Here is a 70,481-nt window from a genome sequence, read left to right on the forward strand (position 1 = left end):
CCTAGGATACTGGATATAGGATTTTTGGAAGGAAATCAGGCAGGCTGAGAAAGAGGGAGCCCGGAATGTCTCCCCCAAACCAGTTTGCTGAAAAGAGAGGTTTTACTGGGTGCAGCTGTGACTTGTAAATGGGCTCCAGCTTGGCGGGGATCCCTCAGCCTCCTCCCAGTGTGACCGTGTCCCCCACCCTCAGGGCTTTGCAGGGACCCCAACGTGTCCCAGAACACAGAGAGCCTCTGCAAAACTACATCAGGTGACACATTGCCACTGGCTGCATCCTGCAGTGATTCAGAGCTCATTCATTGGCCCCTCAGGGCAGGGTGAGGGCTCTCCCCTGACCCCCTGAAGTCAAACACAACAAGGACTCCCCCTCTGAGGTTCAGTTTTTGTGTTCTGTGCTGTGCTTGAGGTGATCTCTTTATCCTTGGGTTTTCCAGCCCCATGGGCTGGCCTGAACTGCAGCCATTCCCAGTGTGGGGAATTGCAGGTCTTCCCCTTAGTGGGTTAAACCTTTCCTCTTTAAAACAAAGCCAAATTGGTGAGTGCTGCCTGAGTAGCATTAAGGCAGAATTGCATTATGGTGGTTGTTTTCTTTTATGGAAAATCTGGGCAATTTAAAACACTTTTACATTTAAATTTAATTTTAATTTTTACATTTTAATTTTTCTTTGAATGTTTAAATTGCCCAGGAAGCAGAAGCATCCCTGCTCAGTGCTAAAACAGCAAGGGGGGGGGGGGGGGGGGGGGGGGGGGGGGGGACGGGGGGCTGCTGCTCCAAATCTCTGCGGGATGCAGCCAGTGGAAATAGGGCACCAAATCTATTTTTCCAGAGCCTCTCTGTGTTCTGGGGCACGTTGGGGGCCCCGCAAAGCCCCGAGGGTGGGGGACATGGTCACACTTAGGTGCTGCTGGTTTCCCTGGGCAGAGCACCAGCCCACCCTCTGCCTCTCCCCTTCATTCCCCGGGGATTTACAGCTCCCTGCTCATCCGCGTTCCCACTTCTCCTCTTGCCAAGGGCTCCCAGCCTCTCACTGCCTGTTCCTGCCCTGGGCTGCTCCGGGTGGTTCCCATTAGCACCCCTGCACAGCCCAGGGTGGCGGGGAAGGTGTTTGGGCTCCATCCAAGAGGCGTCGGAGCCGCTCCGGCTGCTCCTAACGCGGGACATCGGAGGGTTTGATCTGCCAATTAGCCCCAGCCGGGGCTGCTAACGGGAAGCAGATGGAGCCGCGTGTTATCAGAGGGGAAAATCTGCCACTTCCTAGTGAGAACCTGGCTCAGCCTCCCACCCGGCTCCCGGCTCCGAGGATGGATAGCCCAGAGCTCCAGGATGTGCTGGGGGACTGCTGAGCCAGGCTGCACACAGGAATGGGATTGAAGCCCTACCAGAGTGCCCCAAACCTGTTGCCTGCCTTTGTTGGGATCAGGCAGAGCCCCCGTGTCCTCCCCAGGCCCCTTTCCCCATCCTGGCAGAGGACAGAGAGCTCCAGGACCATCCGAACAGGGATGCTGGAAGGCCCCATCTATCCCAAACACCCACCAAAGCGTTTATCAGCTTCAAAAAGCCCACGTTTAAATAGCATTAGGGGACTGATTTAGAGTCACAAAAGCCATGAAATTCAGAGTTAAGGCTCAAAAATCCACTTGACACTCCGGCCTGGAGGCATAAAAGGCGTGAGCTGAAGGCAGTGGCTGGGACGGACTCTTGGCTCCAGGGCTGTGGCTCCCTGGATCTCCTGGCTGCCTGCAAAGGGGCTGAGGAGAGCCCTTAATGGGATTTAAATGATATTGGGACAGGCTGGGAAGGTTTGGGAATGTCATTTGGAGGAGCTTTGAAGGGGGAGCTTATCCTAAGCTGGGGGCCAGCAGGTGACTTGGCTGACAGGACATTGCTGTGGTCCCACCTGGATGATCTCTGGGGTTTGGAGCCCAACCCTGCAGTCAGAGGGTGTCCAGTCCTTTCCCCGCTGCTGTGACATTGGGCTGTTTTCCTCCCTGCTGTGGAACTGGGGCACTTTCAGAGGTGAGTGGGCCCTCCCAGTGAGCAGCACCAGAATGCTCTGGAGTATCCCAGATGAGGACAAGGGGGAATGGCTTTAAACTGAAAGAGGGCAGGGTTAGAGGGCATATTAGGGAGAAATTCTTCCTTGTGAGGGTGGGCAGGCCCTGGCACAGGGTGCCCAGAGAAGCTGGGGCTGCCCCAGCCCTGGGAGTGTCCAAGGCCAGGTTGGACGGGGCTTGGAGCAACCTGGGCTGGTGGGAGGTGTCCCTGCCCATGGCAAGGGGTGGGATGGACTTTAAGGTCCCTTCCAACCCAAACCATTCTGGGATTCTGAATGAAGCACTTACTCATTGTTTCTGCCTCTCTCTCCCCACACGTCTTAGAATGTCTCGGTTTTAGCAGAAATTACAATAGTGGGTTGGTTTATTTAAAGGTCCCAAAAGCCCATTTGGTTTCACTTTTTATTTGGCAACAATCTGAAGAAATAATTCATAAAACAACAACACAAAGAGACTTGTACTTTCTTTTATTGCACATTTTTCTAGCTGAACCAGGATCCACAGGAATTACTGCCACTCCTCCCTGACCTGCACCCTGAGCTCAGCCCAGGCACGGCTCGGTATCAATCCTGAGATCAACACCTAATGCTTATTACAACAGCCTTAACAGGGTTATCCACTCTATCTGCAAATCCTGATAAGTGAGCAGTTATTAATTGTAGGTGCTAGAAACAAATACAGTTGTAAATTAGAACTGATCCTGGGAGGACTCAAGGCCTCGTGTCTCAGATCCCTTTTCCTGTTTACGTTGCAGGTCCCATCGCTGAGTCCTGGCTGATGGAGCGACCAGAGACCACAAAGGTCAGAACTAATTAAACTTCTGATTTAACTCCTGAACTCAGCAGCTGGCAGAGCCTCAGAGATGGGGCTGTGTCAGAGAGCAGCTCCCTGGGATGGGAGTGGGGTCCCGGACCTGTTGTTGCTGTCCCAGCACCTCCTGCTCCTACTTAAATTCCTTCTGGAGGTGGTCGGGGATGGTGCAGGAACATTCCCATTACTGAAACATCTCTGAGATCTTTCCTTCCAGTGCACACACATGGATCAGAGCAGTGGAAGCAACCAACAACTTATGGGAACACTGGAAATAGTGTTCCCAGGCCTTGACAGCCAGTAATAAAATAAGGGGACCAAGGGGGGTGTTGCTGCTCATCTGCCCCATGTCTGAGCCCACTCTGAGCTCATCTGAAAGGTCTCCTGCAGGTAGTACCGACTGAGGGCTTTGGAGGGATGGAATAAGGCACTTAAACTTATTTCCAAGCAGCACCACAACTGCCCTCTCCTGGCACAACCTGCCTGCTGCCAAGCTTCCTTCCTGCATCCCAAATATTTTGAGGAATGGGGGGAAAACACAACTCAGGGCTCCCACCACACTGATCTGGAGTTTAAAACAAGCCTGGCTTCCCACACCACCTGGGAAGGCTGATACAGGCAGACCTTAATATCCAGGAATTCCTGCTGGAGGGGGTAAAGGAGGCCTGGGGGACAAACTGGGGGACATTGCTTTGTACAAGTGAGAGGGCCAGGGCCAACTTCTCAATGCTCATCTCCTGCTCTAATTCCCTCTCAGCCCAGTTGAGAGGGAATTGGGCTGGACTGCTGGGGGTGGAAAAAATGGCAGGAAAAGGGAACTGAAGAAGGGAACGGGGGTCCAGGTCTGCCTCTGCAACCACCCCTTAATTAATTAACTAAGCATGCTCACATACAACCACTTAGGTTGGAAAAGACCTTTAAGATCATCCACCCCACACTGTCACGTTCACCACGAACCCACATCCCACACGACTGAGAAAACCAAAAGGCCTTTGGAGTCCACAGTTTAATAACAGAGAATTCCTTTCCTCTAAAAAGAAAACCTAAGCTGGTCAGGTTAGAGCTCAGCAGGTTGAAGTGCTCTGTGAGGTTGCAGCTGCGAAGCCGCCGTGTTTGAGGCTCAGCAGAACCGGGGCAGGGCTGGGGGGTTGGAGGCATCACTGCATGTAGGAGTAACGCCAGTCCCGCAGGGGCACGTGCGTCTCCTTGATGGCCTGGGGGGACGTCCAGCGCAGGAGGTAGTGGGGACCCCCAGGTTTGTCATTGGTGCCTGTTTGGGAAGGCAAGTTTAGATTCCTAAGGTGCTGTTTAACGTTCTTTGTTAGGAATTTTAACAAACGAGGGATTTTAATGAGGTGAGGAGTTTTCTATCTGTAAAAATGTACTGAGGAAGAGACATAACACCTGATACAACCATTTAGAGGCTCTGTGTCAAAGACCAAGGAAGAAGATGAGGAGGGTGAAGATAAGGTATCTTTGGGACCTCCAACTCAAGAGGCGTGTCGAGGGTGGTACTCAGGGAGGGGTGGTTTTTGGAAGTGGGTGTAACAGCATTAGGTAATGCTTTGAATAATTAGGGAAATTAATAAAAGCAAGAGGCTTTTGTGACTCTGCATGCACGCTTTGGAAGAAATTGGATTCTTATCGCAATAACCAACTCAGCTCAGCAGGGCCATGCGGGGAATCTGCGTCTCCAGGCAGGAGTTTGGGTCTCACCTGAGATTCGGGAGCCCCCAAAGGGCTGCTGAGCCACCACGGCCCCCGTGGACTTGTCGTTGATGTAGAAGTTGCCGGCGGCGTTGCGCAGGATGCTCCGGGACTCCTCGATGATCCTCCTGGGGAGGGACAGACATGGCTATCACAGCAACAGCAGACACCTGCTCTCCTGGGGCCATTCAGATTGGGCCAAAAGCATCTTTGTGTTCCTTTTTTGCACATTTCCAGGGCTGCTTGTTGTTTAACACACACTGAAACAGCTCCTGGGTACTTGGAGCTCACTGAAATTATCCTTATTCTTTAGTGTGTGTCTCTTTTTAAGTTTCAGAGAGATAAAATGGAGGCAATTAATTATCTCTCACTGCCCCTGGATCCCTGGAAGTGTCCAAGGCCAGGCTGGAAGGGGCTTGGAGCAACCTGGGCTGGTGGAAGGTGTCCCTGTAAACCATTCCATGATTTTATGATAACTTATGGATGGTCTCTCTTTGAGGTTACACTGCTCTTAGCCCTCCTCCAGCTTGAGGGGAGCTGTGGGTGCACCCTCCCATACGCTCCAAATGTTCCTCTGGATAGTTTCTTACTGAAAAAAGGCATTTTGGGATGAAAAACTACTTTAAAACTGTCCCCTCCTCAGCGGGAGGAGGGCTAACAGCAGCACAAGCCTCGTGGGAAATGCTTTTTTTCCTCCTTTGGAGAGAGGGAAGGTCCGTGGCTCACCCCAGAAGGGAGAAGGCAGCGGGATTTGGGAATTTTGGGAATTTGGGGACTCACTTCTCCTGGGCGAAGAGCGCCCCCGTGAGGCCGTACGGCGTCGTGGTGTCGATGAGCTCCAGCACCTCCTTGTAGCGCTTCTCGGGGTACACGAAGACCGTGAGGATCGGCCCGAAAATCTCCTGTGCAGCCCAACAAACAACACCCTCAGCGGGGGCAACGAGCACCGGGTGCTTCAGCACCCCACGAGCTCGAATGGGAGGGAGAGGAACGTCCCTGAAGCAGCTTACCCAGAGCCTGGGCAGCTGGTCACACACCCCACAGGGATTTTGGGATGGACACCAAGGGCCCCTTTCCTGCCCCCTCCCCAAAGGTGCTCTCACCTCTTTCATGATGGGATCCTGGGGGTCTTTGCTCTCCACGATGCACGGCTCCACAAAGTACCCCACGCTGTCGTCACAGCCACCCCCGGCCAGGATGGTGAGGTTGGAGGACTTCTTGGCGTGCTCCAGCCACTTCTTGATTCGTGCAAAGGACTTGGGAAAAGGGAATAATAACAAAGAGGCTGGGTTTGGGGGTCTGAATGGAGGGTTGGGTAAATCCTTTCAGCGATATGCTGCTCTTAGTGCTCTTCCAGCTCAGGAGGAGTGGGAGATGGAAATACAGTTCTGAGTGCTCTGAACTTCACATCCAGCATAATTCCTGAGAGGAAAAACCCACTTTTCAAGAAGGGCAGTGACTATGACATGCAACACTCAGCTGATAATCAGCTCTAACTTATTGCTGATGTTCTTATTTTGCTGTAAATAAAAATCTTTTAACCTCACACTTCTGAGAGCTGGGTGGTGATACTTTCTTGCACCACAAGAAGTGAACTCACCTTGTCATCGATCACAGCAGAGAAGAAAGTCCCAAAGTCCTGGGCAGGCTGTGGGAAGGCAGAAAGGAGGTGATGCAAACACCCACTGTGCCAAATAGTTAACTCCTAAATGAGAAGGAGCTGAAATTCCCCAAATAACTCTTCCCTCTGCTCCAAACACACCTCTGCTCAAGCTCCCCTTTTCAATTAGTCTGCAGGACTCACCACTTACACAATCCTTCCTGCAGACTCTGGCTACAAGTTAATTTCTAATCACTAAAAAAAAAAAAGATGAAGGGGGGCACGGAGGGGCTGTGGTGGGGAGAACCAGTGGATAAAACGCTCGGTTCAATAGGAATTAGTAGCCAGTTACCGCAGTCTCTAATCCCATCAACCACCCGCTGAGCCGCAAAGCCCTTCAGCTTCCCGGCAGCTCCGCTCACATCTCCCACTTTGATCTTCCCGTGCTCCTCCAGCAGCTTCTCTTTGATCTGGGGCCACAGCGAGTCCGGGGCGTAGAGGCGGGAGCAGGCCGAGCATTTCTGGCCGCCGTACTCGAAGGCCGAGCGCAGGGTGCCGTTCACCACGCTGCCCACGTCGGCAGAGCTGTGCACCACGTGGAAGTTCTTCCCGCCGCACTCTGGGCACGGGGAAGGGAGGGAAAGGGGCCAGGAGGGAGTCGTCAGGGGTGTGCCAGCTCCAAAAGGCACCGGGACTCTTGTGGTCACCACGCCTGGTCCACAGCTCCTCAAGGAGTGCCGCGATCCGCAGAGCACAACCCAGAGCTCATGGAGCTGGAACAGGCTTGGAAAACTCTTGGAAAAAGCACCAACCCGAGTTCCCAAACTTTGCATGGAGGCTGTGCAGCCCCAGAGCAGCACCACCTCCCACCCAAGTGCCAGCTCCACATCACTAAAGCCCATCCTTTGTTGGTGCCGTAACTCCTTTAAATATCCAGAAATTTACTGTGTCCTCCGCTCCCAAGGAGAGCAATCCTGACCCTCACTTTAGTTTCTCCTCAAGTAGAGGAGAAACTGGACCCTCCCCACCCCTGCATGGCCTCCTCTAGAAAGGTGGAAGAGCTGGCAGTTACCTCCAGCCAGGCGTGGGAAATTGCGGTAGCGATCCAGGTTTTCAGATACCTGCTTCCAGAGCCGCTTGAAAGTCCTGGAAGAGGAAGGAGGAGCTGGTTAGTGCACTCTTGCCTTTGCGCACAGGGGTGGCACTTGGAAAAGGCCCTGCTGAAGGGCCACTCCCAAAAGAAAGGATGCCCTGCAAGAGGAAGAGGAGATGCTGGGAATGAGACTGTAAATACCAAAGCAAAGGCACTACACAACAACCCCATAGTTTTAAAAATAAACTGCTGCAGTGTCACAGGGAAAAGCATCTGGCAGAAGCTTCTTTTCCTCCCCTTTCCCCCCTTCCTTTTGGTCCTTACTGTGACAAACCCCTTGGCTGGAAAACAATAAAAATGCAAACGACCTCCCATCAGGAGGCACAGCCACTAATACTAATTTATGAGCTTCCCATCTTTCCAGCCCCATGCTCATCTGAGCATGTCCTTGCTGGGGGAGTGGGATCCCTGGATTTAACAGTCCGTGGAGACTGCCAGGGCCCTCAGCATCACTAAGTCAGCAGCACTGACACCCCATGACACTCGGCCAGACCCCAGTGTGCAAATCCCCCCCGAGCAGCACCGTTTGTTAAGCCAAGTCACAGCATCAAGTCTGGCTATTCTTGTGCCTTGGGTGACAAGAAAACCTGGTTAAGACACTTCTTTCACCCGTTTGAAACCCTATTTTAATCCAATGTGTAATAATGGAGAGTCATCTGTCTGCTGCCCTACTGAAACCCGGACTATGTGTTCAAGGCACTGGCAAAGGGGCACCCAGCCACTCTGCCCCTGCCACCCCCCTTCCCAACCTACGGCACACTCCCGGTGAAGTTGAGCCCGCAGAAGTGCTCGGAGCTGGTGACAGTGTCCCCAAACACGGGCCCGTCCGCCGGCACAAACTGCACCACGTTGGGGGGCAGCCCGGCCTCCAGCAGGATCTTGTACACAGCGTAGCTGGACAGCAGGGCAGTGTCACTGGGCTTCCACAGCACCACGTTTCCCTGGGGAGGGGATAACAACAGCCATGAGAAATGCTTAAAACACATCTGTCCCGCAGCAGGTGAGACCAGAGCGGTGGCACCTTTGGGTCATTCACAACCAGCTCCACCACATCACTGGTTTTGGAAAGGACTGTGACCACCTCGGTCAGCTGAAGGCACAAACTCCCCTTTATGCCCCCGGGTCACTGTGCCAGCCTTCCACACCCTCCCTGCCCAGGGATGAGTTTTGCCTTCCCTAAGAGGAGCTGGAAACGCAGACCTGGTTTATGTCTCACGAAAAGGGACAGCGCTGCCAAGGAATGTGCTATGATGTCACCAGCGCTGCCACCAGCTTTGGGCACGACCCAGCAGGTGTTTGTGCCAGGCAGAGCAGTGAAACCAGACCTTGGGCTAGAACTAAATGTGCACAACAGAACAGCACGACAGGCTGGAAAACACAGGTGGGGACACCCCACCCCTTTGGCTCGGCCCCAGCGTCCTCCCTCCAGCTCCATGCGCAGGCACGGGGGCCAGGGACCGCCCTGTGTCCCTGTCACACTGCTGGGCACCCCTGCATGGGGTCACAGCGCCGGGGGGGCAGCAGGAGGATTTTTAGACTTTGTCTTGGTCAGGCTCCTGCCAAGGACTGGTCATGCAGGCACAGCTCCGTCCTGGGCACAGCTCCCTCCTGGGCACAGCTCCTTCCTGGGCACAGCTCCCTCCTGGGCACAGCTCCTTCCTGGGCCTCTCTAATCCTTCCACTCCAAACAGTGAACAAACTAAACCACACCCAGTAAAACTCTCCAGGCAACTGGGAAATCTACCCCAGGCCCTGACGGAGACAGTCCCAGCAGCCCGGATTCCAGGGCGGTGCAGTGGCTGTTCCGATCCCGAGGAAATCCCGTTCCCGACGCTGCAACGGCATTAACTGCATTGATCTCTCCAGCTATTTAAGCAACAGCAATGTTTAATCCCCTGGGAAGAGCACTGTGGTGGCTGAAACACTGGGGCTCTAATTAATATCCCCCTATTAAATACCATTTTCTCCTAAATTTAATTCCAGGTACCCCCTGCCGCTGAGCTTTTCAAGTCACCTGCTGATGCTCTGCTCCCTTCTGCTCCTGGCCCAGAGAGAGCAGAGGGATTTCATCACCTGCTGCATCCCCGTGGGAATTCATTGTCACACTCGAGGAGGGAGTGCTGGATGCACTGCAGGATGCAGACCTTCAATCAGAGCTGCCAGCACAGGCTCACCCCATCCCAGCACAGCTCATCCGCTCTGGGATGAGCTTATCACCACATTTCCCAATGTCAAGGACCTCCATGGAATCCTGGGATGGGAGAAATGACCTCCCTCCTCCAAAAAACATCCCAGCTGTGCTAGCTTCACCCTCTTCCTTGTTCTCCCCATCCCTCCCCTACAAAAGGAACAGGTTCAAATGCTTCACCTCAAATATGGGTTTAAATGTGACATTTGCAAATTAAAAGCTTGGTGTTCTCCAATCTCTTCCACCTCCAACTGTTGCTGGAGGGCCTGTCTTTGGGGCCAGGAGGAAACCTGAACCTAATTAATAAAGAGCTTAGGATAATTTGTGGTTTGGGGTTTTTTTCAGTGCAATATTAAATTAATGAATCCTGTCCCAAGTTCACCAGGTTATTACAGTCTCTCCCCAAAATCCACGCTGCAAATGCAGGTATTCCCAAGCTCCACACAGTGGGACACCTATAGAAATTATTTTTACCAATACTTTGACTTTTTGGACTATCTTTCATGCCCATGGAGATCTCCTGTCTCCCAGTTCAGTGCTAAATGCCAGGGCCACGACCTGCCCTCTCCTACCTTCACCCCATCACACCCGAAAAGCATCATCCAAGAGGAATCTGGGCAGTTACAAACTGGTTACACTTTCCTGTCCTGACAGCACCCCAAAGGCCCATTAACAAGACAAGCATCATGCATGTTCATATTTCTTCCCTTCGCTGGATCTAAAATGCAGGCTGGGAGTGAAAACACACTTTGCTTAAAAATAAAACCTCTGGGAGAGCATGTTTGAGCAGTTCTTGCTTTTCCAACTCTTACTCCATCACACCTGTCCAGTGAAAATGGGGCCGCTGGTATGACTTATCATAATTAAAGATGTCTGAGTCTAATTGCTGACTGAATTCAAGGGGAATGCCAAGCAGGACCCCTGCTGTGTGTCCTACTGACACGGGGAGGCTTAAATTCACTCCTTGCAGATTCCCAACCAGGCAAACCACAGCCTGAGAGATCAGATCCCGCTCTCAGCCTTTGTCCAGACCATCCTCTCCCTCCCTGGTTGTCCCCAGACCCCTCACCATGCTCACCATCAGTGCTGGAGCTCCTGCCAGGTTGCCCCCGATGGCTGTGAAGTTGAAGGGAGACACGGCAGCCACGAAACCCTGTGGGGGGACAGGACAGGAACCAGTGGGAGCCACCAAATCACAGTTTGGGACAAAAAGGGGGAACTGCAGCAGGTGGGAGCCTTCCCTCACCTCCAGCCCCCGGTACACCATGCTGTTGGTGCTCACATCCACGCTCAGGGGCTGGCTCTGCTCCAGCTCCAGCGCGTACTTGGCGTTGAAGCGGAAGAAGTCGATGAGCTCCGCAGCAGCATCGATTTCTGCCTGGATCACGGTCTTGCCCTGCCAGGAGAGGTCCCAGACAATGAAGGCACTGAGGGAGGAGGGGGATGCAGCAGCAGTGCAGCACAGCACGGCCAGGTGAGCTCTGGGGGATGCCTCTCACACGGGAGTCATGCTCAGCTCCCAAACGTGTGGCCTCCTGCAAGCCCTCCCAAGCTGCGTGTTCCCAGGATGCCTGGCTCCCAGCTTCCCCTCCTGCTTTCTCAGCAGAGTAAGGATCACTCTGCACCCCATCATAGCAGTTCCCACGGCCAAAAAATACCTTTTCAGCTCTGCCTGCCCTACTTCCCTGATTCCCAGCTCCCCAGATTCCCTCCTGTTCACCCCAGCTATCCACCAGGTCCCTCCTGTATCCCCCACACCTGCCCAATCATGGTTTTGGCCAGCACTTCTGCTCGTCTGGGGCCACTCAGCATGTCAGCTGCCTTCAGGAAGATCTGGGCTCGATCCTGGACGGGTTTCAGATCCCATTCCTTCCTCACTGCCAAGGCAGCGTTAATGGCTTTGTTAATGAGCTCCTGCAGAAGAAAAGGGGAAAGGTAAACAAGGAGGAACACACCACCAGGGCAGAGGAGAAAGCGAGGGGTCACTCACCCCAGGCACAAACCCCAGCAGCCACTGTCCCATCACAACCCCAAATCTGCAGCTCCTGGTATGGCCTCCCAGATCCCTGGGACTTGGAAAACCAACAGCTGCCCCTGGAGCCTCTGAGCTCACAAAATGAGCAGTGATTTGTATCTCACAGGCAAAATGCTGCTCCTTCCCCCCAGGAAAGGGAGGACAGTGAGATGTGCTCACCTTGCTGGCATAGCAGAACTTGGCCACCTTGTGTGCATGGTTAAAGGGCTGAAACGAGAAGAAAAGCCTCCATAGGTACCAGTCCCACACCTCCTCCTTCCAGGTGCTCCCCCTGCCCTGCTGTCCCTCGGTAAATCTGAATCCCCCCGGACTCACCGAGAGCTGGTACCGCACGGTCGGCGTCCAAACCTCCTCCCCCCCGATCACACACGGGATGTCCTCAGTCTTGCCCTTCAGGTCAGCGAGGGCCTGAGCAAAAGGAGGAGAGCACAGTGGTGGGAGCAGCATCCATCTGTCTTCCCTCTCCATCCGTCCTCTCCATCAGCCCACGAGCAAAGGGAACGTGGGAACAGCTTCCCTTGGTCCCCTGGGTGTGGGGTGTCCAGGGGCTGGAGACAGGAGTCACAGTCATCTCCAAAGGGATCGAGCAGGAGCCAGGCAGGATGGGGCTTCCCCACCCCAAGGAGAGCCTGGAGCAGCACAACCCAGGCCCTTCCAGCCCCCCAAAATCCTGGCAGTGGTACCTTTTGGAGTGCTGCTCGCTCAGGGCTGCCAGGTTTAAACTCGAGGATCGGCTCGTTGGTCACCTGGATGGCCGAGTGGTGCTGACATCTCCGCCTGGGGGAGGAGCAGGAATCCCTCCAGATCCCTGCTGGATTTGCTTCCCAACAGCCCAGTTAACACCTTAATCCCGGTCTCCCCGGCCACATCAGTCCCGTGGCATCCCGCCTGTGCTCCATTCCACCCCTGGGATGATGATGCCAGAGCCGGGACCTGAGCCCGGACATCGCCCCCAGCCACACGTCCTTTCTCCTCACTATGGAAAAACGGCTGGAAAAGGCGTTTCTAACGAGGTGCAGGGTGAGCTCCGAATCGATCTGGCTTGCTCCAACATTCCGATGCTCCCCCAGCTCCCGGCAAAGTCCAGGGGCCAAAAGCCGGCCTGGCACCTCTGAACCCACCCCGAGCAGAGCTGGACCTTGGCAGCTTCCCAACCCCACCGGGCGTTAAGTTGCCCAGCTCAGCGATAATGCTCAAAAAAAGAGGGAAAAGGGGAAAAAGGCAGAGAGCGTGAAGGGAAATAAGAGGGGAAAACAAGAGGAGAAAGGGGGGCAAACTAGGGAAAAAGAGGGAAACCAGGAGAAAAAGAGAAAACAAGAGGAAAAGGGGAAAAACAAGGGGGAAAGGAGGAAAACCAGGAGGGCAAGGGAGGAAAACGGGAGGGAAAGAGGGAAAACAAGGGAAAAGAGGATGAAAACGGGGAGAAAGGAAAAACGAGGTAAACTGAGGAAAACGGGTGAAAAGAGGCAAAACATGGCGGGGGTAAGGGGAAAATAGAGGAAAACAGGTGGAAAACAAGGGGACCCAGTGGGTGGGAGCGCCTGCGGTTGGCAGGGGATGATTCCCGGCCGGAGCGGGGCACGGCAGGGCCGGCAGAGCAGCCCGAGGGGACCCTGAGCCCGCACCCCGCGGGGCTCCCACAGCGCCGCGCGTGGGGACAGCGCCAGAAGGGGACTCGAGAGGGCTGTGGGGGCCGGGGCTTTTCCCGGGAGGGAGACCGGAGGGTGGGAACGGGAGGTGGAAGGCTCCGGGACCCCGCACTCACCCGCAGCCCCGCAGCGCCCGCAGCCCCCGCCACATCCCGGCCCCGCCGCGCTGCCCGCCGGCCGCCACCAACCTGCGCGGGGGGGGGAGCGGGGTGGGGACAAAACCATTCATTGCATAATGAATTCGAAAAGGGGCGGGTAAAGGGTTTCTGGCGGAGCGGTCCCACACCCGCCCCCGGCTGTGCGTGAGGCTGCCGGCGGTGCCCCCCCGCGTGAGGCGGGAATGGGGTGTTCCCCCCCGTGTAACCCCCCCGCGCGGCGGTGGTTGCGCCCGGCCCGGGGGGCGGTGGCGCGGCAGCACGTGGGAGGGGGCGGGGCGTGGGAAGGGGCCAAAAATGATTAAAAAAAGAGAAATTAATGAAAAAAAAACAACAACGAAAAGCACCCCGAGGCGAAGGAGAGGCTGTGCCCGGGCGCGGGTCTTGGCCGGTCCCGGTTGTGGGAGTGGGGAGAAAAGCAACTTAAAGACCCTTTGGGAATGAAAATTTCCTAAAAGGGGAGGATTTTAACCCAAAAAAAGGGGATTTTAACCCAAGGGGATTTTTAACCCCAGGGCCTGCGTTGTGCATGGGACCTGAAGGACGCTGAGGTGTGCAGAGGGTATTTTTATTTCCAAGGAGAGGCATGTTTTAAGCTGAAAGAACCTAATTTTGAGGGGAGTTTGGGCTGTTTGAAGACCCCAAATCATCTGGGCTGAGGGGTTTCAGGGAGAGATGATCCCTTTCTCCTCAGACGCAAATACTTTCAGTTTCAGGGCGTTTTCCACCCCAAGAATTAACACACAGAGCCGTTAACCAGGAGTTTGGTGTTTATTTTATAGTTTTTTGTGTTTTCCTCGTCACCAGAGAACAACTGGGACCCGTTTCATCGACAAGTTCCCACCCCGCCTTCGCACAGAGGAGCCCGTGGGGGGTCTGGCACTGAGAGATGAACCAGGACGGAGGGATGGAGCTGGGATGGAGATCTGGAGCAGCGTGTGGAGAGCCGGCCAGCAGACCCGGGAGGGCTCGTGGGGTTGGTTTTGGCACTAAAAGAGGAAAAATGGAGCAAATCTGCCGAACTCAGAGGAGGGCGAATGGTCCTGGCTCTCCCTGTGGGTGTTTTCGGGGCTCCTGATAATGTGGATTTGATTTTTGAAGCGTTTAAAGGTCCAAAATCCATTGGCAGCAGGTTTGTCTGGTGCCGTTTGGTCTTCCCAGCACAGCCTTCCAGCCACATCCCGACTCCAGAGTGTAGGAGCTGGTTCATCCTTTGGCCTTCCCCCACCAGGGCTCAAACAGCATCACCAGTCCAGTCTTTTTTTCTTTAAAATTAGCTAATATACAGAATATAAAGCACAATATTTACAAGTGGACGGTATCCAGGGGCATTTCCACACGGATCAGTAGTCTGTTGTCATGGGTATAAAAGAAATCCTTACGTGACCTAAGAGGAACCGACGAGAAGTGACACAGCACGAGGGAAGAGTCATCAATACCCTCCACTCCAGCACGATAAATAATAAATAATCATTTTTGGCAGAACGTAGCTACGTACACTTTACTCACAGTAAGGTGTTTTAAGGACTGAATTGTGTGTCTTTTGGTGAAACCACAAGAAGTGTGTTTAGTGACCAGGACGATGACACAGAAATTTAGGATTTCGGGGGTCAGCAGCCTGGGCAGCCCCACTGGGTTTGTGGCAATGTGGTCCTGGGTGTTCTGCCACAGGAATGACACAGGTTTGAAGCCACTCCAGGGGGGTTTTTAAGCATTAACATCATTATTTACCCCAAAAATGGAGGTGGCCAGACCCACAAGCACCACTTTTAGAAGTGCTTCACTGTTGGAGTGCCTCAAATTAGGAGGGAATTGTGATTTCTACAATCAAATATCCACTTTTTAAACACAATTTGTTGCTTCTTCAAAAGAGAAGCTCTGAAAAGCTCCTGCAAATGCAGAAGGGTCTGAAGACACTGAACTACACACAAAAACAGACAAAAAGAAAGAATCAAGTGTTTCTTCACTACTCTGCCAAAGGCTTGTTCAAGCCCTCAGTGTTCCCTCTCCAGGGGAGAGGGGCTGGGACTTCATTCCCACGAGGAATGTGGCAGGTAGTGCTTCCAGCTCACCTCTAATCCCAGCTTTATTAATACTGGGATACCACATGTTGCCTCACTTGGCAATTTTGTTTCTGATTTAAACTCCAACTGACACAAGTTACATTCCATTAAAGGCTTAAAATCAAGCATTTGGGTGACAACACTGAAGGCAAGGAGTTTTAAAACCTGTGTGTTCCCCTGCAACCAATCCTGGACCAGTGCAAAAGAATAAAAATCCAGAAATCCTAAAGCAAAACAGTGGAAAATCCTCTCCAGGCTGTTCCTACACCGTGGAAGCACTAAAATGTCTTAATTTGGGGTAAATCACTCCTCAAACGTTCAGCTCTAAAACGAAGCACTCCCAAACATGGAACAGAGACTTCCCCGTGCTGCAGTTCTTCCAACACAAACATCCTTCCCTGTTTCCCAGAGCCAAGGGAAACACCAGGGAGTGGCTCTGGGAGCACCCACCGACTGCCGTGGCTTTTCCTCAGCCAAGCCCGGAGCCCCCAGCCAAATTGCGTTTCTGCTGGCAGGAATGGTTATGGAAATAAAAATTAATATAATCTCATTTTAGAAGCAGCTTTAGATCCATATTCAGGCACGATTCAGATCTATTCTTTTGTTTCATTGAGTTAATCCCAATTTACACAGGAACAGTTAAATATAATTTGTTTTCCAGCCTGGCAGAACACAAACCCAGGTTGCAGCTGACTTTTGTCCTGGGATTTAGGGGCCAAATGGAGGCCCTGAGCCTTTCCAGCAGGATCTTCACAATCAGGGGAAGGGAATAAAATCACAGGGAAACAGCAATAATTCTGCAGTGGCAGAAAGGTTGTAAAACTGCAGTTTCCCCCCCAAAGAAGCGACAGGTGAGTGCTCCACAGTTCCCATTGTTTCCATGCTTGGGGAATTTGGGAGTCCCATCAGAGCAGAAGAGACTTCACAAAGGAATAATGGCATTTGCTAACAGAATTCTGTTTGCACTTTAAAAACCTCTAAGAAAAATAGAATATATACCGTGTTTTTATAAATAGATTACACATTTAGCTTAGATGAGTGTCATTACATTCCCTCCCAACACATATTTTTTTTTTTAATAATTTTGTTATTTTCATTGTGTGAACTACTATGAGCATCACTAAGTCTTTGAAAAAAATGCTTGTGCCACATTATTCTTTAAAACATTTGTATCACATTATTCTTTGGACATTTTTGAACAACATGCATCCACAAACTGCCATGTGTTTACTGAAAACATTTTTGTACAAACCCAGTTTAGGAATTTGATCTATTATTACACTGCTAATGAGCAAAAAAATTTGCTTCCTTGAAATCCCCTTTTAAAAAATGAGAAACAATGAGGAGGATTTTCTGATTGTAAGTCTAAAAAAGTGTCAATATGACACCATATTAAGAATAGAAAACAAAAATAAAGTATTTACAGCTTTACAAAGGAAAAAGAAAGAGGTCATCAAAATCATTTCCAGCATTTTCACAATTAATTGTCTTTTTTTTCTGGCAAGCTTTTGATCTGGTTTTTAGAGTGGTGATACACACACAGAGCAGGACCAGCTGGACACCAAACCAGTGACCTCCCAGTTAAACTATCAAGGATCAACCCCATAACTCCCAAGTGGCTGATCCAGCCTAAATGAAAATAAACCCCCAATCCCAAGTATGAAAACACCTTTTCTTCTTTAAAATGGATTACATAATGGATATAAGAACCAGACACCACCAACCATGGGAATCTACTGTCCTACACATCACCATCATACACGTGATTCCTAAACCCTCTACTACAGCCCCACCCCCCTCACCCCGACCCTGCTGCAGGTGCTCCTCAGCACTGTGGCTGTGGGGAACTGCAGGTTACACCTGAGTTCCTGCTTCCCCACTGTCCAACTGAGGATATTCCCATTTTCCTGACCCTCAACACACCAGCTCCTCCTTTTGGGAGCACCCAGCCTTCTCCCTGTGAGGACACTGAGTTTTAAAGAAAGATAACAACCCCACCCCAGACCAGCAGGGAAGCCCGACGGCCCCATTATAAGTGCTGGATTCCTCCAGTGCCAAGGAGCATTCCCTAATTTCCCTAACTGAGGGGAGCCAAAGGCAGCCTCCAGGGAGGCTGATTCCCTGTGCAAGGCCAGCTGAGCAAAGCTTCCCCCACAGTCACTAAAGCATCACAGACATCCAGCTTTGGCAGACGGCTCCTCGGCCTCAGGAGAAACTCCTCAGTAGCAGCTGAAGTTCAAACAGGCTTGAAAACCTTAAAATTACTGATTTACAACATGCAGTCCCAGCCCCCTCAAAAAACACTCCCTCTCTAGCCCCACCCCACCCACCCCCCCCGGCTCTCAGCCCTATGAACGTGACATTTACCGCTTTGGCCACCTAAGAAATAACAGGAATGAGCACTTTGGAATAAAGGTTTCTCTTCCAGAGAAAAGTTATCTACACTTACAGGATGAAACAGGCTTTGTAAAGCCCCTCACCCACACCACAGGATCCAAGGAGTTGCTAACTGCTCTATGAGTAACTGCACTGAGTATTTCCATCAGTAAGGACATCACAAGAGTATCCTTGGATCTATTTCATGGACAGAAGCCATCAACTGTGGATGGTGCCCTCCACATTATGGGTCCAGATGGATCATCCCAGTCCTCCTCCCCACTCTGAAAAACACAGGGAGCCCATTTAGATCCACTAAAAAGCACCACCAGGTCCAAGCAGGAGATGGATGTGAGGGCGATGAACTCCAGGCAGCAACAGAAACTCAAAGGAGAACACATTCCTGTATCCACAGCTCCAGTGCAACAGAAACCCTCTGAGGTGCTGCCCTCCTCCATGGCCACACAAGACAGAGCAATTTCTGCCCAGGAATGAGCCATTTTCCAAGACACTTGTGCTCTTAATGGAATTAAACAACATTGATCTATACTAGCTGTTTGCTTACAATGCAACTCCACTGATCCCAGATCAATACACCAGAGAGGCTTGGAAACAGTACTCAGGAAGCTACAAAGACTGGCCAGTTTACCTTTCCACAACACTGAGAGGGTGCTTAAATCAAGATTTTCCCTGCCCAGTCCCAGCACTGCTCCTACACAGCAGTTTCTCAGCTTTCTGGTAGGAAGAACAAATGCATTTGGTATTTACTCCAAGTCTTACAACTGCTAGTTAAGTCCAGAGTCAGCTTTAGGCAGTATTAACTACTCTTTCAATCTTGGTCTAAAAACAAACAAAAAATTATTGGCTGAGGTTTATACCCTGTTTTTACCTGGCTGAGGTGCTACAATTCCCATTACGACCACAAACAGATTAATGATGCCAGAGTTTCCTCCACTACCACCAAGGGATCTGACTTTTGATGCTGCTTCTCCTGGGTAAAAATACAGAGACAAAGCCAAGGTCTTCTCACTTTCTCACAGAGAAAGCACATGGCTGTTCCTCCCCAATTCTAGGGCAGCAGCAGTTTGGGATTCAGTTTACTATGCCCTAAAAAGGATTACAGTGTTTCCCAATGTTCAGCTTTTCTGAAGAACAGTGCTCTGGAACTCTCCCAGTCTCGTGTTTCCAGCCTCCATCTATGTCAGTTTATCCTGGTGCTCCAACTATCCCACCCTAAACATCATGAAAGCAGCATAAAATGGAGTTATCTCCCTGTCAGCAAAGGAAGATCTGCAAACACCAAACAAAAAAACCCTGAAAAAAGACACAAACCAACATGGAACCGAAGGGCTGATTCCCCTCCTAATCCAACCATTGGAAACAAAGGCATTGTAATATGACATTCCACCTCAAAAGAAGCTCTACAGACAACTAAGTGTGCAAATGTGTGTTTAGCTTTCCTGTTCCCAAGAGATAACTAGCCCAGCAGGGACCAAACATTCCATATAAATAAGGCCAGCTTTTTTTTTGTTTTTGCATAGTAGTTTATCAGTGATAGTCCCCCCCCACTGACCCCTGCTTTGTCCACCTGCTTTGCCACCGAGCTGAGGCCTGTTTCTCCAGGTCCTGGAGTCCAGCAGAAAGCCTGGACACATCTCAAAGGCTCCTTCACCCCCAAAGATGGAATGAGGAAACTCCTTTTAATCTTGCAGAACTGCTAAGAGCTGCCTCTAAACCCGCTGTTATGTTTAAATGTTAGTTCAATTTGGAGGCAATTCCTTTTTTTGTGCCAGACATTGGTGATTGCACCACAACTGTCTTGGCTTTGCTGCTCTTTTTGCCAGTGTTCCTTTTGCCGATCAGTGCAGCAGCTCAATAAAACCAGCAGCTTCTCGAAGTACCCAGAGCCTTTGCAGCACCATTCTCTGCTGCTGCCAGCTTTGTATTTTGTAAATAATGTATTTTATAAAAACACCTGCTAATAATATTCCACTGGAGCTCAAAGTGGCTCAGCTTGGGGCAAAGGCACAATTAAAACACCGTGTTCTCTTACAGGACTCTGCATTTATGGTTTGTAGAACAATAGAAATGTACAGCACCAATCCTTGGGTGGGGTGGGGATGCGTGTAGGAATGAGTCCTTAGGGACTTGCAAGGGCTTGCAAGTCTTTCATCTTTCCTCCATCAGTGTGTTGGTTTTGAATCTTTTCTTCCATCTTCGCCTCGACCAAAATGCTCCAACTTTGTATCAGCTGACCATGGGCTCCACATCCGTCTCTCTGTCCAAATCATCCTGAATTTCATCTGTGTTTCCTGAGTCACTGCTGGCTACAGAGCTGGGAGATGGAGAATTCCTGCAGAAAAGTGCACAGAAAGGTTCAAACAAAAAAATTAAATACCATTGATAGAAGGGAAAAAAAGAACGTTTAAAGAAAATAGTCACTTTCACTTCCCAAAACTATTTAAAAAAGCACTTTTTAACATTAAATATTTGGTTTGCAGTAAATACCAACAGTAAAATTAAGCTGCCCCTCCACCCATCTCCTAAACAAATAAACATAAAGGCTGCTACAGGGTTACTGATGGAGAAATGGAAAGTAAGTCTCTTAACAGAGACTCACATCATCTCTAATATGTGCACTCTTAAAAATTGAAAGTTTATCATCTTATTCTACTGGGGGTGAGGAAGAGATAAGAAAAATCCCTCATAGTCTAAGGTTCTTAACACATGAGAAGATTAAAACCCGAGTTCTTCATGTAAGTCCACAGTCAAGATTTAATTTGGGCTTTTAAGAGTTCTAAATCTAAGATGTTAAGACTAAAAGTTAGAGATCCCCGTTTTTACCAATAGGTGCCAAAGCCTTCAAGGTGGTACAATGTGTAGGATCCTACATACTGTTACAGGTTCCCTTTTAAAGCTGATACTTGACCCTGAGTAAAACAAGATTATCCAAAGGACAGGGACGAAACGATACTGTTGCTCTTAAACTTGGCAGGATTCAAGAGGGAAATAAATTCCTGGAGCCCCCCCAGGCAGAGGGGAGATGTCATGTTACCTGTCAGCTGAGCCTTTGATGAGCCTCCGACAGGTTTCCATTTGCACATCCAGGCCCCTTTTCATGCTGCACATTTCCATATATTCATGAAGGTGGCGGTTCATGTCACTCTTGGCCGTGGCCAATTCCAGCTGTAAAAGGAAGAGAAAATAATCAGCCTAATCTTCCCAGTTTCACTCCATTTTCCATACTGGTGGGGATGCTACAGCTCTCAAAGCCAGGCCAAAACACCTCCATAATATACATTTAATCTGACTGTTCTTTATTGCCAATGTATTCTCAGCTCATGAAGTGCAATCAGGGCTCCACACTGGTTTTTAAACAGCCCTGCAGGTTTTTTTTTCCTGCTGCTTGGCATCTCGTTTGTCAACATGAGGTAATTAATGAAAGCATATTTTAGGCAGGGCAAGGATTTTGAGAAGCTACAGCTGGCAATCTGTGAGGCATTTTCCAGGTTGAGGGTGGATATACAAGACAAAGAGAGGAAAAAGAATAATAGTGTGTTTTATTCCCTTTGTTCTGAAGGTTCTGTCTCTACCAGCCTCAGATTTATGCTCAGTGCTAAAGTATGGAGCAATAATGGTATAAAGAAAACCCCCAGGGGATGTCAGAGGGAAATGCCTTTGCATTCTTAGATATATAGACATTCCTCTTTCCCTCTGGGATACACCAGACCAGAGCACTGGGCATGTTTACATCCATTAGGAACAATTCCTATTGTCATGATCCCCTTCCTTACCTCTATCTGCCCTATTGTTTCTTGGTATTCCTTGTCTCTTGTTTTGAAGAAAGACTCTGTTTCATGGATCAAGTTTCCCAGGTTTTCTTCCTGCAGGAGGGGAAAGGAGGACACAAAGAATCAGAAGGGAACAACAAAGAATACAGGACTGAAGATTTTATTTAACCTCACCTAGAAATGCAGGTCATGCTCTTTCACGCAAAGATTTTTTTAAGACATTTTCACACAGGAAAGGAATATTCTGCTTCTTCAAACTGGAACACTGGGAAACACATTTTTGTGCCACGACCATGGCTTTGGACACACAAAGATAAACTCTGATCAAGGCTCCAGCAATTAAACCCATATACCTAATGCATTCCAAAGCACCAAACCCAAGGATTTTCCTGAGCTTTTCACAGTCTGATCACACTTGAACAGACTGTAGCTGCTCTCCAGCCATGAAAAAAAAATCTTCCTTGCATTGACCACATTGCTACTTACAGCTTTGCACTGAATTCTCATTTTCCAATGACATATTATTACTCTCCAGCACCTCACAGGTATGCTCAGCACGCACTGCTTCCCATTGAAATTCCTCCCTGCACTGCTGGACAAAGCCAACTCACTCCTGTGGAAAATCCCATGCCCAGGAACAAATGCTGTCCCAAAGGAAACCTGCTCTTGGATCATCACTGCTTTGCAATGACACTGTCACTGTCAGTCTGTACTACAGAACACACTGAGCTGTTTTGTGCTGTCACAAAGAGAACAATTTATGTCATTTTTCTCTCTTTCAGGTTATTACCTGCCTCTGTATTCCACAAAAAAATTATCACCCATTTAATGCAAGTGCACTGGTGAGTGCTAATTATGTTTCCATCCTCTGGCCACAGTTGTGACAGATTTATTGGGATCATTCCTGGTACCAACACCAGGCTATCCAGCCTGGAGTTACAAGAATCACTGCACTGATCCTTTTATATTCAGAAGAGCTTTAAGGAGGAAGGTCATGAAAGAAGGTGGTGAGGGCAGCCTGTAAGAACTTGAAAGGAATAAAGCCCATGGAAGGAAGATTCAGGCATGTAAAGCACATGTTAAAGACCAGGCACAGCCGGAGCAGTCTTTATTCTGAATTTCCATCTACAAGCCAAATCTACCCTTTCCTTGTATAATTTTCATTTAGAAGGATTTAAGCCTCTTAAAATCTTTAGAGTTTCCGCACGCAAGGCCCGGGCTCGGCACTATCCCTGTGATAGCTGTGCTTAGACACGCACGGGGGTCTATGCAAATCAGCCTGTCACTAATTCCAGCACAGGCCTCCACATTATCACTCTGCCACTCTCCCTGCTTTCTGCAGCCCCAGCACTTCCCATAATCTCTGCAGTCTCCGAGTGTACCCGCCGGTCCCTGAACAGGAGAGGTAACATTAACACAGCCCGGCAGGCACCACGAGACAATATTCCTGAGACTGCTGTCTCAGCATCTCCACACTCCAGTGCTGATGGAAGGCAGCAGGATTATTTCTCACCTCCCACCGCTGTGCTACTCGGTAATGAAATACCAGCTTCCCATTCCAGCCTTCCCTGGCCATTTCCACCCCTCTTTAGGCTTGTTTAAAAAGGCTCAGGAGTCACTGAACCAGGCAGCACACACTGCCATTAGCTGGCTTTCTGTGGGATCTCAAGGATTAAAAGCAAGCTGTTCATTATCCATCAGATTCCTATTGACTGGGAAGAGGGAAGCACAAGACATGGGTTCAGAAGACGCATGGGGCTTTATGCAGTCCTGTAACCACAGCTCCTTTGTGTGGGGTGGGAAATACATCTTTAACATCTTCCTCAGACCACACCCAGGTTGTTTTGCTCCCCACAAGGCCAACTGTGCAATCCCACCCCCTGCATTACACATTATTTTGACAATTAAAAAGTGTGAATGATAATGTATAGAGAAGGGGAGATGCTGTGTGGAAGATCAGTGAGTCCCAGACTGATTTGGGTTGGAAGAGACCTTAAAGCCCATCCAGTTCCACCCCCTGCCATGGGCAGGGACACCTTCCACCAGCCCAGGTTGCTCCAAGCCCTGTCCAACCTGGCCTTGGACACTTCCAGGGATCCAGGGGCAGCCACAGCTTCTCTGGGCACCCTGTGCCAGGGCCTGCCCACCCTCACAGAGGAGAATTCCTTCCCAATATCCCACCTAAACCTACTCTCTGTCAGTACCGAGCTTTAGAGGATGGACTGCTCAGGGTGATAGATTCCCTAATCTGGAACAGCCACACACTCGGATCTTTTGGCACTCACTTCAACAGTACCTTCAAATACTCAGTTTGAAGGGGCCAAAGAAATAAAATTTGGCAAATAAACTCATTGCACAGACTGAAAAATCAACCATGGAGAGAAAGCACTGAGAGGATTTTAAAACAAAGCAAGTTTGTGTGGCAAACAGGTCACCAGTGAAACACCCACAGGCTCAAATGGCTAAAGCAGCAGCTGAGGGGTAGTTCCTGCAGAGAATATCTGGAGAAAATAACAGGAACTCACCTCTCCTTGGAGGTCGATGGAAGGATTGCAGTTGGTGAAGTCTTCCCAGAGCAGCAGAGTTTCCTCATTCTCCTCCCATGTTAAACTATCACAGTCGTCATCAAAATCAAAGGTCTCACGTCTGTCAGAGAACAAACCAGCATTAATGAAAGCACTCCAGCCCCACTCCCTCAGTCCTTTAATTAATTGTCTAGAAAAATGGGCTATGAAAGCTGAATGAAGGGGACAATGCAGCAGCTGAAAATCCTCACAGCTTTTACAAACAGGCTTTACCACTGTCCAAGTCCCTCTTTCCTGGGCTCTTTGCCACCCCAAAGCAGAATAAAAGATCCTTTTTGGCGCTGCTGCTCTGAGCACACAGCCCTGGCTCTCACCTCCAGATGGAGCTACACAGTAGTTTCCCCTGTTTGCAAAACCACAAAAATGCTTGAAACTATTCTTTTTATCCATGGGAAAACGAGCCCAAACACAGCACGAGGAATTTTACAAGGAACAGGCATCAGAAGGCACTGTGATTTCATGAGGGAGTTCAGCCAACGTTTTCCCTGCAGCACTTAAAGAGGTGATTTTCCAAAGTAAAACAACACTTTCAAAGGCAAAACGCAAAAAGTAAACCACCATTTTCAAAAGTAACAACTATGGAAAAAAAAGGACCTTAAAGTGATGTGCAGGTGAGCTTAAACACCCCTTGTTTACTTGAACAATGAAGACACAACTACAGCCACTTAAGACTGAGAGCAAACAGTGGCAAGAGTGACCTTTCACACCGTTATTTGCTCAAAACTCTTTGTTGTGTAATAAAGGAAAGTTTCAGAGGGGCTGGAACAGCAGCAGAGCACAACACCAGTAGCTGCTTCTTGTCCTGGCTAAGGAGCCTGGACAAAAAGCTGAAACTGCTCCCTGACCCAGCCTGCTGATCCCAGACTGATGCATTTTTATTACTTTAGCTCACTTCCTTTCACACAGATAACATCTCAGGCAGGCAGCAGAGCCCATACTGTCTTTAGGAGGCTGCAGAGCTTGGCAAGAGATAGGCAAATGCTGTCTACAGTCAGCATGATTAAAAAAAGCATTTTCCCAGCGAACTTGGACATTCATGATTCTGCCTTTTGCACTCAGCTTCCTCAAATTGGTTTCTTCTTGCCAGCTCTGTCCTGCTCAGAGAGCACAGAGGCTCCCCGGGCTGACTTCACACACACACACTGCTCAAAACCCACTGCGTTTTTACTGTTTTACTACTAGACACTCGAAGATTAAGTTCCTTACACGTAAAATGCAAGTCACATTGTTTCTGTTAATGATACAAACTCTTCATTTATTTCTAAACTATTATTTTCTACTCCAAAAGGACCCCAAGCCCACACTCCTCAGCAATGTACATACATCCCCAGTGACCAGCCCAAGTTAAATATATCCACAAGATTCCTGTAGCACTTTGTGCCATAAAGGACCAGGAGACAAGAGTTTCATGAGCAGCACTGGTATCACAGGACAGGGTTAGCAACAAAATGCGTGACCAACCCAGGTACATTTTAGTTTCTTTCTTTTCTAAAAAGTCCACTCACTACCTGCTGTCACACTGAATTTAGCAGTGGAGAAGTTAAAAATCTGTGTTCAATACACTGACTATTACTGAGGGACTAAAGACATGTAAAATGAGTCCTAACAAGGGAAATTATCTACAACTTTTGCAAAAAAATGTGCCCTCCTACACAGGGGATTCGGGCGGAAAAGAGGAGACACTCCCTCTGAAAACAGAACTCTTGGCAATGTCTGACAACATAAGAGGAGCTGATGCTTCTTGGACCATTCCTTGTGCTCTCCTACACATTAAACACCGTCCTACATTGCGTGGGAAAGCACTGGGAGTTCTCTGCAGTCACTGCAGAAGTTGACAGAAGAGACCCACATTCAAATGCCGGGAAAATCGAACCTATGGTGCCTCCTGGGGCTTTTCACTGCCAAAAGAAAACAGCAGAGACCCCCGGAAGTCTCACCGGGCTGTGGCCACCTCCATCCTACCTGGAATGGGAGAGGAGAACACAGGGCACATCAACAGCCTTCCTGAACTGCTCAGGGCAGCACCAACATGCAGAGAATCCCTTCTTGGCTGCTAAAAGCTTCCAAACGCTCCAGTTTGGGGCCAAGTTTTAAACAAAATAAACTCCAATTCTTCCAGTTTAGAACAACAGACTTTGCAGCACAGCTGACACCATCCACATTCCTGAAATCTATGAACTGCTGTCCACTGCTAGAACTGATCTCCCAGACAGATCCACCACTCCTACTTGCCCACAGCACAACTGAAAAACCATCCAAAATACTGGAGAAGTTCGTATCCGTTTCAAATTGAGCTTGCAGTTCAAACTGAACTGCCAAAGAGCAGCAAGTTTCTTTCCAAACCTTTAGAAATCCAATATTCAGCCAAACATACAGAATAAACTTCTGGGGTTTACCCTTTTTTGTTTCATGTTTCTTCTTTTGCTGCTGTTACAGCAACATACAGTAGCAAAACTAGTTGCCTGTATTTTCTATAAGCTCTGCAGTTCCCCCTATTTAAGGGAGGAACAAAGATCAGTTAATTTTATTTGAACTTCCAGAAAAGCTCCAGCCCCGCGCCACGGTGGCAGCTCAGGTGTTCTGGGGCCGAGCCTGCATTTGAGGAGTTTGCCCCAGGATACTCACAGCTGGTTAAACATCCTCTTCATTTCATCTGTGATGTTGAGGGAACAGCTGACCTCGTCATCAGAGAACCTGCCATTGTCCCCATCCTGCTCCGACAGGTCGTCGTCTGACGTCAGCTTGCGCTCCTTCTTCTTGGAAGCCACCTGAGTTGGAGAGAGGAGCAGTGACTATGAGGTTCAGCTGAGGAGGGTGTGTGGGAAATACAGGTGTGGAAGTAAAGGAGAGGCATCAGGACTGAGTGGATATAACTGTTCATCAGTTCCCAGGCAATTCGGGGATCGATCGCCTGGATTCACGACAGGAATTGCATCTGCCATGAGAGCTGAACACAGAGCACAGGGAAGCAGTTCAGAACAGAGCAAAGCAAGCTGCAGGCTGCCAGGGCTCTACAGATGTTCATCTGCTCATCTGGGATCTACCAGAGGACATGCAGAGGTTGGAACGACACAGGAACAAGCAAAAGCTGGCAGCAGTGCCCAGGCAGAGAGCAGTGACAGAACTCTCCCTCTCCTGCCACCACCACAGGCTGTTGCCTCCAGCGTTGAACCACCAGGAAGGAACAGGCAGGAAACCTTTCTAGAGAACCTTTAGTTCAGGCTCATCCCCCCCCCCCCTATCAGCAGAAGCAGGCTGAGAGACTTCAGGCTGACAGAAGGAGGGTTGATTCAGTCAGGAAAACGCCTGGACAGCCCCAGAGAAATGAGGTTCAGAGAACTCAAGGGATACCCCTGCAAGGGGCACAGAGGATCTGAGGGCTGTGAACACACAGGACATTCCCAGCTTGTGCCACAGAGTCACAAACACACACTCCACTCCCAACCTACTGCAGTTTTTCCTTTACTTGGCATATAAATCATCCCTTATTGGCCTTGTTCTCCAGGGTATTGTTCTCCTGATCATTTTAACCCCTGCATGCCTGACTAAAAGTGTGTCCTGCAGGTACCCTGGAGCAGAAAGACTCAGCAATTCCACTCAGAGACAAGAAGGAACCACAGTGCAGTGGCTCAACATGCCATAAAAATACTTGTCTTCCATAAGATTTGAGTCTTTTGGGGTACATAAGGAAAAAAACCCATCAAACATTTAGGCAGCTTCATTAGTAGAGACCACAAGGATCTTTTACAATGGGTTTGGACAGCATTTAGCACATCGTGGCATCTTTACACGATGAGAGAAAAGCATCAGATTTATTGGAAGACTGAACGAGACACTTTCAGATGGAAGTAGAAGGAAGGTGGATTAACCACAACTGAAACTGCAGTTGGGACAGAAAACCAACTGCACTGGGAGTTTGCTCCAGGCAGAGTTGTCACAGCTTTTGGAGCAAATTAAATTACTTTCCTTCCAGCACCAAGGAGCCCCAGTAGCTCAAGGAAAGCAACTGGAGCTTCTGTCTCACAGAGCAGCCAGAGAAATGTTATTTCTGGCCACGGAGCTCGAGCCAGAAATAAGAACATTCAGATGACAGTTCTACAAGCTTCAAACCTCTCACTTGCGAAGGGAACAAATGTGAGGGAGTAGACCCTGTAAGGCTGCTTTTTTTTTCTTGCCCTGCATTCATTGCAGACTAACATCAGACTGACAGCATGTCTTAAAGGTCATCCTGAGACTTCTTTACACTGTCTCCATTTTGTGCTCTCAGTGCTACAGCAGGAGAGCTACACTGCCAGACCCAGAGAGGAAAATACGTCCACAGAAAAAAATTTCAGGAAAGGCAAAGGACCTGGACCACACTCCTCAACACTGGCTCCCTCTTGTCCTGCCCTGTGGAAAATTCATGGCCTAATCACCTGGAATATCTTGGAAACGTCTTCCGAGTTGCGCTGCTGTGCGACATCGCACAGCTTGGCCGTGATATCGATTCGGCGGCAGATGTCCATGTCCACCTTCATGGCCTTTTCTTGGATCTTTGTGTCCAGGTCTGTCATGGGCTGCAGGAAGGACAGCAGTGATTATCCTCTATTATTATACAGTTCAGGAAAGAAGAGATACCCCTCAGTATCTCTCTAACCCCAGGCCATACCGCTCTTAACAGGGACAACCTCACGGGCTTGACAGCTGACAATCAACATTCATGCCTGATTCTAATTCCTCAGAGGGATCTGCCACCAAAAAAACCTATACCCACCCCAAAAAAACTGCTAATGAGGCAACAGGGAACTTTAATGGGTCAATAACAGGGTGGAACAATGGAACAGGTTGCCCAGAGAAGCTGTGGCTGCCCCAGCCCTGGAAGTGTCCAAGGCCAGGTTGGACGGGGCTTGGAGCAACCTGGGCTGGTGGAAGGTGTCCCTGCCCATGGCAGGCGGGTGGACAAGATAGTCTTGAAGGTCCTTTCCAACCCACACCATTCTGTGATTCTATAAATAACACTTTAAAAATAGAGAAAACCCCTGTGTAGCACAGCAGAAGAAAATGAAATCTAAACTCTGGTGAGGATGCAAAGCTTCCTCTCCTTCAAACAGAAAAATTGTGCTGCACAGAGAAGTTGCTCTTAAATCATACTCAGGGTGAAGCAGCTTCACACATACCATGGAATCATCAAATCAAGGGTGGATCTGAAGAGATCCATGAGAGCCTGTGACATGGAAAACACTCCTTCCTCTGGCATTAACCTGCCCTCCAGCCTGGCAAAAGTTTAATATTGCCCTGCTTCATTCTGGGTAGTTACAAACACAGTTTGTAAGAGATACTCCCACTCAGACAGTACATCTGGCTCCTTAGGAAGAAACATTCAAAAACCCAAAAAAACAAATTTTCCAGCCTAGTTGAGACTTACTCTGCTAGAAAGTCCCACTTCAATGGCCATGCAAAGCTTTCACTTGGATCAGAAAAGCAGGAAAAACTCTTTAAATACCAAATCCCCTTTCCAAGAGGAAAGCTTTGGGGGTTTTGTTAGTTTGGTTTGATTTTTTCCTCCTTATTAAATTATTAGTCAGTCTTCTCCAGCCCATCAACCACCTTTAGAATTAGAGATTTTTGTTTTCCAGAACACACTGAGGAAAAGAAATCTCTAAACATTGACACACTCAAAACAATCTCATCCACTGAACAGGTACCAGTGATTTATCCACAGGAAAGCAAGAGCCACGTGCCAACCTTTTGCATTTCTCTGCTCCAAATATTTACCCAGTGAGATTCAAAGCAAGCATCTGCACTGCTTTCCCTGGGATTTTTATCTTCCTTAAGAGTTTGCAAAGCCCAAAGGACACTTTCCCTCCAGCTGAGGAGGATGTTTGCCTTCCCCACCACCCTTTCTTGTACACACAGAGCACCATTTGTTCCTCAGTGCAAAAAGTCCTCCCAGGGATGGAGCCCCAACTAGTTTCTCCCTTTCACACCCTCCAGCCAAGCACAGCCATCCTCGATTAAACACCAAAAGAAGAGCCAGCTAATTGCTGGATTTCACATAAACACATCTAGTAGCCCAGGGAGAATGTGTTTGACACCGGGAGCAGGTTCTGCAGCTTTATATAAAGGCAGTTGGATGCAAAATTACAGAATAAATAAGCACAATAGGATTTATTCATTAGACAACTGGCACCAGCACTACTTTAGACTTCCAGGGAAAGGCACCTTAATGTTCAACTGTTTATCTCTAGATATCTGCATGAGTACATGCTTTCACTAGGTCTAAGCGTCAGAAAATTACTCAGTCACAGCCTAAAAGATCCTCTGGCTTTGAAGGGGGGTCAATGAGACATGAGGCAATTCCTCTGAAAACCAGTCTGGTTTTCCTTTTCTTAAACCAAAGGAAACAAAGCCAATACCTGATCCAGGGCTATTGGATTCTTCTCCTCAGAGCTTTCATTAAAGCAGGTGGGAAACACAAATTCCTCCCTGGGAGGGTGGGCAGGCCCTGGCACAGGGTGCCCAGAGAAGCTGTGGCTGCCCCAGCCCTGGGAGTGTCCAAGGCCAGGTTGGACGGGGCTTGGAGCGACCTGGGCTGGTGGTAGGTGTTCCTGCCCATGGCAGGGGGTGGAGAGGGATGGGCTTTAAGGTCCCTTCCCAACCAAACCATGATTCTACAGAGTGTATTACTGTAGGAACATGATTTTCTTGGATAACTCAACCCCGAATGCCCGTGTCAGCAGCACATGGAGCTGCACAGTGCTGGCCCCTTTGTCCTGACCTGGGAATTCTCCAACCCTTTTTTCCAGGGCTGCAGCTCTGAATGTGGGGAACGGGAAGGGAGGGAAGAGTCTGGGTTATGGGCTAAGCAGCAAGTTAATGCATCTCTACACAGACCAGACAGGAAGCAGGGGAGGGAGATCTGTCTGATGCATTAAATCAGAGGCAGCATCACACTAATTACACAGCAGCACTCACTAATCACCTTTCCATGAATGAAGCCATTGGCATGACATACACACTCACAAAGGCAGTGGGAGGGGCCACTCAGTACTTACATCACTCATCAGACCCTTAAAGACCACAAGTTCTGCTTTCAGCCTCTCAATCTTTTCATTCAACTCCTCCTGGAGAGCTTCTGCTTCCTGTGCCTCCTGCAAGAGAAAGCAGAGTGGTAAAAGCCCAACTCAGCTTACTGTGTCTGAAATACAACACCAATTAAAACTCAGCTCCCCTGAAAAATCTCCATAGAAAATTAGACTTGATAGACCAACTGGAACAACCCAAACTCAATATACCTGGATTAGAGGTCCAACACTATAATCAGGAGCAAAAAAAGAGGGGGATGAGCCATGAAATAAACAGCCTATACTAATGACATAATTATAACTAAGCATGTTTTAAAAGAAGTAGGTATCAATTTAGAAAAGTAAGAAGCAGGTGGCAACCGGGAAAAGCGAATAAGGAGGACCAGGCTGCAACAAAGACTTAAGGTGAAAGCTCCTCACTTAACCTGAGCAGGCTGATAAGGCACATCACCACCCCCTCCATCCCACCAACTTCAGCACCTCCCTGCTCCAGCTTCCCATCTTTACCACCATCACCTAGAGCAGCACACCCAGCTACTCTGGCTAGAAGTCAGATTTTTAATGAAAACACAAATTTAAACGATGACCAGCATGAAAAAATGTGCGGAAAAGCTTTTCAGTTCAAACTGTTCAAACCTCACCTCTCTCAAGGTTTCTACCATAGATTCCAGACTCATCCTCCTTGTCAGTTCCTCTTCCCATCTGAAAGACAAGATTTGTAGGTAAAGTGTTAATTATACAGAAAAGTATTTTCCCCCTCAAAATCACAAGTCTGAGAGCCGTAGGACGATGACAGTTCTTTGAAATGTGGAGCAGATGGTCCCCCCCACTTGTTCCCCCTCAAACAAGGAACACTGAGTCTGTGAGAGAATAAGAGCTAATTCCACTTCCACTGGGATCAGCATTCCTCCTGATCTCCTCCACAGTATGGAATACCAGACTGGTTTGGGTTGGAAGGGACCTTAAAGTCCATCCCAGGGACACCTCCCACCAGCCCAGGTTGCTCCAAGCCCCGTCCAACCTGGCCTTGGACAATTCCAGGGCTGGGGCAGCCACAGCTTCTCTTCTCTGGGCATCCTGTGCCAGGGCCTGCCCACCCTCACAGGGAAGGATTTCTTCCTCATCTGTAACCTGAATTTCCCCTTTTTAAGTTTCGGTTTTAGTGGCAAATAAGGTGGGAAATTTTCAGTGCACAAAGAATCAGTTCAAGGTAAGTTATGTGAATTAATATTTACCAATTTGTCCCATCCATTCACACATTCATTTGCCTTGTGTATCAAAACCCTCAATAATATCCAAGCTCCAGCCACTTCCCAGCACTGCAGTGCAAGGAGAGCACTCAGACAAGTTCCCTGAGGGCAGGGTCCACACTGCTGTTGGAGCAGGGCTGGAGTGCAAGAAAAGCAATCAGAGCTACAAACTGTTTAATTAAACCTCACACTACAAACATCATCATGTTTGAGTTCCTTACTGGGGCTCTGAGCAGGCTGGTCTGTGGAAGGTATCCCAGCCCACGGCAGTGGGGTGGAATGAGAGGATTTTAAGGTCTCTTACAGTCCCCTCAAACCATTCTAAGATTCTACAATAATTGGATTAAGTGTCAAAAATAAAAAAAGGTTCCTCTTTTTAAGCACTGAAACCCTTTTAAGAGCAAAAACCAGTATCTGACAGCACAAATTCAAAAGCTGGGAGTCTTGAAAACATGACAATACATATTCATACTCAGGGATGTGGTTGAGTTGGGGAGGGAGAGAGAAAGCAAAACGTTTGCCCTCTTTCTGGATGGGCAGTAGTGCCACACCAGACTTGCCTGGTCTATTGTAACAACAGGAATTACCCACGTGGAAAAGAAACTTTGCATACCACATGATTAAAAACGACCCTGTGAACACTCTCCAAGTGCCACCACAATACTTTGTGCTGCCACTTCAACACTTGTCAGAGTTTAACTGAAAATGGCAAACTGTGAGGCCAGAAATCCATTACATCGAAGCATTCTGGAAAATACAGGGTTAAATGTGCCAAAATGCATGGATCCATCCTGTTCTCTACAGCAACCTGGCATGGCTGGATTGCAGGACATCCCTGAGGAGGCTGATTTGATGCACACACCATCCCTGTGCTACTGGATACAGCTCTGCCTCCAAAGGGCAGGTTTTTAATCCCACCTGGAATGGAAGCCAGGGTGGGCATTTTGGGCAGGAAAGGTTTTGGGCAGGCAGGGGCTGTTGCAGTTTGTCTCCAGGAGCCAGAGGCACCTGAACAGGTCACACTTGCTGACACTTCATCTACTCTTCCCTGCCATTGTGGGGCAGGAATATCCCACACAACAACATGTGTAAGTTGGATTTATGCAGGAAGATTTGTTGTGCATCTTTTTACCAGCACTGGTTCGCTGCCAAGCACAGTAAAATATTTATGCTGAAATTTGCATTTGTCATCAAATGTTTGGGCTCGGATTTCCATACCCTGCTTGTTTTTCTGACTGCTAATTACACGTATATTCCTATAAAAATAATAACTTTGCTTTTCAGATTTTAACATCGAAGGCAAGAAGGTGAAGTTAATTAAAGCAGGCAATTATACTGTCAATCCATAAGACTCTGAGATCTCCTTCTGTTACAGGAGAATTATTCCCCCCTGCTCCTGCTGCCAGTTATGGATGGGAGTCAAGCAGACACTGCAAAAATGGCTATGCTGCTTCTCAAGGTTTGAGCTGTTGGAATGAGGGAGCCTGGCTGCATCCAGGTTATCCTGCTGTATTACTGCACCCTCACCCTGTGCATTCTGCAGAGGGAGGTATTTTGGGAAAACGTCATCTGCATATTTCTCCTGACAATGCCAAAAGTCAGGAGAAAGGATTAGCATTCCTCCCCAGTTCAGCCACTCCAGGCAGCTGCCAAGATTACACAGCTCCAAGTCTGCTCAGACCCACCTTCCCCATCCTGCAGAAATTCCAGGAGTTCCATGGCTTTGCTTTGTGCCAGTTAAAGTGCATTTTGCAGAGCAGAGATTTACAGCCCTAATCCCCCTCTGTCAAACTCAAAACAGCTTCTTCAAGAGAAGAGGGAAAGGATGGCACCTTCCAGACACCCTCCCACAATTCCTGTGTTTCTCTTATTGTAGGGACAATAAAACAATCAGAGCATTTTTAACCAGAAAGTTCCCGCCTGAGAGAAGGAAGTTTTCACTGGATTGATAAAAAGGTTCTTGCTAACCACTAATATCACATTCTTAACCCTAGAGTATATTTCTTCCACCCACCACCAAGCTGATTAACCTCATTTAACAGCTAAAAATGCCAGTCTTACTTTCTCCTCACACTTAAACCTCGGGAGACTGTAGGGAGGAGAGGAAGGAGGCTGGGCAGGAAGGCAGAGGATGACAATGGAGCAGAGGATTAATTCTCCATTTAAACTTCCAAGGAAGTGAGACAATAGGAAGATTGCTCATTCCTGTGATCATCCTGGAACACACCAGACTTTAAAGGGACCTTGGCAGCTGTGCTGCTGCACATTCCAAAAATCCAGCAGCATCCACTGAGAGGATGCTAATTATGGCTCTGATGTCTTTATTATTCAACTCACCAAATTATTCTCCCAGTCATTTGTATCAGTCAATACTTTTCTCTTCAGTTACCATCCAAAAACAGAAGACACTATTCCACAAGTCTGAATCCCAGCAGGCTGTGGATGCCCTCAGCTCCTTGGCAAACACCTGGTGCAGCCTAAAATGTCCATGAAGGGGACCAGCAGCTCCTGGTGCTCCATTCACCACGAGGAATAGGGAAGCACCACCTGAACAATTAGCTCTGCAGCAGCCAGGTAACTGCAGAGCTGGATAACAACTGCAAAAAGGGCAGAGTCAGGGGTTGGGCTGGATGATCCTTGGGGGTCCCTTCCAGCTCAGGATATTCCATGACTCTGTGGTTGTCTGATGAGGACTGTAATACCCAAGAGGGAAATGGCTGGAAAACCAGCAGTCTTCCCGTGCTTGCAGCAGGATATTAACTCCCAGCTGCTCCAGCTGCTCCCAAATACACTTATTTCTTGGCTCAGATGCAGCAATTGCAATGATTTCCAGCTGCATCCAAAAATTTCTTTTCTAACTCAGAAACGCTGCCATCCAAACCTACCAGACTTTGGGGCTTCTTATTATCTTTTCATTTACTTCTTCTTAAAAAAAAAAAAGATCAGCAATATGAATTTCAAACCTAGCCAGGCTTTTACTCTTTCTTTACCACCTCCTAAGGACGCTTTATCTCCAGCCACCCCCCAAAAAAAGGGCTAGTTTGGATTTTTGGAGCCTTTTTAGCAGATGTGACACATCACATTCCGGTGGCATTCCGTCATCCCTTCAGAACCCCAACTCCTGCTGCAGTCCTGTCCTGCAGAACAAAGGATGCCGCTGCCTTTAACGGGAAGGATGTTGGGCAAACAAAACACTTGAGTAGTCAGCCAGGATTAACGCTGCTCAGAGCAGTGTTGTAAAGCTGAGTCACACCACAAACTTGTGCTTCCTTTGGGATGGGAAGAGTAGAAACCAGCTCTCCGATCCCCCCGTCCTCTGCAGCTCCCAGCAAAGAGATGCAGACATCTCAGGTAAGTCCTTTAAAAGCCTCTCTAAGTGTTCAAGCCTTAATGCCCACGAAATTAAATTGAGCAGTTTGTGTTGACACAACAAGCTTCAAAACACTTTCCCACTCCCTGAACACCAAACAGGACCGTTTTCCTTTCTCCTCTCCCAGCACCAATTCCAGTTCAGGAATAATGACCAGTGAAGGGCATCCCCCACTGCAGCAGATTGGCAAAACCCCTTTGGGACAGAAAGTTTTAGAGAAGTTTTCCTTGCCAAAAAAATGTTAAATAATTGTCTTTTAAATGATTTTCAGATGTCTGGTTTGATTTAAACTACAAATAACACGCTCACAGAACACACCAGGTATAAACAGTCTGGTTTAAGAATGATTTTGCTCAAGGCAGAAAGGCACGAGCAGAGCAGTTACCTGATGGTATCAACTGCATTATTCTTTCATTTAAAATATCCCTCAAGGAATGAAATATTCATCAAGTAATACTTAATGACAAAATATTTATTCCATAAGCAAAACTCTTTAGGAAGACAAGTCCCTTCTTCCTGGTGGTTTTATGGAGAGTCATGGAGAGGAGAGAACTTCCAAGGAGAACAAGAGGAAATTTTTACAGTGGTCTAAGCATCTCCCCTGCCACTTTCTCACCTGCTGACTGAAGCTTTTCACTCATTTATTGCAGAGTCTGCCCACCAGTTTATGGAGAGAAGAGCAGCAGCAGAGAGGAAAGCACTCAACAGCTGTTAGGTGTAGTCCACAACAGGAAACCAAAGTGTTAATTTGAGCCATAACTACAAAAGGCTCCCAGAAACATGTACAAGTACTGAAACCCAAACCCAGAAACCCACAGAACCCCCAGCGCTGCTCCAGGAATACCATCATTGGTTTTTCTTGCACTCTAAGACAACACAACCCATCTGTGGCACAGGCTGCTCCCAGCCCTGCTCCCGTTGGACACAAAGCACCTCAGATGTGTTCTCAGATGGACCACACCTCGAGGAGGTGGAGGCAAACGGCAGGGCCAAGTAACGACACGTTCTGCGCTGCCCAGGAGGGTTTGTCACGGGGTACAGACCCGGCCTGGTGCTCCTGCCTGTTCTTTACCACTCTGGGCTCTTTCTGACACCCATCTGTTGTTTACAGGAGCCCCAAGGCGGCACTGGCACGAGATTTAACACCCAACAGCACAAGCCCAAGGATTTAATCGCCATGTTACTCACAGTCGTTACACACGCTTTCCTCACACCTCTCCCCTGGGCCTGTAGGAACAGGCCCACTAATCCCCTTTCCAACACCCAGATAATACCCATCAACATTACAGTTTATAACTCTGGTTACTGCCCACTGATTTCACTGGAACTGACTTAACGGCCCGTCAGATGTACAGACTCAGATTCCCACACAGAAAGGATCCACAGCTTAATCCCAGAATCAGCCAGGACGGGGCATGGCACGGGGAGAGACGCTGTGGTACTTTGGGATGGGAAAGAATCCTGTTCAAGACTTTCTGGGTGGATTTAGAGAAACCCCCATGACACCAAACTTGTGCTGCAGCACAGCCTCTATTAACCATCTGCAGTGGTGTTTGTTAATTGGGGGGAGAGCCCACATCTGCCACCTCCTAAACCATTCCTGAGACTGGAAGGCAGTTTGGGGCTGTAAATACCAATAGCTAGCTGCCTGCTGTTTCCATTCGCTGAAAGAGCTGGACCATGCAAGATGGATTTCATTAAAAAAGAAACTCAGTGAAGCCCTTCTTTACTTTCATAGAATCCCGGAGTGGTTTAGGTTGGGAGGGACCTTCAAGACCATCATGTCCATCCCTCTGCCATGGGCAGGGGCAACTTCTACTAGCCCAGTTTGCTCCAAGCCCCATCCAACCTGGCCTTAGACACTTCCAGGGATGGAGAGTCCACAACCGAAAAACCAAAACAATACCCCAAAAAACCCCCAAACAAACAAAACAAAACAAAAAAACAAAACAAAACAAACAAACAAAAAATGAACAATTCACTCTTCTCTCTGATTTTAGAATCCTTGCCTAAGAGATCATTTTCCTTACAGTTGCAGACAAAGTTGCATTAACCAACTGGCTCCTTCACAAACGCCACCTCTTGTTTAAATGAGCATTTTTAAGATGCTGTTAAAACACGGGGATTCTTCTAGATTATCCCAAGCACTGATCATTTTGATTCTGCCTTTTTATTGAAGCAAATGAAATGCTAGTTGATGGGCTTCATGTAAAAGGTATTAATTAATAGGAAGGCCTGATTCCATTAGAGCCTGGCTAGGACACAGCGGATGCAACACTCAAGTGTTGTTTCTGCCTGGTGCAACATCCTCTCCACAGGATCTCTTTGCTAGAAATCATTCCAGCATCAAACTTCCCAAACAACAGAGCAACGGGGGTTTATCCCTGACCTTCCAGCGATGGCCCAGATGAGACACAAAATCACTGCAGAGCAGAACTGGTACCTTTGGCACCCTTGGGTGTTCCATTATAAAGGAGAGGTTAATATTCAAACCTTATTCTAGACTGGTGCTCTACTTAAAGCAGTCAAAGAGACCTTTGAACAGCAATTTCTTGTGAAGAAAATTGCTAAAAGGACTTACTCTACAGAAAAACATTGCCTAATTATGCCTCCTGATTACACCCAACAAGAACGATGCTCCAGCCTGTTACTGGAACCACAATAAAAATCATCTCCAGGTTCCTTTGTGTCTCCTTGCTGACCACATGAGGTGTTTAAACAGAAGCCTAATGACACCAGAGGTCAACAACATCAAGTAAAAGCAGCAGCCGAGCCTGCATTCCTTCAGAGAGAAAATTATGGGGCTTTTAATACAGCAGGAGAATCCACAGGGAATTGTGCAACACTCACAGCAGCATTAAACCCACTGGAAGCTACGGAGCTGGAGTCACCACTCCTGGGTGACTTGTTCCTGCAAACACACTGCTCTGAAAGGGCAGTTGGAAAGATGAAGTGTCCTTTGATACTTGGATAAGCTTTGGATCTCTCTTTTTGTGCTTGTGCCCAGCCCCCAACACAGAAATCCATTCACAAAGACACAAGATACTCATTCAAAGCAGGTCTAACACAGCAGGTGGGGCTGCTCTGGGGTGTTCTCAGTGTATTTTATATAACACAGAACGCACCTAAAACACCTCCTGTCCTTGCAAAGGAAAAGTGCTGAGCATGAGCCTGAGTTATTTTCAATCTCACAGTCAAGTGAAGGAAAATCTCATCACCAGCCTGGTTTCTAAGCCATCCTGCAGGAGAATCCAGATCTTCTGCCAGGAGGAAAGTTACTTTCACTGGACAGAAAAGTTTTGTACAGCTTCCTTTCTGATGCTCACACTTTGCTCTTCTAATCCCAGTTCATATTCTCCTGGAGAGAAAGATCAGGCCAAAGACAAAAGAACCCAAACCCGCCTAGCACTGATGTGCCCAATCTGCAGCTACAAAAGACTTCAAGGATTGTTTAACAGGTTAAACCCATCAGAAGTGTTCAAAGCCACAACTCCTACCCATAGAATCCAGGAGGGCCTTCCTGAAAGAGAACCTGGTCAGGTACAGGAATTGTTTTTAGTGTTTCATGGAAACTCATGGCATCTGTACATTTGTGCCTGGCTCTTCTGCTACTCCTGGTCATCTGAGGCACAGGGAAAGGAGAACTGCTGAGGAAGAACAGTTCCATTACATTTCAAGGAACAAAACCACAAAAGGCCTCTGTGCAATCTTTATAAATAAAGTACCCACACTCTAGAAGGGGAGTATAATTAAAATTAACATTTTATCACTAATGTCCTCCACACCTCCCACCATTTTGCCATCACAGGAACACAACGTTTTCCTGCAGAGAAATAATTTGGGGTTAGTCATAAACTGTTCTGGCTGATAAGATACCACCAATTGTGAGGTGGTGGAGAAAGGTTTAGGATGTAATTCAGGATATGATAATGGATGCAGAAGGTAAACTAAACTTTGCTTTCTATATCTTTTCCCTCAAGTGTCCCAGCACCAAAGCCACAAGAAATAAGAGATCAAGCATGATTTCACAGAATTAGATTTCATTGAATCCCAGACTGGTTTGGATTGGAAGGGACCTCAAAAATGATCCAGCTCTATCCCCTGCCATGGGCAGGGACACCTTCCACCAGCCCAGGGTGCTCCAAGCCCCGTCCAACCTGGCCTTGGACACTTCCAGGGATCCAAGGGCAGCCACAGCTTCTCTGGGCACCCTGTGCCAGGGCCTGCCCACCCTCCCAGGGAAGGATTTCTTCATGTGCTTTCCCCCTCCCCAGCAGGCAGAGCCAAAGAGAAACCCTTGAAAAAATGTACAGCTCTTGAGCATGAACAAATAAGTGCAGTGGGGATCTACTGCAGCTCTGGACAGCTGAAATGCAGCTCTAGGGGTGGCAGAGCAGCCCCCAGGGAAGGAGAGAGGGATTTGTTTGATAACATGAGCAGAGGCACTGCCTGCCTTCCATTGCCAGAGAGCTTCCCAGGAACTGCAGCATTCCCAGAACTGTTCCTCACAAAAGAGCCTTGGGAGAAACAGCAGCTTGGGCAAAGGAAGGTTTACAAGGTTGGCCTGGGTGTTTGTTTTAGGGGGGAAAGCATGGATAAACCAGTGTACAATTGGAAACATATCAATAACTCAGGACTAGGCAAAACCATCAGTAGGGAGGGGGAAAACTCACAATGCAGAGAAGATGAACCTGTCAAAAGCCTCTGCAAGGTTCTCCACTGAAAAAGGGAAATGTTATAATGAATTTTAGACTTTAAACTTCCGATTTCCAAGACAGCCCCTGGGTTTTTTTTTCAGACAGCCTTGGAGCCATCAGGAATACATCAGAGACATGAGCTGCAAAAGAACTGAATTAGCTAGAATATCAACTTCTAGCAAGCTGTTCTTTGTCATTAAGACAGGCACTACTACTCTCTGTGCCCCCAGGATACCCAATTCCTACAATAAGTCTGAATTCAGGCAACTGCAGGGAAGTGGGACCTTCCAGTGTCTCCAGGGTATCTGCAATGACATTTTATTCTGAAAGGAGATGACAGACAGACACTTTGCTTGACAAGTCAGCTCTGACTGCAGGAATATGCCCACGCCTGGCACAATAAACACAATTTGGTCTGACTAATATTTATACCCAAACACCCCTTTGACACAGATCGTGACACTTTTGGCATGATCAGAATCACAGCACTGCATGTTGGGCTTCTTTTTAGCTCAACTGTGCAGAACTAAGTTACCTTTGTAGATATTACTGTAGCCTTGGAGGCTACTACTTCAGTTTTCCTGGGAAAATGCTCAAATTCCAGTTCTCTTCCTCTTGTATCAATTAAATTCAAGGCATTTCCCCCATTTTGTAGATATATCCACTTATTTTTCCTTTCTCTCTCTACACATACTTCCACTAATAATGAAAAGGAAATTTAAGGTGGACACATCCTGATTTCACAATACTGGAGGATGGCCTCCTACTTCCAAGGGTTTTCCTTGTGCTGCTGTTCTCATTTACCTCTGAGAGGTCTTAGGGTGAATGTTGGGCCAGCGACCCCATGGACTGACAAAATTAGAAAACAAAGAGGGAACGGAGAGTCACAGAACTATTTGGGTTGGAAGGGACCTTAAAGACCTTCTCGTTCCAACCCCCACCACAGAAGCAGGGAAGTTCCACCAGAACTCCAGTAACTTGTAAAATTGGGAAGGAATCCCATTTTTTTAAAGCTCAGCCCAGCAGTCTCTGTGCCACACTCTCATTTTCAGCTCACAGACAAGTCCTTGCTGTCTGATCAAACCATTTCCTACAGAACAGCAGCTCCACACTCATTTTTGCACATTAACACAGCAAACCTTTATCTCCTTTACCACTAAGGGATGCACAGAGCTCTCCTCCAGGCCTGTAGGAGAAAACTGGGGGCACAGCTTAGGGAACAGCCCCAAAGAACATCCCACTCCTGTAAAATTGTTGTCACAACAGCAGATAAAGTAATTACTCTGCCTCGCTTGGAAACAGGTAATCCCAAAAGCACGGGATTACATTGCTGGGAGCGCTGCTGGCTACGAGTTAATTATCAAATCCTGAATTCCCATGTAAGGGAATCTCCAGCAAACATAAGGACTACAAACCTCCTGCATCAGTGACAGCCCAGTGTGTATAGACATTTATTTACACTTCTTTTGCAGCTCTGCCTATTGAAAAGCTGTAGTTTTGTAGTATTTAGTACATTGTGCGTTCAGGTGTTTGTCCTAACGCTGTGGCACAGGCAAATATATGAAACTGCTGGGAAATTCAGCTGAGTAAACTCACTGATGACCACGCTGTTTGAAGAAAATACTACCAAAATACAGCAACAGCCGCTACAGAATCAGTAAGGCTGGAAAAGACCTCTAAGATCATCGACCTATAAGACTTGAGGTGAAGGACTGTGAGCCTGAAGAAAAGTACTGATTTAAGTCAATATTTTTTTTAAGCTCCCTGTAAAATCCAAAAACCAGCCTGAGAAACAGCTTTATGTTTATCTTCCCACCTGTGGAATGGAGGGGGGTTAAATTTCACTACAGACGTGTTCAGCATCTCTGAACAAATGAGAAGCAGAAGTTGGATATCTTGAAGTTTGGGGTTTTTTTCTTTTGCAATAGCAGGGCAGGAAGCAGAAGCCCATCCAGTGCTTTTAAATCCCACTTCACTTCTTGCACAGGCTGTTCATCGTCTCCAATTTTTTTGGTCCAAGTGCTAACGTGAGAAACTTGTAGGATTGTTGTTTTCCTGCACTGGAAAGGTCAAAACAAGCTTCAGAGCCCCTGAGTAGACAAAGAGGAGGCTGGGCTGGGGAACACAGAGTGTCATTATCCCAGTGTCCCAGTAAAGCCATGTGATTCCTTTGGACAGCTCATCTCCAGCAGCCACATCATTACTGGAATAAACACAGGCTGCGGTGGAACAGAACGGAGCGAGGAAAAGCATCTCCTGCAAATTGGAAGTCGGTTTGTTTGTAAGGGAGTTCCCAACAAAACTCCAGCACAGCCATGAAACTGCACAATGGAAAGGGATTATTATAACTGAGTCACAGAGCAATCACAGCAAAATCCAGCCATTGTTTAGGGAAACTTCAGAATTGCCTCATGCTCTTCGTCTAATCAAATGTATTTCAACGGCAGGAGATAGGAGCCAGCAAGCCTGGCCCAGAAGCTTAAAAGAAAAAAAGTTTAAAAGAAAAAAAAAAAAAAAGAATAAAAAATTTAAATAATTTTTTAAAAATTAAATAAACACGACAAAAAACTCTACCTTGTTCCAGCCTTCAATACAGTTTTAATAGTTGGCTAAGATGCAATACTAATAACATGAGGACTTTAGGAAAAATCCACATTAGGTAGTGTTAAGCAAATATTTGCAATAAATGAAAGCTCTTTGCAGCTCTCCACCAAATATGACTTTCAACTCCCATTTTCCAAGCTAAAATTTATCTGGCCTTGATACACTGTGATTTCCAAAGGAGGGGGCCCATCCTGCTTATCCTCTCCCAGTACACTCCTTCAAACTCTTAGTCCTTCACCTCCATTTTAGCATATTAATTTTAGAGCAATATAAAATAGCCATTAATAAACCAAACAGGTCAATAAAGGTACTACCAGCACCCAGGACCACACCAGAATCTGGCAGAACTTGTTTCTGAGGCCAAGAACCCCAAGAGCTCTATCACTTCGAGATAAAATCCAGGCCATGACACTTGAGCTCATTTTCAAGGTTTTCCCTTAAGTTTTTAACAATACAAGAAGAATCCATATTTTTCCATAAATAACCAAATTTCCCCTCTTCCCTCACTTTTTTTTTTTTTTTTTTTTTTTTTACCTTGAATTCCCAGTTCTTTGTTTCATTTTTGGTTGGTGTGGGTTTTTCTTTGTTTGTTTGGGTTTTTTTGGGGGTTTTTTTTGTGGTTTTTGGTTTTGGGGGTTTTTTTTTGGTGTTGGTTTTTTGGTTTTTTTTTTGCTGTTGTTTTTTTTTTATCATCCCCAGAACACAGGAGACACTTCCAGAGCCGATAAAAAGCACCAGTATGGAAGAGGGTTCTTGTGCAAGAGGAAAAAGAATAAGAAAGCACACAGTCAACCAGACTGGAAATCTAATTATAATCAAGAACACTCACAGTACAAAAGAGAATAATTGTACATAGTTCTGGCCTAGCAGCCACTTAAAAAACAGGATAGAAAAGTGTGCTCTAATGTTCACCATCACCATTTTAAAAATCCATTTGTATTTTTATGGTGAACTACATTTCGCTTGTAATTTCTCACCTCCTGCTGCCGAGGCCTCCCAGCACCAGGCAGACACTTGGCCAAAATTCTGGCAGCTGAGGAGACAAGGAGTTCCAGGAGGGATTTAAAGCCATAATAAGGTCTAAGGCTAAGCTGTCGGAAAGTCCAGGCAAACTTCTGTGGCATGTTTTTCCTTTCCCTTTCCTATAAACACCTAATGAAAGTTCTCATGAATGTCCTGGTGGAGGCTGCCAAGTCAAAATAGAGCATTATCTCAGCTCGTGACTCCATGGAATATTCTTACATCACAGCTCTAAGGAATCATCCACCAGGCTTGTAACTACAGGAAAGTTTTCCCATGTAGGGTGAGGATTATTTCTTTTTACAACTGCCTTGTGACTTCAGGGCAACCTGTTATGAAAAGGGAAACCTGGATGTTGGGAGTGCTGCACTAGGGCTCTCCTGCTCTCCAGGAGGAGCAGGGATCCTCCTAAACTGAAATTTGAGCTCATATTGAGTCTGAGGGTTCAAAGCAAGTGTCACCAAAGGATCCCCAGGTGGGACCCTTGTGAGGAGAGGTTTGCAGTGAGCTCAGTGTCACTGAGTAAACCAAGGCTCTCTGCCTGACTCCCACAGCTGAAAACAAATCCAGTTCCACTGATGGCCTTCCTGAAGGATTGCTTTCAGGGATACACCTGAAATAGTACATGCTGCATCTGAGCTCCCTAGTGACCTTAAAAGAAAATACATCATTGGCACAGCACAAAATAACCCATGACAGCACCATTTCCAACACACTGTCACCCACCGACACATGGACTCCACCTCCTGTCCAACAGATATTCCCATCTTCTCTCATTTCAGTAATGAGGTAAATCACCCATTTCAGGGAAAAACAGATCCATTCCAGGAAAAAAAATGATCCATTCTGTAAATAAACTATGTAATTAACTGTACACTTGCTAAGCTTAGCTGTTAGAATGGAACCTGCACAAAGTTCAAAACACTGGTGTTTAACATCCTCTCTCATAAAAGGCCTTTATTTACTTACTGATTTCATGAGTAAATGCTTTCTATACACAGCCTTTCCTTCCCAGCTGCTCTGTAACCACTGCTGTTATCACCTCAGTAATTCTCAAAGACTCTGATAAGACCAAGTGATAAGAGATCAGGATTACTCTGTGGAAAGGAACCCAAGATCCAGCTGGAATTTGTTACAGCACCATTTTCATTCACTTCTGCAGTTCTTCAGCCTGAAATGGCAAAAATAATTGCAAATTGCAGTTGAAGTGCTCCCTGCTCTCCTTGTCCTTAGCTGTATCTCCTCTGCCCTCCCTCTTCCTTCAAATCCTTTAAGAACCAGCCTCAAAACTGAGAGCTAAGGTCACTCAAACTCAAAATAAAGAGTTAAAGTAACCTAAATCTCTGCCCCAATACTAAATACTTTTACTGAACCTACTAAAGATCAAATAAGCAGTTTATTACAAAAAGATAATGCTTATCTGCTCTCAGGAGTCAGGAGGACAGGTGGAAGAGACACCCAGTAGGTAGCAAAGTCTCCCAACAGTGCTACTATATATCCATTATCTCATCAATGTTTCAAGAGTTTTATTACCTTTGTAAAAGTAAATACATTTAAGGGCACCTTTTATGTGCAGTGTCAAGATTATGGCAACAAAATAAATAAACTGTTGTTCAAGGGCTCTGAGGGCACTGGAGGGAAGGCACAGCACGTCTAATAGAGTTCTTGTAGATCCAAAATCTACATTTCAGGAGCTTTATTACCTTGGCAAATGTACATATATTTAAGAGTACTTCTCATATGCGGTGTCAGGATTGTAAGAACACAAGTACTAACAAAGAGCAAGAAATAAACTGCTCTTCAAGGGCTCCGATGACACTTGAGGAACACACAACACTCCTCATATGGGCCTTCAACAAACAGAAGAATGTACACCCTGTTTAAACTGTTTTAATCACCTCTTGTACAATGGGCAGATTAATAAAGTTTAGTATTCCCACTTAATTACGGTGACTAGCCTTAGAGAACTATCATTAAACCACAGCACTCTGCCATTTCAATGGAAGAGAATTAATAAAGATGACAGCTGGGATATAAAATCCAACACTAGGCATTTTTAAATACTTGCACAAAGGCAAAACAGTTTGAAATTCACACAAATGTTAAAGTTGTTTTTTGCTCTCTCTGTTTCCAAGAACATAATTGTTAGTACTAGATTTTTAACAGTGGGGGGGTACAGTGAGGGCAGTGATATGTATGGAGGGGAAGGGATGGACTGCAGAGAATTCCAGGGCAAACGTGGTTATCACAGAATCCCAGAATGGTTTGGGTTGGAAGGGATCTTTCTTAGATATCATCCCATCCCCCCCCCCTGCCATGGGCAGGGACACCTTCCACCAGCCCAGGTTGCTCCAAGCCCCGTCCAACCTGGCCTTGGACACTCCCAGGGATCCAGGGGCAGCCACAGCTTCTCTGGGCACCCTGTGCCAGGGCCTGCTCACCCTCACAGGGAAGGATTTCTTCCCAATATCCCATCCAACCCTGCTCTCTGTCAGTCTGAAGCCATTCTTCCTTGTCCTGTCACTCCAGACCCTTGTAAATTCTACCTCTCACTCTTTCCCGTCGGCTCCTTCAGGTACTGGGAGGCCACAATTGGGTCACTCCAAATCCTTCTCTTCTCCAGGCTGAACAATCCCAATTCTTTCAGCCTTGCCTCACAGCAAAAGGCCAGGGAGAAGGAGCAGAGTGACTGAGACAGTGACCTCATTCAGCTGCTGTGCAATTACAGGAGAATTAAGCTGAGTCATGGACCTAAACCCCCCCTAAATCAGAGCTCACCACAGGGCTAAATCCCTGCCCACGGGCCTAGAGCTGTATCTCACTGGGAATTTTATAGGAGAAAAATCAAACAGCAACTAATGCTTCACTGAGCACTGGAAAAGGAAAAGAAAAAGGAAATAGGGTGACACTTCTTTCAGGGCTGAAACAAAGCAACAGCAGCTCAGTCCCTCAGCACCCACAGCCAAGGGTCTGCCCTGACTGAGGCTCCCACCTACCTTAAAAAAAAAAAATCAGTAAATAATAAGACAGAAAATTCCTTCCAGCCACAAAACTGAACGGGGAAGAGCCTGCCTGCATTGCATATTAATGGAGAGAAGGATCTGATGCCCAGAAGGGAAGAGAAAAAAGGACGTAAAATGGGTTTATTTGCAGATCAGGCCCAGCAGAGCTCGCTGTCCTTTGGGGTGGTTTCACCACGGGAATCACGGCCATCCCACGGCCATTCCCAAGGGGATACAACACCCCACAGCCTCTCTGCACGTGGGATGTCATTCCCAGGGTCACTTTGTCCCTTTAACAAGAAAAGCTGGTCTCCCACTGACAACCAGCAGCTAAGAATACAGATTAGCAGCAAAACATTTTCCAGGGCACTAAGGAGTTCTGAAGTGCTTTTTTTTTCCTCCCCTCTTTTTCTTTAAACAAAATAATAAAAGGGGAGAAAAATGAAAAAAAAAAAAAAAAAAAAAAAAAAAAAAAAAAAAAAAAAAAAAAAAAAAAGAATGGTTTCAAAATCGTGTGGATGACAAAGAGCCAAAGGGAAGGTGATTCTGGAATACTCATTTGGGGAAAAAATTTATTAGAAGAGTTGGAAAAAGAATCCAGACTGCCCAATGCTTCACCATATGGTCAGTGCCTGATGGAAAAGTTTAGAGGGGAAAATAAAGATTTAGTTTCTGCCTGCAAGAGGGGGATTTTCTTGCAGCAGTTTCAATGACAACAGCTGTTTGAAATACTAAATATTAATATTAAAATATTCCCATTATGGTTCAGTATTAATGTGCCCCTGCCAATGTATAGAATTATGTAAATTTACACCAATACCTACTCTTCTTTTTAACTAGATTTGACTTGTCAGGGCTTGGCTTCTAATGATTGAACTGACATGGGCCTGATGAATTTAAATTCTGTTCTCTGTGTAAGAGAGAGTTGCATTTTAAAAAAATGCATAATTCTATTTTCTCCCCTCAGAGACAAACTTTATCTGTAAGAATCCACAGGCAGAAATAGATTTTCCATTGGAACCACTGATTTAGAATAAATACGGGGCTAGGATCCCTTTGATCTCAAATTCCAGCCTGAGTCACTGCATGGACTAAACCCTGTATTTAAGGGCAAGGGGGATCCAGTCCTGCTGTACCTCATTGCTTCCTTCATCATCCCTTCCTCTGGCTTAATGAGCCACTGCAAATTAACAACTTTTCTTGCCCACATGAAGAAGAGTGAGTTAATTCCTCTTCTTTTTAGTCCAGGATCTCTGAGCTGTCATGTTTTGCACCCAGTCCTGGGACACACACAACCCCCCAAACCTTTCACAGCAAGTAAAACTGGGTTTGTGAGGCTGGGGCAGCCCTGTGTCCCCACAGTCAGATAATACAGAGCTTTAGCTCAAGTTTACCTGCTCCTGGAAGCTTAAGATTGGGAAATCTTAAATGGTTTGTCCACAGGACCAAGAGGTTTGAGAAGTTACATGGAACTCAGGCACAGGCTGTAACACCAAGTCTTGGTTTCCATTGAATTTCAGTGCAAATTCACAATAAACACACTGAAATGAGCATCAGATTGAAAGTTAAGCTCTGAGCTCCAACACTACAGCGGTGATCAAGCTTTTGATCCCACCCAGCTCAACTCCTTCTCTAAAACAATGAATGCTGATGCTTTCTGGGCAGAAAAAGTCCAAAAAAAGGGACAAATGAACATGTCTCCAGAGAGAAGGAGCAGCACCGGGCCTATTTTTGAAGCCATGACACAGAAGGCTGACGTGACCCCATTCAGGCCCAAAATCTACTTGGATGAGGATTCAAATTAAGAATGTTTTGGGGCACATCAAGTCCAGCAAGCTGCTTCCAAAGGAGCCCAGTCCCAGAGAGTCACATGGAGATGAGTTCGTGTGGAGATGCTGGAACAAAAGGGCTGCAGGAATCACATCATCTGTGATTCACTTTCACACAGTGACACTGTCACTGGTCCATGTCCTGTGTCACTAACAAGCAGGACTTGTCCTAAATGGGCACAGAGCACCATTCACTCCCAACCCACTTGATTTTCTGCTATTGAAGGAGATCCAGAGTCATTTTTGTAAATGGACTGACACCACTCACAGCAAACAACGCACAAAAGATTCCCACACACTTTAACTCTTGTAAACAACAGCTAATAATTTAATTTTTATAAAGGTTTTTGAAACTAAGCACCTCGGTAATCCCTTTGGGATAAAATACGTGTCTCCTGGTTGCCACCTTCTGCCACAGCAGAAGTCATTGAATCTTTCCAGAATTCCCACAAAGCATCCAGCAGGGCCTCTGCTAACACCCCAGCCAGCACTGTAAGATCACCTGAGCTTTTTTCACGTTGAATTTGAAGCAGAATGATCTGATAAGAACTGTTTCTAGACCAGGTGACACCAGGGATTAGGAAAGACTTATTTCTTTGGCATCAAACCCAAATCCCACCCTCCTCAATGACTCCTCCATCATCAGCAGGCACAGGCACCTCAACCCTGTTCCCCCCACCCCACTTCCAGAGATGGGGGCTCCACCACTGCCCTGGGCAGCCTGTTCAAGTGTCTGACCACCCTTTCCATGAAGGAATTTTTCAAATACCCAATCTAAACCTCTTCTGATGCAACTTGAGGCCGTTTCCTCTTGTCCTGTCGCTGCGAGAAAAGACAGACCCAAATCAAAGCATTTTAACAATATATCTGAAATTCAACAAGCTCTCTGTGCCCAGGATATCACCACATTAATCTTATTTTTGCCCTTTATTTCAAATAAAGTGGAGGCAAGTTCCTTCCCTTCAGATGCAAGAACAGGAGAATGCTTAGAAATTTAAGAAAAACACGATCAGGATAACAGCAGCACAGGAAAGCAGCTGGAGAGCACTGAAATGCTGATGCAGAATGGAACTGGAGACGGGAAAATGAAGCCAATCCCCTACAGAAGCCACATGTGTGGTGGGGCAGAGCAGGACAGACTCTGAAAACTAGTTTAGAAACAGAGCTGTGCATTATTATGTGGGATATTGGGAAGGAATCTTTCCCTGTGAGGGTGGGCAGGCCCTGGCACAGGGTGCCCAGAGAAGCTGGGGCTGCCCCATCCCTGGGAGTGTCCAAGGCCAGGTTGGACGGGGCTTGGAGCAACCTGGGCTGGTGGAATGTGTCCCTGCCCATGGCAGGGGGTAGAGCTGGATCATCTTTGAGGTCCTTTCGAACCCAGATCAGTCTGGGATTCCATGATTTCCCTGTACCTTGCTTCCCAAGCAATCTTGACCCATTTTTCCCTATCACTTATTACCTTTTGTTATCACTCCTTTCTTACCACTTCAGGGTTCTTGGAACAGGGTAATTTTTCACAGGAAGAGGTCACGAGGCCACAGAAGAGTTTCAGTTATACTGAACAATGTACAGATACCCTCTGTTCAGCTTTTACACTTAAAAAGAATGAAATAAATCTCTTCCTTTCCTGTGCAAACAAAAGAAGCTGTGTTTAAACATTAAAATGGAGATTTGAATCAGAATATCGCAGGTGGGAAGGGACCCACGAGGTCCCTTAAAGCGTAAAAAACAACATCCTTGTGAGTATTTCTAGCAAAATTAAAAAAAAAAAAAAAAAAAAAAAAGTAAATTTAGTCAGAGAAAAGCAGACGCAGGAAGCCAAACTGAGACCTGGCAGAGCATCACCACAAACCATGAACCACAAAAAAGCAGCTGCTGAGCTGTAGGTGGGTTCAGGGCTCTCTTTAGCTCCAATCCTGCTCCAAAAGCCCGTGATTATCCGTGACGAAGAGCTGGAAATAACTTGTTTCTGTGTTTGTTTTCACCTCAGCCCTAAATTGCAAAGTCTGGGGAGATTATTTGAGCTTAAGATCAGAGCTATTTGAGGGGTTCTGCTCCCAGTGTTATGCTGTGCTCTGAAAATCTGGTTTTTTAGCCTTCAGAAAGCCCAAAGTTTCCCAGGGTGAGTCACGGGAGGAACCAAAGGGTAAGTTCAAAATACACAGAGAAAGCCCTGTGGTTCTCCTGCAGCAGAGGAAGCTTTTTCTCGAAGAACTCGGCACAAATCCTGGTCCAAGTTTCTCTGAAACTCAACCACAACACGAGGGGGTGATTTTTCTTCCAGTTCATCTACAAATTCATTATTTTAATTAGAATTCAGAGCAAAGATAAAGCTCAGAATAACTTGCAGAGCTAAGACAGTTACTTCAAATCACTCCTAACAATCTCAGCCCTCCCTGGTCTCTCCCATTACAAACCAGTTTAAGGCACACACAGAGATTTATCTACTTAAAGTACAGCCCCAACAGAAAGCAGGATCAAAGGGAAAAGCATCTTCCTCTCCTTCCAAAACTTCTCCTCTGTTACTACAACCCAGAAGTTCCAGTTTCCAGCTGTGGGGAAAAAAAATTAATAAATCTGAGATTTGTGAGAGCGCTCCAGATATCCACGAGTGTTGTAAATGTGTCTGTGCAGCAGCGATTTAGAAGGAAAGAGGGTATTATTTAAGGCAACATTATTCTTACAGTGTTTAATTTGCACAGCTCCAAGCGGTACCACTTTCCAACCAACAATTATAACTGGATATTTGTGTTATACAGCCAAGTTTTTTCACATTTAGACAATTTCATCCCTTCTCCACAAAGAAAACCGACGTCCTCTGAAAAAAAGGGCTTTTCAAGCCTGAGTCTCAGGTTTCACCAGAGCGAGCATTTGATATCAAACTCCACATCTTGTAAAGGGGAGCCAAAAATCCCCCAGACCAGGCTGAGTGGCTGCTCTGGAAGCTGTAAAAAATACTAGATTTCAACAAAAAGGCACATTGAAACATAATTATCCCTCTAAAACATAAAAAGAAAAGCAGAAATAGCAGAATTAAAGAGACATCTAAGTGTGGCCTTACACAGAGACAGCTCTGTGACCAATTGGGGCAGGGACAGTCTGCCACACTGGGCACATTCCTCCAGAGGGATAAAGAAATTATTTGTTTTTTATTGGGTCTATGTGTAACATTTGCATCTTGTTACCACTGATATTTTAGCCTTAAAAATTTTCAGACATTCCTCCAGGGCTTATCTTAAGCACATTTTTATTAAGTTCTCTTCTCTAAAAAAACGAGCTCCAGTGAGTTTTGACGCTTTGTGCCTTTGACAATGATAATCTTTGTCCTTTCCAGCTGCAGCAAATTTAAGATAATCTCTTCTTCAAGTGGACTTTATTAATCTTCCAAATGAAATACCATCCTGAGGTAAAACAATTATTTCCAGTTGAGCTCTTAGTAACAGTTAAGCCTGTGCTGGAAAAGACAACCAACATCTGGCAGACACAATATCTGCAGCAATTAAGAATAATTGTGAAACCATAATATACAAATCTACCCAAGTGCTGAGAGTGGAGCTGAGCACAGGCAGCTCTGCCTTCCTGCAGCTCAGAGGGGAAAAAAAAAAAAGCAGGGAATGACTGCAGAAGGATTTCACCAAGTCAGCAGCTGGGCCGGCCACACACAGCAGCATTTCCACTGTCACAACACACAGGGATGAGCTGGGATCTTCCAGGGATGTGCCTGGATACTTCCAGGGAGGTCTCCAGGTGGAAGGGAGGGCACCTCACCTGAGGGAGCCGGGTCTGGGGTGTCCTGAATCACCCCCTGACACATTCCATGTGCCTTCAGCAGCGCTTCAGCCTCGAGGAGCAACAGGATTTAACTGAATAGGGGGGAAATCCCACTTGTTCTCCCCTTCCCATTTCAGCTCCCCAGCACCTTCCAGCTGAGGTGCTAAGGCCTCTCAGCTCCATAAAACCTGAACAAAGCTCCCAAAAAACAAGTCCCAGGGACAGGCAGTAACACAACGAGGAGCTGGGCTGGTTTCACACCCCAGCTGCCCCTCAGATCCCCCATTTTCCCTCTAAATAACCTGAACAGTAACCCCAAATCTCTCCCAGGGTCACACACTTGAACCTGCTTATCCTCCTGTGGTTCCCCATGGACAGAGGGATACAGAGATCCAAGATTCCACCACAGCCCATACAAAACCCCACAGCTGTTCCATCTCACCTCAGAGGAGAAGAACCAGAACAGTTGATTGTTATTTTTATTCTGTCTGGAAAAAACCCCACATTTCACCTGTGTGTTTCAGATTAAAAAATTTGACACTTTCCTCCATTTTCAGTCAACTGTCCCAGAAGGTATTTTTTTATTGAGCTGGTTTGACTGCAAAAGCGCAAATTTACAGAAAGACAATTTTACCTTTTCTTGCTAAAAGGGCAGTAATAGATAAAATGTTACAAAAGATCTGATGGATAAACTATAAAATTATCTGATTTGGAATCAGATCTATGATCAAAAGCTCTTCTAAATACCAGCAGTTTGAATAAAAGTTAAAGAAAATAAACATCATTTTCCCTACAAAACTCCTTCCCTTGCTCATTCCCCCAGCTGAAATCATAACCCCCAGTGTAAAATCAGGATCATTACTAAAAAATATGAGATTATACAACGTGTCAAGTAAAAAAAGATGCAAATTTATACACCATTTCAGTAAAATAACATCATCTGGGGGGAAAAAGAAAAGGCAGTTTTGGTCTGAAATAGGGCTCCTTAGAAGGAACATTTTACTTCAGGGACAAGCAAAAGCCTGGGTAAAATGTGATCTACGTGCTGGACTGACTGTGCACTCTACTAGTGTCTGGACCTCAGAACTCCAGTTTCTTGTGTTAGGATGTCCAACAACAATTATTTTGGGGAATGGAACGAAGGAGTTGAATGTATTTTCCTCAAACAAAGCCCAAAAATTGGACAGGCAGAATTTCACTGGAAAGAGCATCCTGAATGATCTTCCACTATTTTTTTTATAGCAGTAAAACTGCTTTTCCTCCAAAAGAAAGGAAATAAAAGGGGTTATTTCTCCTCCAAATTCCATCCCCGAATTTTTCAGTTCACAAGTGTGACATCAGTGAGTTCGTCTTCAACAACAACAGACGCATCACAGATGAGTCTCTGAAACACAGTATTTCCTGGAGTAGCTCTCCCTGCCATCACCTGCCCGGTGGTTTCCTGGTGGCCAAATATTTCAAACCAGAAACATTGGCTAGCCCTGACCTCCTTAATCAAGTGGTCACCCTGGAAAGGGGGAAGAGCCTCCCTTGCTTTAAGACATCAATGCAATTATCATTATCTGCTTCAGCATCCCTGGATATGGGGTTGGTGGGTCCTTGGCCTGGTTGCTCCAGAAAGGCTGCGGGTTCTGCTGGTTCCCAAACTAACCAATAAATAGTTATTTTCTTGGTCACCCACCTGTGCTGGGAATTTGTGCACGCGCCCAACTCTCTGCAAGCCCCAACAGCCCCATCAGATGGGCACAAAGCTCCTTTTCCACCTGGAACTCAGTTCCCTAAATAAGACTTGAGCATCAAAGAGATCACAGCAAGATAAAGAAACCCCAAAGTGCGTATTTATACACAGGCAGAGACACACAAATGTGCCAGGGCAGAGAATCCCTGCCCTGCACAAACACACACAATCCCAGTATCTGCAGGGCTGCTGACAAACACTGCAACACCCCATGAGCTCATGGAAATTAAATGGAATCGGTTAATCTACTCTGAGTGCCAGAAGGGAATTTAAACAGCACAGTATTGCTCCCTAAGCATGCTCAAGGCCCCAGATGAAAGAGCCAATCCCCCAAAAAAAGACTGTGATGTCCATGTGAGACTGAAGGTCACAGAACAAGGGAATAACCATTCCAATCACACAGTAATGAACATCCATAAAATGCACACTGCAGACAGAACATCACTGATGTGATACGTGTTGATATGTGTTCATCACCCTTTACTGTCAAGAGAAAAACCTGTTCCAGGGGTAAGAGGGTAACAAGAATAAGACTTGAGGTTCTGCTCCACTCCACTTGGTTTATTCGGTTTGAGCAATCCCTGAGTGTGTAGGAACACAGACTGGGGTGAAAATCTGCTTTACACCAACGAGTAAGAAAGTAGAAAGACTGAACCTGAAGGCCCACAAGTCTCCTTTTCAGCCAGAAGCAGAAATAAATCACGGAGCCATTAAAAAGAAGTATCCCCAACTTCTGGTGACACAACCCACACGTATCTCCCTTAACCAAGCCGCCAACCAGCACAACTTCCTCTGGCATCACAACCCCATCTCCCTGGTACCAACCAGAAAAACAAAAACAACCCCGTGCCACGAAGGCACCCACAACCCCTGGCTGGAAAACAGAGGCCAGCTGCTTATTTCCATCCCCACCAGCAGCTCCAGCCATGGAGCAATCAGGGCACATAAGCTCTAAGAAGATGCACTGAAAGGAGACAGCACTTTACAGGCCACAAACCACGACTAAACCTGCCTAGAAAATGTCTGTGAGCCGAGTTATTTCAGCAGGGAGGTGTGTTACAAAAGCTGCTCGTGACCTGAGGAGCTCACTGCAGTCTGTCACCCTGGACAGGAGAAACCCAGCCACGCTCCACAGGCCACGGAGCCGGGAAATGCCGGCTGCCTCCAGGAAAAGAACAACGAATTCAGTGCGTTCTGCAGGAAAAAAACACGACTAAGAGAGGAGGAAATGCATTTTAAGGCTAAATATGTCCAAACTCGGCCCCGAAGGGCCTGCTCGTCAGACAATGCAGGAATCTCCCTGCAGAATCCCAACTAGCTTTTTTTTTTCCTCTGGCCTCCATCTCTGCCACGGCTAAAACCCAGCAATCCAAGGGAACCTTACCCATCACCGCGGGTGGGGGAGAGCACCATCACAACCCCAGGGCTGCCCACAGGCCAAGAAGGACCTCCAGGGCTTACAAAGGCTTTTGTTTTGGCTAATTCCAAGGCACATCTTGGGAGTGCAAACCCTCCCCTGCAGTATTTGCAACCCAAATATTGCAGCACTGAGCTAATTTCGGGGAGCTGGCACAAAAAAAAAAAATCGACTACTGGAGTAATCGGACCAGAAAATGACAGTGAGCTAAATTTAGGAGTAACTATGCAATGCAATATTAATAAGAGATTATTTCCCTTCTCCATTTTTTTTTTTAAGTTAAGCTGGCAATGCTCCTTTTAAAACCAAGGTTCTCCATCCCCCCCGGGGATGGATCCTACAGTTTCCAGGGTGCCAACATGAGGCTCAACCCCAACCAGGCTCTCCATCCTCCCAGGGATAGATCCTACGGTTTTTTGGGTGCCAACGTGAGGCTCAGCCCCCATTGGGGACGAGCCTCTTTCGGGAGGGAGGGAGCCCCGGGGAGGGGGGAGCGCTGTCCCCGTGTCCCCAGAGCTCCCCCCAGGCGCTCCCAAGGAAGGATGTCCCGTTTCCCCGCAGTGCAGGCGCGGACATCCCGCACCGCCCCCCCCTCCTCTCCCCATCACTCACTTTCTCTTGTACTCGTCGCGCTCCCGCTTGACTTTGGCCAGCACGTTGTAGAGGGCGCGGATCTCGGGGGTGATGGTGTCGATCTGCACGCCGACCCCATCCGGGTGGATCCAGGACACGCCGGGGCCCTGCACGGTCTCCAAGCCGCCTCCCCCGGTGCGGCGGACCTGGGTGTAGCTCCAGATGGTGCCGGGCAGGCGCCCGTAGTGCGGCGGCGAGGGCAGCGCGCCGTGCCCGGGGCCCGGCGGCGGCAGCAGCGGGGGGGTCCCGCCGTCCGTCTGCACCGCCTGGTCCCGGGAGAAGGTCTTGTAGCGCAGCCGCCGGTCGCGCTCGCTCTGCTGGGCCGCCAGCTGCTTCTCCAGCAGCCGGTTGCGCCGCTCCAGCTCGTGCACCTTGGCCAGGAAGCAGCGGAACCGCACGTTCAGCCCCTTGAGCAGGTGGATGTTGGAGCCCAGGTCGTTCCGCAGCGCGGCCGTGACCGGGGGGCCCCCGCCGGCCGCAGTGGGGCCGCCGCCGCCGGGGCCCAGCGGGCAGGAGGACGAGGCGGCGGCGGCGGCGGCGGGGGAGAAGGCGCGGGCCATCTCCCCGAACAGCAGCGAGTTCATGGCGGGCGGAGCGGGGGGCGCGGTGGCGGAGGCGATGGAGGGGCCGATGGAGGAGGCGGCGGACGAGGCGATGGAGGGGCCGATGGACGAGCCGAGGCGCTGCCGTCGCTGCCGCGGCCGCCGCCGCTGCCCGGGTCTGAGCGGACACCGGCCGGCCCCGCCCCCCGCCAGCCGGGGCTCTGATTTGCATAACCACGCCCACATTCCCCATAACCGGGCTCCTATTTCCATGGCCACGCCCCCAGCTCCATATGTCTCGATATAATTTGCATAGCCCCGCCCCCCTCGCCCAAGCCCCGCCCCCCGCGGTGCCGCAGCCCCTCCACGTGTCCCGGGGGGGGGGGTCCGATGATTTTGGGGGGGGCGCTGATTTTTGGGGGTAACCGGGCCCAACGCGCTCCACAGCCCTCAGTGTGCGCCCGGATTAATTGGCAAATGTGCAAAAATTGGGGTAAAGGCCCCTGACCTTGCATCCCTGCTTTTGGGAAACCGCCTGATTATTAATCCCCTGCCAATCCACTGTGGAGACAGGCTGGGAAAGTTGGGGCTGTTCAGGCTGGGGAAGGGAAGGTTGTGTGGAGACCTCACAGCACCTTCCAGTATCTGAAGAGGCTACAGCACAGCCAGAGAGGGACCCTCTGTTAGGAAATGGAGTGACAGGACAAGGGGTAATGGGTACAAATAGGAAGAGGAGAAACTTAGTTTGGATATTGGGAAGAAATTGTTCCCTGTGAGGGTGGGCAGGCCTTGGCACAGGGTACCAAGAGAACCTGTGGCTGCCCCAGCCCTGGAAGTGTCCAAGGCCAGGTTGGATGGGGCTTGGAGCACCCTGGGCTGGTGGAAGGTGTGGCAAGGGGGGTGGCAATAAATGATCTTTAAGGTCCCTTCCAACCCCGTCACATTCTGTGGTTCTACAATTAGTTCAGATTAAATTATAAGGGTGAATTTTGTTATCCCAAAGCAGAGCCCTGCCTAAGTGCTAAATAACAGTGCCGATACTGTAATAATTGAGTTATTAAACGAGTGTTTCCCAACTGCTGCTCCTGGGCCTCTGGGCCACTGGGCAATCAAAGGATATTGTTTAATTGAATGATGTGATTGCTCCGTTGTGCTGCCACACATGGAATGATGCGAGTGAGGCCCATGGAAAGCTCTCAGTAACACTGCTGTAAAGCTGCAGTAATAATAATCCCATCAATTTTTGAAATAAAAACATGGGGTTTGCCAAGCAATATTTATGTTTGACTCCACAGGCAGCAGCACCCAGTTGCTGAAACACCATCAGCACCCCCAGCCACGCTCAGCACCGAAACCAAAGGCTCTTCAAAGGCTCTGTTAATGTGTTACAAACCTGTGTTTTCCCAGCAGCACCTCCTGGAAAAAAAAAATAAATGTGCTGGGTGGAGGTGCTTTATTAAAAGGGTGACTCAAAGAAACACCTGAAAGATTATCTCTCCCTGAGCACAAACCACTTCAGCCTCAGTTTGTGGTGGTGACTGGAACGTGTTCAGCGCTGAGGAAAAGCTCCTGATGCCTTGGTTGTTAGGGCAGGGCTGTGGGTGCTGCTTGTGGGTGTCATCGGTGCATCAAACAGAGCCAGTCTGAAATAAAAAAACCTTGCAGTTCAGTGGGAAACGTTTCCGTGGCTTGAATCACCCTGCAGATCCACAGAAATCCTTGGAAAATGTGAGAACTGACTAAAGCTGCCAATACGAGGGGTCCTATCAGGGGCAGCCACCAACCAGCAGCAGGTTTCTCCCAGGTCTGGGTGATTTCCAGGCCAGGTTGGATGGGGCTTGGAGTAACCTGGTTTAGTAGAAAGTTCCACCTGTGACAGAGGGTCGAACAAGATGGGGTTTGAGGTCCCTTCCAACACAAACCATCCTAGGATTTTATGGATTTCCCTGTTTTTAGACACCTGGCATCTTCACTGGCAGGTGGTGCTGGAAGGAGCCAGGTGATTTCAGTCAACAGGTGGGAAAATCCTGTTGAACAACAAGGGATTTTTTTTTCCCCTTAAGGAAGCAGGAAAACATCAGAGGGAATGATAAATCAGCTGATGAAGGCTTTTGCACCTTTCTGGTGAGATGATGCTTCCCATGATCCCTCCTTGCCCATGGCCAAGTGGTGAGGATGGATCCACCAACACCCCATCCAAAAACCAATGAGTCTTTTCCTACTGGGATCTGGCTCCTCTCCAGGATTCCCACGGTCACCACCAGCATCTCCTGCTCCATCCCAGCCCCTCAAACTGTCATCCTGAATTAATCACAGCAATTAATTGAACTCAAGCTGGGAGGAATGGAATTCTCTGTTCCATGAGGGCTGAGGCAGCCCTGGGTCTGGTCAGCTCCCATGCCAAGCAGCCGCTGTCCATGGGATACCCTGTGGCAGTTGGGGACATTCCTGTAGGGATTCCTCCAATTCCTGCCATGGAAAGCACTTCACTGCCTGCCAGTTGCAGATATAAATAATTGAGCACTGATTAGCCCTTTCCTACTTGGACAGGGAGGAAAAGGGATTGGAAATGGGGCTATTTCTGAATGCAGGAACTATCCAGCAATTAAATTAATGACCACCCCAGTGATGCTGATAATAATAACATACTGAGTGTATTTTTGCTTGCAGTTGCTTCACCCAAACATAGGCTGGGGCAGGGATTGAGGAATCTGGATCCTTAGATTTGATTTTACACCCATTTTACCTTTGTTTTGGCAGCATCCCTCACTCCCAAACCTAAGCAACCATTTCAGGGCTGCTCTCAGCACCTGCTTAAGGTTCTTTAATACTGTTTTTCCTGGGTTTGGTTATATCCACTGAGGCTTTTTAAGACCAACAGTCATGGAAAATTCTTGTTTCCTTAGTAAAGTAACCCTTTTTCAGCCAAGCCAAACCCAACCCAGCAGCATCCCCAGCATCCCCACACTGTGCTGAGTGACAGGGAGGAGATGATGCTCCCTGGGCTGATGTGCATCACCACAGAGTTAAGTTTTGTGTGTTTGAATAAACCTCCCTTTGAAACAAACAAGCAAAAATCCTTTGGTTTAAAGCCCATAAAACTCCCCCAGCCCTGGAGAATGCCCCCCTCAGTAACCTCGTGGAGTCCTGCTCTGTTCTGATTCTCTCACATCGCAGGAAGCAGCATCTCCACATCTCTCCCTCACCCCTTGGGCTGCAGCAACTGCCCAAGCCAGCTCCCCACCGACCTCAGAGATGGAAAAGGGAGATTTATCCACCCTGGGCTCAGCAGGAACAAGAGGCAGCTTCTTCCTGAGGCTGCCATTTAACAACCAGCAACCTCCAGTGGTGAAACTGGGATTCATCTCGCACCCCTGGGCTCTCCCTCTCACCACATCCTGCCTGCCTGAAGAAGAGTGTTTGAGCAAACCAGGCTGCTGAAACAAGCAGAATTTTTAATAGTTCCACCCCTAAAATGGTTGGCTTTTAACCCAGCCCCATGTGATGGTGCACAAGCATCAGTGGGATGATGGCAGTGGCAGCTGAGTAGTTGCTGCACCGAGTCCTGGCTGCATTTTTGGCCACCAAACATTTCCAACTCCACCAGCTCCTTTTCCTCACACACTCCCATGGCTGCACCAGCATCAGGGCTTTTCCTTGAGAAGTGGGAGCAGAAACCATCTCTGGCAGCCTGTGCCCTGCACAGGCATGTGGGAAGAGGGGCAGGATTCAGCGGCTGCCCCAATGACTCCTCTGTGACTCAGACCCCACCTCAGCACCAAGACACAAAGGCTGTGCCCATCTCCAGATGTCACTCGGTGGGGAAAGGTGGGTTAGTCACCGTGGTGGTTGTTCCCAGCCCTGTAAGGGAAGCCTTTGGATCATGCCGAGCATTGCACCGGTCATCGTGTCACGTTGCGAAAGCAGAAAGTGTTTGGCAGGGTGGCTGCTGTCAATACTGGGGGAGGGATGAGTTACAGCACAGCTACAAACCCAGCAGGTTTCCTCCCTGCAGGTTCATTATTTCCTTTAAAGGAGGTTTCTTCTCCTAAAATGGTTGTTTGGCCTCCAGTATATTTTCTACCAGTTGTACCAGCTCATGGTGAAAGAGGAGCTGCAGCTTAAATCCAGCACCTTCTCCCACTGCAGGTTTACTCATTTGCTCCAGTCACAAAAACATCTTTTGGCCACATTTAGGGGTTTTACTGTCATTTGGGGTTTTATGGGCATCAGCACCACCAACCAGAGAGAAAAGCTGCCCATGCACGGCCCAAGAGCTCCACGTGCCCTCAGCAGAGTTTGGAACAGCCCCAGGCTGGCTGACTCCAGCACATCCCTCTCACCTGGACTGGGGCTGATCCTCTCCATGGAGAGGGGTAAATATTTTGGAAAGAAAAGCTTCTGCACCAGGTGCAACCCCAAAAGGTGGGTGCACTGAGGAGGCAGAGATGCAGCAAGAGATAAAAAGGCGGAGCGGAGCAGCCCCGGTCGGAGCGGCTGAGACGCCGCATTTCCTTGGCGACTGTGGCGACTCATTCCTTCCTTAGCAACCAAACATTTGCATCGGTACTGAGTAGAGCAGCAAATATGCCTCGCTAAGCCTGTACAGGTCGCTGCAGGTGTGTTTTAGGAGGCAGGGATTGCTCTGGTTGCTCATCCAGGATAATTGCAGGATGCTGCATCGCTGATCTGGGCATGCCCGAGTGCACAGCTTCAATCCCCCAATTGTTCAGCTGGCAGGTGGACCCTGACCCTATTAATTTAAACGCAGAACAACTTTTAAATTAATAGAATAGATGATTTCTTTCTTGTTCTTCCCCCAGATTTGCAGCCTGTGCTGGGTTGAGCGGCATCCAAAGCTCAGAGCACTGAAGAGGGGTAAGCTGAACTGGGATTTATTGTTTGGTCCCTATCTAAATCTCTCTTCCAGAAACCATTAGCTAATTATTTTCCTTGCTTGCACTGTGGGGTTTTCAGCCTGACAGGTTTTGCATGGCACAATGAAGAAAAGCTTCCTGGTGGGAGCTGATGATGGGAGCACTGGATGTGGTTGGAATGGCACCCACTGGGTTTCCTCCCGGCATCCCACTCCTTGGACCAGATTCTCTGCCTCCCCTCCTTCTCCACCAGCACGGGACAGCAGGATCTGCCCTGTGGGGTGGACGTCACACCACGGAGCACTCAGGCTTCCCCTCCTGAACTGGAAGGGTGCTCGTGGTGGCTGCAAGAAAATCTGGTGTCAGCGGAGTGAGTCGAGGAGCCCAAGCTGTGGGAGTTGGATTTCCCAACGTCCCCGGTGATTCCCAGGGGGAGGGGCTCAGGTGGAGCCCAGGGCCCAGTTCTCAGTGGTTCCCAGCCTGTGATGGAGCCTTGGGCTGGTGAACACCTCTCTGAGCTCGTTACATCCCAACTGCTGAGAGCAGCAAAACAGGGACTGAGGGAAGAGAAATGGGAATGACCTGGCACCTGGGAGATGTGCCTTCAGTGTTTGATGTCATCATTTGGGAATTAGCTTGTTGCCATCAAATATTAGGAATAATTAAAGGATGCTGTGGGTTTACAACATGCTCAGATTTGCTCATTAAATAAGATTTTAAAAAAAGTGGCCTGGGAGAAGCTGCAGGGATTAAACACCCAGAGAAGGGCCTGTGGGGTGTCCCAAACATGGATATTTAGGTGGTGTGGCCAACACCAACACAAGAGATAATCAGAGACAACATCCCAAACACCCATTGGGGCTGAAAATGAGATTTAATCAGTCCCTGGGTGCTGCTTTGGGCTGTCCTTTCTGCCCAGGGCTGTAATTTGTGTCCAAGCCCCAGAGGATTTCAGCCTGCACAGGAGCATCCCGAGCCCTTTCCCAGCCCAATCTCCCCATCTCAGGCTGAGGACACCACCCACTCACCCCAGGGCAGGTGCTGAGGGCACTGAGGTGCTGTTGGCACAACACTGTGGAAAGAACAAGCGGGATTATTGGTATGAATAACAGTAATTATTGGGTTGTTACCATTATGGTGAAGATCTCCCATCTCAATGACTGGAGCCCAACAGCCCTTTAACGAGTGGGTGTCTTTGGCTGCCCTGCCCTGCATTAAAACCTCTCCCTTACTCCTTTTCCAGCCCCTGCCATGTCCCCATGACAGGGAAAGATGGGAAAGATGTTAGACCCAAGATTGCTTTCAGGTCAAGAGCAACCAAGACTGAACACCATGTTCTTGATATTCTTTTTTTTAAAAAAAAAGTTCAGCCTCTCTTCATATATCAAAGCTGAACTTAAACTACAAACAGCCTAATTTTCCAATTTCTGCTTAATATTTGCCCTTTTCTGTATCTCACCCCTTCCCCACTGGAGAAGGGCTGGAGGGAGTGTGTTATCCTGCTTCCTCAGTGGCAAAAAAATATCAGTGTATTCCCCCCATGGAGCAGGTTGGGGAACCCCAGCCTGCCTGGGGTTAGAATAGGGCACAAGGGCTTCCCCTCAACTTGCCATTTGCACCAATTTTTAAATAATTTTAAACGAAAAGCATCTCTTCCTGCTGGCCATGGGGAGGGGGAGAGGGATCCCTGCTGAAACCCAGGGTCTGGATAACAGGGATGGAGCTGGATGATGTGAACAGGTGGGATCAATCCTGGCAAAAACAATCTACAAACAGGGGGTTAATCATTATTTTTTTACCCTCTTGGAAATAAGGGAGTAACTATTCCTGCAGGATCAGGTGGCTGCAGCTGCTTCCTTGCAGTAACTTCATGTACTGGGGGGAATGGTCCCTAAAGTGATTGACCAAACCCCTTTACCAGCAGTCCTTATGAGCTGTATCCCTGTATCCTTAATTCCTTAGGAGCTGCACAGGGAGTTTTTCCCTGGATTCTTTACACGTGAGGAGTGAATCATCCCTGCTCAGGTGAGAACGTGGCCCAGCAACGTGCAGCAAACAAGTCAAGGCCAACCTTGATTTTCTTATCTCAGGTGGCTCCTAAATAAGCCCCACGGACCATGAGAGGTCTCTTGGGTCTTGGGATGTGCTGGATGTGCTGGGAAAGCTGCTCCTTGGGCTGGCAGGGTGACTGCTCTCTGGAATTTAGTAATTAAATAATTCTTGTGAATTTAATTTGGGAGCCTGGACTTGGTGCTTTCTGTACTCATTTCTGGTGCTCATCTGCTTGGAGAACATCCCATCCAGTCCTTGAGCTCCCTGGAGCATAAACTGATCAGGACTAACCCCCTGAAATGGAAACAGGGCTGGCCCAAAGGGAGGGAATTCTCCAGGATATTTGCTTCACTGCCAGAGCAGACATGGGTTGGGGGCCGGGGGCTCATGGCCAGGGGGTTATTCCTGCTGGGCAGTCGGAATGGGCCAGGCTGGCAGAGCCTGTTGGGACATTCCTGAAGGAAAAGGAGCTCAACAGCCAAAATCAGCACATGGGACTCGATCCAGGTCGGTGGGACTGCAATCCCAACATGAACCCAGGTACATCCCCCTGGCTTGGTCTTGCTGAACGATCCAGGTGTCCTCCCCCTGCCTGAAGAACAAGTGGTGCAGATGCCCGTCCAGGGAGACAAATCACTTCTCCCCCGTCGGAAGAAGTCCAGGGAGTCTTTTATGGCACTGAAACACTGCAGGTCACCCTGTGTTTATGCTCAGCAGCTCTAACCCACAGCCTGTTTGAAAACACTTCCAGCAATTGCAGTGAAAGACAAAACACAGGAGAAACTTGGCTGGAAAGCAGGTCGGTAGCATCGGGAGCAGGGAGAGAGCAGCGGGAGGAAAGCTCCCATCCCGGGGGGACAGCTCTGGGAAAGGGCCCTGCAACACCTCCAGAAGGGCATTGCCTGGCTTGGAGAAGGGAAGTACAAAGGGAAAAAGCAGCAGGACAAGGAAACCACCATGGAATACAAGGGGGAAGGTCAAGCTTCCTGTGTTTATGGAACAGACAAGTGGTTTGTCCAAGTCCCAGGTGCCCAAGGGGTTGGAGCCACAGCAGGAATGAGCCATGGAAGTGACAATGCATGAACTGAGGCCTTGTCACCCGCAGGTGGGAGAGCCTGGCATGTCCCCACCATGGACTGGGCACCCTGTTGTCCCTGGAGTGATTAATCATTCCCAGACTAATTCAGGAAGGTCCAGCCTGACCAGCACTGGGATGTCACATCACCTCGGGAAGCTCCTGCTCACACGCAGGTCCAAAGCACTCCCACAGCTCACGGTGCCTCTCCTGCAGCACAAAGTGTTTTCCCCCAAATAATGTCGTTGGAAATTACCTGATTATTTTTTTGAGACGAGGTTGACTCTGTTGTCCAGCTCCTGGACAACAGTTCATTAGTTTGAGTAATTTTACCCACTTTGGGGCATTTTCCCTCAGACTTCTCTCTTACTTCTAATTTAAGTAACGCTCCCCCAAAAGCCTTTGCTGACTTCCCCTGGAGCTCTTTGCCTTTGTGCAGCACTAAGAACATTGGAGCCTCTGTGTGTGGCCTGGTCAGCTGAAACTTTCCAAAACATTTTTCTTTTGTTCTTGTTCCTCTCTAGGTCTGCTGGGGTTGTTACTGTCAGCCTTTAGTCCCTCCCAGGATATTCTTCTTTTGAGCCCTGGCTTGTCCATAAATCTCTCCTGTGCTATGGGCAGGGAGGAACTTGATGAGCCACCTTTATTTTCAAAAACACATCTGTGGGCCTTTGCAAAACCATCCAGAATAGTTCTGAGGAGCTTATTGCAATTGTAATGGTAATAACACAGTTTGTAACCTCCCTTTAGGATTCCATCTCCTTGTCTTATCAGTGAATGAACAGTGATCATGTTCTGCTCCTGGTAAGTTTGAGGATCTGCTGAACCAACTGAATGGGCAGAAACAGAATTATTTGACTCCTATAAACGCTCCCAGTTCCTGCAGCAGCAGAGCCTGTTTTTGCAGACAACCTGTGCCAACACGAACAGAGCAAACCAGGGTTCCCATCAGCAAAAACTGAAGCTGTGCTGAAGTTCCCTCGGTGGGAAAAGCTGCACACAGGCACTTCCCTTGCCAGGGGGGCAAAGCTGTGGAGCAGAAGCTGAGGGAGTGCCTGGCACATCCAGGCTATGGCTGAAGAGGAAGGATCTGTTTTTGTCAGAAAAGACACAGAGAAGGTCAGCCTGGAGCTCCTCCCAGCTCCCCAAAACTCTTTACAGTTCTTGTGTGGAGCTTAACCAATGTTACACAAATGACAAAGTCAAAACATGGTGGGGTCTCACCCTTGCATTGAATTGAGAGAACCTTTAGAACCACAGGCAGAAAAACCTGGTTTCTTTTTACCCATTCCCTGCTGCCTTCAGGAATCAGACAGACCTGGAGGGTCACTGATCCAAAGGGGGCTTTAGCATTTCCCAGGCTGTGGCCCAGCAGTGCTGGTAAGACTGGAGCATCCACCCATAGGAACATCCCAGCTGCTCAGCTGCAGAGAGGACTGCTACGTTTGACTTCACAGGGCACTTAAAACAAAGTTTGCTCTTTGATGTGGCTCAAAGGCAGGTGAGGTGCAGGACAGAGAACAAACCCCACATCAGACCCTCCTGTACTTCACAAGGCAAGACAGAGTTACCCAACCCACCATCAGACCTTGAGTCCCTTGTAAGACACTACAACAAATCTCTCCAGGGTGTTTGCTCCTCAGTTCTCCTCCTCAGCAGCAAATCCAGCTGCCAGGAGTGACATCAGCACCCGCGGAGGTGAAAACAAAAACACTGCACCTTCACCCCTTTGCTAATTGCCAAATCACAGCACGGGGCCAACACCAACAAAAGGCATCAAATAGGCTGGGGAGTTATTCAGCCTCTAAAATTATTGTTGTTCTTCTTCTTTCTGGGATGGGACTGCATTGGGATTGTGGAAATTCAAGTTCAAACAGAGACAAGGAAGACAGGGAAAGCTTTATTAGATTCCAGCCTCACCATGTGGCAGCTGGTTACAGGAGAGCAACTGGTGGGCAGGGGAGGTTTCCAGCATGCACAGGTGGGTGAGAAGGGCAAGGCTGTATTCCAAGCACGTGCTTGGCTCCAGGGCAGGGCATGCACACGGGATGCAGGCGCTCAGCAGGCTCCACAAGTGTGTCCAGAAGGGTCTCTTGAACATGCATTTTTTGCTGAAGCTGAAAGTTTTATCAGAGAGAGAAAATAAATGTAATGCGAGTAGGACCCCTCTGTGGGGGCTGTTGCCATGGGAGGCACAAGGTGCTTTGGATACAGCCTTGGTGAGAGTGGGGTCAGGACAGGCCCCCTGATCCAACATGCCTGGGAGAGGGGAACATGGAGCACCTGCCCACAGCCAGGGAGGAAAGGTGGAAGGACACTCTGTCCCTGCAGAGCAAGGCTCGTGTCCCACAGGGAACCTGCACATCCAGTCAGTGCCTGCTGCTCCCTCACTCACTGGGAGCCTTTTGCTTCCTGTGGCTCATTGTCCAGACCTCAGAGCAGCAGCTCTGAGCCCTGGGAGAAGGAGCTCTGAAAGAAAATGTGAGAAAGAACTTGGCATTTAAGCTACTTCAAGTACTAGTCAAACCCAGCTTACCCATTTGTTCGATTTATTGAACTTCAAAGAGGTGCAAGCTAAAGCATTAAGATTTACTGGTTTGGATTCCTCTCTGTACAAGTTCTTTCAACCAGCTTGAATGCACAAGGCTTTACAGATAGAAGTGCTGAAATACAGGATAAAACAAATCTAAAGTCCAAATCACTCCAGGAAGAAAAATTGTAGAAAATTAAAAAAAAAAAAGGAAAAAAAAACAAACAAACAAACAAACAAAAAACCACCAAACTAAACCAAACAAAAAAAAAAAAGGAAGAAAAAAATCCAACAAAAAACTGCAGCACTCCTCAGGGAAGGGACAGACTGCACGAGGAGAAACACAAAGGGGTGGAAGGCAAGCTAGTGTAGTCTCTGCCCAAAGCTTCTCTGTGCTGGCTGCTCAGGGGATGGAGTTCAAAAGATCCTTGAGGAAGCTGTCGGGGTCATTGATTTCTGACAGGAGCCCTTTAAACAAAAGGAGACAAGACAGAAGAATTAGATCCAAAACACTGCTTCTCCTGCCCACACTGGGGATTTGTGCTGGGCATGTCTAAGTCACTAAGGACAGCTGCAATCTTATTTTAAGTCTGGACACAAGAAGGATAAAAAAACCCTTGTTGGATTCATGAGCAGAAGGGAGGGACTGAAATGTGTGCATTAAATCCATATGGCACTTTCTCTTGTGCAGCTACAGGGATCCTGCTATGCTCCAAACACTGAACAGGAAGGGACCAGCCTGAGGAACAACTCTCGACAGAAGTTAAGAGCAGCTTCTCTGCATGTTTTCAGCATCTCCTGACTCCTGGGGATACCAAAATCCCTTCAGCAGGAACACTGGAAGCACCCAACTGCTGCCTCCAGTGCACGGTCACATCTGTTTATCAAACCACACACCCCTCAAAGCACCTTCAGGCTCTAAGTCTGTGTGTTTACAGAGCAGGGGGAGGAGCTGCAGGATCAGCTGGGAGAGAATTTCCTGTCTGGGGATGCTCAAGTGTGTGTCCCAACTGTTTCTGAGACAGTTTAGGACTGCTGATGTCTCTGCTCTCCCTGTCTCATCCAAACAAGCCGCAGCAGTGTCAGGAATGCTGCCGTCTCCAGTCACGAGTCGCACGAGGCAGCCTATAAAAGGGAAAGCAACACACTCACCAGCCACATCCAAAAACTCGGAAAACGTTTCCACTGGCATGAACTCCTCCTGGAAGGTTTTCAGGGCCTTGTCTGCAGCCTCGTGGATTGGCATGTCGTTGTGTCGGATGAACTCGGCGAGAGAGTAGGACCAGCCTCCCTCTGTGTTACTGGTAGGCACCTTCTGAGAGGGGAAAAGGAGACCAAATCAGTCTAAAAAATAACTATTTAAAACAGTAACTGCAAACCTTGGTGCTTTCTCCTGTTGCTCCTGGACTTGCATGCCTTGCCTCTGGCAAACATACCCCAGAGAACAAGTTATCCCTCATGTGACTTCATCATCTTTTTGTACAGAATGAAACGAGGTCAGAGGCATCTTCTCACATCAACTACTTCACCTTCTTTAGAAGCTGCAGTTCTTTTCTTGTGGATGCCCCTTCCTCCCACCTTACCCAACACTTTCCCTTGGAATGTCCTTATTTCTATGAACAATGAATAGGAAAAATAAGCAAACACACAATCCAGGAGTGCTGCCAACTGGCAAAGTCTCAGTTCTTCAGATACTGAACTGCAAAGGGGACAATAAGCACAGGCAGCTTCCTGTGGCCTTTCTGCTCTTACAAGGTGAAGAAGAAAAAGGAAGAAGGAAGAAATTCTCCCCTGTGAGGGTGGGCAGGCCCTGGCACAGGATGCCCAGAGCAGCTGTGGCTGCCCCAGCCCTGGAAGTGTCCAAAGCCAGGCTGGACAGGGCTTGGAGTAACCTGGGCTGGTGGATCTTGGAAAAAGGAGCTCCAAACTTTGCCTTTTATTTCCAATTCATGGAGTTGCATAGGTTAGAAAGCTGAGATAGAAGAATTCCAGCTGGTATAGATGAATTTCCAGATTTCCCTTACCTTGAACATGTTGTAAATGAGATCTACAAGCGCCCAGAAGAGCAGGCCAGAGCGGTACGTTGCATATTCCTTCACTGCCTTATCTGCCAGTCTGGAAGACAATAAAATCAATCTGGGAGTTGATCACTTTATTATGCTCTGCAACCCATCTGATGAAAAGCACAAAAGCTGAAACAGCCTAAGAACCCACCAATAACACCCTGGGAACAGCTCTGAGTGAGCTTTGCTGTGTCCTCCTGGACAGGAACCAAACACTGGGCACCTGAGAGTTCTCTGGGCAACCTTCCTAAGGCTGGGAAGTCACTTCACTCCAGCTGTGCCTGCTGTAACTACAGCAGGTTTGCCAACAAAACCTTATTTTACAGGAAGGAAACAAGCACCGAAGGAAGTGGAACTGTGACTGCTAAGACTATATAGAAAGTCAACAGCAAAGCAAGAAAAACCATTTACAGCTTTTGTTTGTGTGTTCACTACTTGGAGAACAGCAGATTCCTGAAGGAATATCTAGGATTCAGACACATTCAGTGTCCATGTCAGAGAACATAATTTGGCTTCTAAATCGCAGAAGTGTTTCTGAAAGACTCTGAGGGAAATATCCCTTAAGAAATGGAGGAATTTCCATTTAATATCTTCTTGGTTATTCTCTCACCAGCAAAGGACTTCTCTTGGAAATCCAGCATCTGGCTGCAGGAATGCTCCAAAAGGTGCAGAGCAGTGCTGGGATAACAGCTCCAAAGTTTACAGGATTAATCACAAACTGGTTCTGGCAAGGTGGAACCTCCTGCCAGCAGCTCTAATGGCTTTGGAATTTTCTTG

At 48.0% G+C, this 70,481-nt stretch overlaps 3 protein-coding genes across 6 annotated transcripts in view; all 3 read right to left on the bottom strand.

Annotated features, from left to right (window-relative positions):
• Positions 1-2,508: 2,508 nt before the first annotated feature.
• ALDH4A1 (aldehyde dehydrogenase 4 family member A1) lies at positions 2,509-13,379 on the bottom strand. Its single transcript, XM_027901890.1, has 15 exons — positions 13,317-13,379; positions 12,235-12,328; positions 11,867-11,959; positions 11,711-11,758; positions 11,275-11,430; positions 10,763-10,912; positions 10,595-10,669; positions 8,082-8,269; positions 7,248-7,321; positions 6,598-6,794; positions 6,176-6,223; positions 5,679-5,831; positions 5,356-5,477; positions 4,585-4,703; positions 2,509-4,138 (listed from the first exon to the last, which is right to left on the bottom strand). Exons 1-15 carry the CDS (start codon positions 13,349-13,351, stop codon positions 4,026-4,028), a joined length of 1,665 nt encoding a protein of 554 aa, XP_027757691.1. The 5' UTR covers positions 13,352-13,379; the 3' UTR covers positions 2,509-4,025.
• Positions 13,380-19,578: 6,199 nt separating this feature from the next.
• On the bottom strand, positions 19,579-57,188 carry IFFO2 (intermediate filament family orphan 2). Its single transcript, XM_027901891.1, has 9 exons — positions 56,545-57,188; positions 31,876-31,936; positions 31,205-31,300; positions 28,586-28,726; positions 26,796-26,938; positions 24,111-24,231; positions 21,589-21,678; positions 20,850-20,980; positions 19,579-20,147 (listed from the first exon to the last, which is right to left on the bottom strand). The coding sequence occupies exons 1-9, from the start codon at positions 57,147-57,149 to the stop codon at positions 20,042-20,044; spliced, it is 1,494 nt and encodes a 497-aa protein (XP_027757692.1). The 5' UTR covers positions 57,150-57,188; the 3' UTR covers positions 19,579-20,041.
• A 9,801-nt stretch (positions 57,189-66,989) lies between these two features.
• UBR4 (ubiquitin protein ligase E3 component n-recognin 4) overlaps positions 66,990-70,481 on the bottom strand; it is a 78,406-nt gene continuing 74,914 nt past the window's right edge. For 3 of the 4 annotated variants that reach the window (XM_027901901.1, XM_027901900.1, XM_027901899.1), the window contains 3 exons: positions 69,666-69,756; positions 68,794-68,956; positions 66,990-68,109 (listed from right to left, as the gene is read on the bottom strand). In XM_027901901.1, the coding sequence (XP_027757702.1) occupies positions 68,045-68,109; positions 68,794-68,956; positions 69,666-69,756 (319 nt within the window). In that variant the 3' untranslated portion in view covers positions 66,990-68,044. The remainder of the gene's footprint in view (positions 68,110-68,793; positions 68,957-69,665; positions 69,757-70,481) is intronic. The other variant, XR_003573253.1, reaches the window with a different exon arrangement.

This window comes from Empidonax traillii, unplaced genomic scaffold (assembly GCF_003031625.1).
Source record: "Empidonax traillii isolate 1590-97213 ecotype Southwest subspecies unplaced genomic scaffold, ASM303162v1 scaffold819:size405531, whole genome shotgun sequence".
Taxonomy (NCBI): Eukaryota; Metazoa; Chordata; class Aves; order Passeriformes; family Tyrannidae; genus Empidonax; species Empidonax traillii.

Bases quoted from the DNA above. Each gene is read 5' to 3' on its own strand.
- IFFO2 (XM_027901891.1), bottom strand. From the start codon at position 57,149: ATGAACTCGCTGCTGTTCGGGGAGATGGCCCGCGCCTTCTCCCCCGCC. The intron at 21,679-24,110 runs GTGAGTTCCTGT...CCCCTCCTGCAG, and splicing joins CCATCGACCTCCAAGGAGAG to GAAGAAAACCTGGGAAACTT. The intron at 20,148-20,849 runs GTAACATGACAT...ACTTTTCTGCAG, and splicing joins ATCAAAGGCTCAGCTGACAG to GAATTCTCCATCTCCCAGCT.
- ALDH4A1 (XM_027901890.1), bottom strand. From the start codon at position 13,351: ATGTGGCGGGGGCTGCGGGCGCTGCGGGGCTGCGG. The intron at 6,224-6,597 runs GTGAGCGGAGCT...GCCTTCCCACAG, and splicing joins GGAAGATCAAAGTGGGAGAT to CCTGCCCAGGACTTTGGGAC. The intron at 5,478-5,678 runs GTGAGAGCACCT...TGGGCTGCACAG, and splicing joins AGGATCCCATCATGAAAGAG to GAGATTTTCGGGCCGATCCT.